We start from the raw sequence: 61,602 nt of genomic DNA on the forward strand, positions 1-61,602 counted from the left end.
AGGCTCAATATTTTCTGTTGCAGCAAGGATGTCGCTCCAGTGCTTTCTTTGATTTAAGTTCGGCCTCCAGTAGCTCTTTAGTGAGCTTTCACACTTACATCCACTTACAGACATTATTTCTCTTGAATCGAAACCAGCATCGGACAATCTCTGCACCATTGTGCTGCGAAGGCAGTGGTTTGTGTAAATCTTGGTGACTGCTGCTTTACAAATTCTCGGCAACGTAGTTACAAGGTAATTCACAACCATAGGCTTTCTGGTGTACCTGCAACAGTCAAATATATAAACAAACAAAGAAATAAATAAGATTTAACACGGTAGATGTGTAAATTATGATTAGCAAATGATTTATACGTCACACATACTTACCAAACGCATTCAGAGAGGTTTTTCCTTTTAAGGGGAAGGTAAAAAGCAGGTGGGTTTGATGGGAGAAGCAACAAATACTTTTCTAGAGAGGCAACAGGACAAAGAGGGTTCCCGGTCTGCTGGAACATGAAGCCACGTCTGCTCTCCTTATTTCCTTCATTTGAGTCCTTGTGGTTTTTTGTTTCTTCGTTAAAGGATAACTGTTGCCAAAATGAATTCATCTTCAAATGAATCATGAGGTATAAACTAGTATTCTGTAACCATACAAAAGAAATTATTGAATATTTGCTCCGTGAGCTGCAGCCGTCAGCACAGATAGCCAAAAAAGATATATCATCGTTTACCTTAGGTTCTCCTCTACAAAATGAGCCCATTTTCAGCATTTTCTGTGGTTGTGTGCATGAGTAATACCTTGCTGTGCCATGTATGTCCAAAACACAACAAAGGAGGGTCATGACATTCCAAAATTCGGGAAAATATGAAAGGATCGAACTATCCAGATGAGATCTATACCGTTAGAAAGGTGAGACTCTAGGCTTCACGCTGATATGTTGCGAGCTAAGACCGGCCAATCAGCGGCTAAGATATTGAGGGGTCCCCTGGAAGAGACGTGTGCAAAACAAAGCCAAGGTGAAGTGCGCAAAGCTCGGACGCACCATACAGCGTGCACGGACTTGTTTGGAACTCCGAAAATGGCTCCTAAAAAGGGAAACGAGCCTCAAAAGAAGGTTTTTGTCGGGGCAGAGGCTGTTTTAGAAGAACTGGACCGAATCGACACGGATTCGGAGAGCGAAACAAGCTTTTATTCGGTGCGGGAGGCAGCTTTCATTGAAGACGAGGATCCTGATCTGGATATGTAAATATTTATACACTTACATATTCCAAAGAATTTTGAAAAGTATTATTTGTATCATAATGTGTTATCATGCTCGCGCTTGCAAGACGGCTTTTTGTTCTCCATTGCGCACCGGCTATTTTAGTTCCTATCCAGATGTTTACTAGTTGTTAGTGGATGAGCGTATGGTTGCATCAAAGGCAAGGATTGGTTTGAAACAGTATATGAAGGATAAGCCCACTAAATGGGGTTACAAACTGTTTGTCCTCACTGATTCGATCTATACATGGAACTTTTATGTGTATGAGGGAAAGTCCTCCACAGATGCTGGCAAAGGGTTGAGCTACGAATTGGTCATGCAGCTTTTGGATTTTACAATTCTGGGACAGGGCTATCAGGTTTTTATGGACAATTTTTATACCAGCCCAACCCTCTTTTGCGATTTGCTTTTGAAGCACACTCAGGCATGTGGCACCATACGCCCAAATAGACGAGGCTTCCCTAAAACCAAAAGCAACGACCTCACCAAAAAGGCCAAAAGAGGGGAGATCCGATGGATACGAAATGAAAAGGTACTGTTTGTGAAATGGATGGACACCAGGGAGGTGAACATGTGTAGTACAATTCATAAGGCTTACAACGGTGAGACAGTGAACCGTTGTGTGAAGACTGCTGAGGGTGGCTGGAGAAGGGACCCGATTCCAGTTCCAACAGCAGTGATGGAATACAATAAGTACATGGGTGGTGTTGACCTGTCAGATGCACTAATAGGATATTACAACATGCTTCATAAGACTAAGAAATGGTACAAAACTTTTTTCTTCCATTTCGTGGACATTGCTGTTGTAAACAGCTACATTATACACAGTGAGCTGTCGAAACTCCACAATAAGACTCCTCTGTCCCAAAAAGTGTTCAGAGAACAGCTCATTTTGGAGCTTATCGGACAAACCTCCTCATCAGCCTCCTCATCATCAGCCTCCTCAGCAGCGGCCTCCTCAGCAGCGGCCTCCTCAGCAGCTGCACCACCCCAAATGTGCCTGCCTGAGTACTTTGGAACCGATGCCACAGCTAGCAGGAGAGTCTGTGTGCTTTGTAAAAGTGAAGAGAGGAAGACAAAGACCCCCATGGGCGGCATGAAGTGCAATGTTGCACTTTGCCTTGTGCCATCCCGGAACTGCTTCAAGCGGTGGCACACAGAGGGACACTCCAGCTAAAGAACTGGAGTTCTTTAGCTGGAGAAGCTCCAAAAAAGAACTTTTTTTTTGAAGTAATATGTTTGCACAGTTTGTTTATTTTAGGGCTGTCCCCGACTAAGAATTTTCATAGTCGAATCAGAATTTTCGAATCTTTCTATAGTCGACCGATAGTCGAATCATCTAGGCTTATGTGTGTGTGAATGGGATAGGAGGGACACGACACTATAGTCAGCAGGAGGGTAAAACAATTTTTATTTTATTTTACACACTGCACACAGCAACAACTTTTAATAAAGCGACCAAAACTGCCTGCCTGACTGCAAAACTGACAGACAAACTTATTTAGGTTTAAATAAAAAGACAGAACGCGTCTTTTAGTTCTAACGTACGGAGCCCCTTACGTCACCTGTAGAAGAAAAATAATTAATCCGTGGGGACGGTTTTGCAATTCGTTCCCTCAGTTTATAAACCGTTCTCACGAATTCTTAAACTGTTCCCTCAGTTTAACAATTCGTGCCCACGGATTAACAAACCGTGCGCTCAGATTTTGTAAACCGTACCCTCGGATTTTGAATCCGTACCCACAAATTCATAATCCGTGCGCACGCTTTCGCAATCCGTTCCCACAGTTTGTAAACTGCTCTCACGGATTTGTGGCCCCGCCCCCAAATTCAACCAGGACACCTGTTTATATGCTGGATGCATTGTTTTGCATTTATTAAACTTTATTTCTCAGTAGGCTATATGAGACCATGCAACACTGACAAAACAGAGTTTTTAGCTTTATTTTATATTAATCACCAATAGATTAGCTGCCAAAACATCATGTGTTTTAACCTATTGGTTATAATGTAAAATAAACGATAAAAAGAAGCCTGTTTTGTAAGTGCGGTCATGGTACCAAAATAAAATAATAAGTGAAGAGCGCTGTTCAAACGGCTTTGTTTTATATAATATTTTTCAAAATATAAAATTACCTGAATTAAAAAAAAAAACGAGTTTTGGAGAGGAGAAGGTAAAAAGTAATGTAGCCTAATATATTTCATATTTAATAATTACATTAACAGTGAAGCATGCATCTAACTCTGAGTAAAAAGATTATCATAAAATCACCAAAATGAGTCTGCATGTTAAGAATGAACAAACACATTTGTGCACTCATTTATTTAGCCCATAAATTAAAATAATAATTACTATTTTAAGTATTATGACGTAAACAGTTTATACTGTTTCTACTGATCGGGGCCACAAATCCGTGAGTACAGTTTAAAACCTGTGGGAACGGATTGCTAAAGCGTGCGCACGGATTATGAATTTGTCGGTACGGATTCAAAATCCGAGGGTACGGTTTACAAAATCTGAGCGCACGGATTGGAAATTCGTGGGTACGGTTTGTTAATCCGTGGGCACGATTTATTAAACCGAGGGAACAGTTTAAGAATTCGTGGGTACGGTTTATAAACTGAGGGAACGAATTGCAAAACCGTCCCCACGGATTAATTATTTTTCTTCTACAGGTGACGTAAGGGGCTCCGTACTAACGCAAGGCGCACAGCACTGCCTTTTTTGCTAAGCAACGACCAAAACAGCTGTCCTGTCAGTCAAATCAAAGGATTATAGCGCGAACGCTCTAAAATCTAGTTTTTTGCTGTTAATTAAACTGTCATATTAGCAGAAACCCTAAATAATACAGCCCCTGGTTTCCCATGATAGACACCAAAGGTTTCTCCTCTATTTCTTGCAGTCTCCTGACTTTTTAAGCGACGGTAAACTTTCGAAGACCCGAAAGATTGGACAATGGGAAAGAACGCGAATAACGTTGGGCGTTTTTCCGCTCAGAGTTGATAATTTTTTTTTCAACTTCAGGCGCTCAGAGCGCTCCTGCAAAAACGCGAAGCGCCGGGGACGCATTAACGGAGCGCAGAACGCTCACTGCCAACAGAAAACCATTCAAAAGAGGCGCCTCCAACGGCAAAAACGCGTTCGGTGTGATCGCCGCCTAATCCCTGCCGTCCTCATCTCATCATGGATCAGGGCAAGTGAAAATTAAATCTGTCACAGGGGTGGTTGGATTTGTTCACAAACACGTTAAAAATATTTATTGAACGCTTCTTTCTTTTCACTTTTGTTTTTACTGCATTATCATAATCTAAGGCTGTTTATAACTTAATATGTCCGTACAAAATCTAGTAGTTCTGTGTGCAGTTAGACATTGAGCACCCCTATATTGCCAAAATGGTGTGATGCTCGTTTCACCCGCGAAGATTCGACTGTGAGATCGGTGGTCGAATCAGGCTCCGCATATCGATGCATCGAATCTTCGACTATTCGGGGACAACCCTAGTTTATTTATTTTATTTTATAGTTCATTTTTATTTTATTTATTTATTTTTTTTTTTACAAATTTAAACTTTTTCAGAACATGGAAAAAGAAAATGCAGTATATTCTTTTCTAAAACTCTTTTTGTACATTTTGCACATTGCACTTTTTATACACTTGCACATTCTTTCTATTTGTTATATTTACGATGTGGAACGTTCAATCGTTGAAAAATAAAAGGAAAAAAGTACTAAAGTGTGTAATTTTCAAATTTTTATAGAATATTATGATGCTATGGTTATCATCATATGCTATGGTTATCATCAAGTAAAAGAATGATTTCTGTGGTAATAAGTCTTGTAATAACTTTCTTTTTTTTTTTTTTTTACTTTTGACAGGTAGGAAACTTGGTGACTTGAATTACAAAAAAGTTTTTCTTCCCACCCTTCAGTTGAACTAGAATAATTCTTGCATACTACATGATAAAGACAAAATTCTTTTTGCTAGTGTTTACTGCCATCTGCTGATATCATTTAAAACTACCTGCAGTTTGAAAGAGCACACAGGGCCTGAGTTATACACTTTCAAAAACAGGGTTTAGAACAAAAAACCGTCTCGGGTTACGTATGTAACCCTGGTTCCCTTAGGGAACGAGACGCTGCGTCATCAACGCTTTGGGGAACGCCATTGGTGAGCCGCACTCTGAGTCATAGTCTATAAACCAATCAAAAGACGGGAGTATGAAGCGACCGGGAAGTATAAAACACGTGCGTTTGAAGCCGGCGTCAGCTTCCAGGAATGAAGCGATGCGCGGCAGGGATGCGGGAATTATGGTCCGAGACGCAGCGTCTCGTTCCCTCAGGGAACCAGGGTTACATACGTAACCCGAGACGTTCCCTTCCGGGAACTTGAGCTGCTTCATCAACACTTTGGGGAACGAGATGTCAACGCCCCCATGATTCCAAATCCCTGCCTAGTGTCTGTGTTGCTAAGCCAAGGGAAGGAAAGCGTTGGGTCTGGTGAATCACGCCAGAATACAGAAAATCTCCGCCTGGTGAAATTGCCAGGAAGCGAGTGGTAATACACCTCTGTCTGGAGAACCCCCAGAAGGCAGAGGGAAGAATACACCTCGGCCTGGGGAACCGCCAGGAAACATGAGGGAAAATAAACCTCCGCCTGGGGAACCGCCAGGACCCGGAGGGAAAAGTGATTCTGCCTAGTCAGCACTAGGACAAGAATGATAATACACCTCTGTCTGGTGAACTGCCAGAACGCAGAGGGGATTCAAATACACCTCCGCCTGGGAAACTGCCAGGACCCGGAGGGGGAGTAATACACCTCTGTCTGCTGAACTGCCAGAACGCAGAGGAAGGAGTTAGGATTTATATTAAGTAGAGCATGATCTCATAAATTGAGGATACATTTTTCAATCTGTGATGAGAAGTGTTTGTGGTGAAAATGGTGGAAAGAAATCAACGTAAATGTAGGGACGCTTCATCCCAATGCTGGAACATGACTGTTTCTGGATTGAAACTTTTGCAGTCACGCAAATCTATTCTCATAATCCATATCAATTGTACTTTGTAACCATAAATGTTATTTCCACCACAGAGGGCAGTGTGGTGGAAATCACATTTCTGTAGTTTTTTGTGAAAAAATGGTAGATAGCTTCACTGATTGGCTTTAAATTATTACTTAGCATTTTGTGTATGTAAAATACTATTATTTAACTTACATTTTTTTTGCTTTTTAATAACACCCTTGACGGTACAGCATGTGGTGGAAATGACGTAGAATAAATATATTAACTGATCAAGTAATATTTTTCTTCACTTGTTGTTGATGAAAATGTAAATTCCCTCCATGTCCAACATGTGCTCTGATGTCACTCAACATTTCCATAGAAACCACCTGAAAACACTTTCACACAAACTTTTTAAAGATGCATTACAGTGTTGTGGTGGAAATGACATCAAAACTGTCCGACAGCTATATTTTGTATAAAAAGTAATATTAATAGAGGTCTCACATTAAATACTATAATGTATTTTAATTATTTTACTATTGCTTAATTCAAGTACATTAATAGTTACCAGATAAGTCATATTTTTTTCAACTGTATTTTTATTGTTGAAGTTTAAAAGTCTGGGTGAGCGACAAGGAGAAAACTGTGATTTTGACACACATCAGGAGGTTGAAAATTATGAAAAAATCTAAAATAGAAAGCTAGTAAAAAGTTTTAGGGTGGTTTTATTGATAGCTTGACAAAGAAATAGGAATTTGGTCATATAAAAAAAAAAAAATACATATAATTTTGGACAAAGTACATAAAACATAAAAGTGCCCATAGTCTAAGAATCACCCATAAATGGTTTCTCTCCAGTGTGACGATTCATGTGCCTGTTAAGGATTCCTTTTTGGATGAAACGTCTTCCACATTGCTGGCAGGTGAAAGGCTTCTCTCCAGTGTGAACTCTCATGTGTCTATTAAGGGCTCCTTTTTGGTTGAAACTTCTTCCACATTGCTGGCAGGAGAAAGGCTTCTCTCCTGTGTGAACTCTTATGTGGTCTTCAAAGTTTTGTTTATAATTAAACCTCTTTCCGCACTGAGGGCATGTGTAGGGTTGCTCTCCAGTGTGAATTCTCATATGAACTTCAAGGTTCTCATGTTGATCAAAACTCTTTCCACATTGATCACACATGTAAGGCTGATTTCCATTGTGAATTCTCATGTGTCTGTTAAGGTTTCCTTTTAGAGTGAAACTCTTTCCACACTGTTGGCAGGCATAAGGCTTCTCCCCTTTGTGAGTTGAAACATGTCCTTCAAGACTTAGTCTATGATAAAAACTCTTTCCACATTGTTGGCAGGCATACGGTTTCTCTCCTGTGTGAACTCTCATGTGTCTTTTAATAATTTCTCTTTGATTGAAACACTTTCCACACTGTTGACAGGTGAAATAACTTCTTCCTGTCTTTCGAGTCATTTTTCTTGAGAAAGTCTTTTTAGTCTGTGAACAACTAAAAGATTTTTCTCCATTTATGAAATCATGATCTTTCTTTTCAATTTCATTCAGTACTTTACTCCCCTCTTTCAGTGCCATCTGGTCTAAGGTGAAAAAAGGCAAATATGAATCCCAGTTTAAAGACACGAAACAAACAGACATCAAAACATTCAAACATGTAAAAGTATCAAAACTAACATACAACTCTCCTAGGTTATGGATGTAACCCTAGTTCCCCTAGGGAACGAGAGCTGCATCTGAAAACTCTATGGGGAACGCCTTCAGCAAGATCATGCTCTGAAACACGTGTGAAATCCAGTAGAAAGAACGCAACGTCAAGGGCAGAAGACGTAGTGACCTGAAAGCTGTAAAGCACGTGGGGCGTGTGCAGCCGGCAGCTTCTGCTCCAGAGAAGCTATTGCGGCCAAGGAAGTATTGCTCGAGACACAGCTCTCGGTCCCTAGGGGAACTAGGGTTACATAATGTAACCTAGGAGAGTTCCCCACCGGGAACTCAATCAGCATCCGAAAACGCTGCCAGACTTGCAAGCCTCTGCTTAGGGTGTCTGAGAACCACTAGAGTGAGAGGACGGTTGAGCCTGGAGTGGCCCGAATATCGAGGCCAAGAACTAGACAAATGTGAGAGGTGTGGACCAACCCGCAGCGTTGCAGATGTCAGACAGGGAAACGCCTGACAAAAAGTGGCCGTGGCGTAGAGGAGGGAACTTTAGGTACATAACCCGGTCTGGGGTAAATAAAGGCTTTGGTCATACAAGGAGCAAAGTAAAGAAAGAACGGGCCACAGAAAGGGCCTGTAATCGCCAGGATGGAGTGGGTCAACACAGCAGTGAGCCGCTCTTTGCAAAATCCCCAGCACTGAACCAACTGGGCAGTGGACTGGGTCGAGCCAGCTATTGCTGCACCATAAAGAGAAGGCATTCTACTTTAAGGCATAGTGTTTCCTCGTAGAGGGAGTTCTGGAATGCACAATGACCTCTACAACCTCAGTTGAGAGATCGGACGCTATGAGTTGTGCCCCCTCAGGGGCCACACCCACAGCTTCCACAATTCCGCGAGAGGAAGTACTTCCTGACGGGAATCTCCAAGGAGAGCCGTCGAGGAGAGTGACCAGGTCCGAGAACCATACTCGAGCCAGCCAGAACAGGGCTACTAGTAAAGGACGGACCCCGTCCCAGCACACCCTCTCCAGAACTCCCAGGAGCAGAGCGATCCGGGGAAGGAATACAGACGAAGCCTCGGCCAAGTCTGTACCATAGTATTGCGTCGACTCCTGCGTCGAAAAAAGAACCACTTGGGCTCGACCAAACTGGTCCAAATGAGCTCCACCACCTCGGGGGGAGTCTCCATTCCCCGGGCCTCAGCCCCTGTCTCAACAGGACGTCTGCTCCACATTGGAATACCCTGGGATGTAAACCACCCTCATCGAACGGAACTTCACCAGCACATGGCGATCTCTTAGATCTGGAAGAAAGTTCCTCAGAGCCTAGTCTAAAGCCAGCATCTCTAGGTGATTGACATGCCAAGTAAGATGGCGATCGCTCCACAGACCCCGGGCTGAGCAGCCACTCGTGACCACTCCCAAATCGGTGAAGCGTGCATCCGACGCTAGCATACGCGGCGACAAGGAGCTCCCAGCACCAAGCCCTGGGCAAGAACCAAGATTTCTGCATGACCTTGATAATGCGGAGTGGGTTTCCCCTCGAGGAGAACCCTTAAGTTTTGAGCCATCCCTACAAGGGTTGCATGTACAGCAGGCCAAGAGATTATCACATTGGACACAGCTGCCATCCGACCCAACAGTTTGTGGAACTATTCTACAGTGAGTAACCTGCCCTCTCTGACTCTCCCCTGTGAAGGCAGACTGGATACGAACAGGAGACATGCACGCATGCATCGTAGTCGAGTCCCACACTACGCCTAAATAAGTGGTTCTCAGAAGTGGAGATGGCACACTTTTCCTGGCGTTATCTGTAACCCCAACTCTTTCATGTGGGCTAGCACAACATCTCAATGTTGTGTTGCCATGCACTCAGATTGAGCTAAAAATCGGCCAATCGTCGATATAGTGAGAATGCAGCCTCAGAGGGGCTAGAGCGGCATCTACGCATTTGGTGAAAGTGCGGGGTGAAAGCCAGATGGAAAAGAGGAACCAGTATTGGTATGCTTTACCCCCAAAAGCAAATCTCAGGAACTTCCGGTGCTGTGGTAGGATGGAGATGTGGAAGTATGCATCCTTTAGATCTATAGTGCAGCCTGTAAATTGTTTTAATTCCTCAGAATTAAAAACTATGGGAGCACAGCCAAACATTCAACTTCATACATTTAAGTGTAAGTAGTTTGTGACATTATGAATGAACACATTTATGAATGAACACATTTATGAATGAACACAGCCCGCCCTCTCAGCGGCTGTGAGTGCTACCGAACAAACTACACATCAATCGTGTGAATCCCCGCCTTCTTTATTTTTAGAGAAGTGAAAGCAGGTAGAAACAAAAAAACAATACATAGTCTGCTCATATGTGTACAGCGTCAACCTCCTTGGAGAAAGACAGCTGCAGCAGCACAGATTCTCACTCGAGAGGAAATCCATGCTGTGATTCACACGATGGCAGCCTCCACTCTGCCTCGGCAAAAACGGGACTTGAGCCGCGGGAAACACCCGTGAGAGCTAAGCTGCAAGCTCTAAATCAAAATAAGAAAGAGAGCGTGCTAGATTATGTGTAATCCCCACAAACACAGCGCCTGCCCTGCCTCGGCAAAAACGGGACGGAGCCGCTGGTAAAACACTACGGGCAGTCAGCTCCCTCGAGAACTGACTACCATGCTTCACTCCCAAACAGACAACAAAGAGATTGTGTAGATCCCCACTAGTAATAAAATGAGAAACACACGTTCTGAATTGCCTGCTTATTTTGGATTTTTTTAGACATATTCCCTCAAAAGAAAGCCATGGAAACCGGCACGAAAAACAGGGAATACAAGACACACAGAGCGCTAGCTGAAAAACAGAAGCTGTCGGTTGCACGCGCCCCACGTGCTTTATAGCTTCCCGGTCACTACGTTATCTGCCCGTGACGAATAGACAATAGTCTTGCTGAAGGCGTTCCCTATAGCGTTTTCGGACGCAGCTTGAGTTCTCGGTGGGGAACTACATCCTATATCCCCCAAGCCAGTGGTTCTTAATTCTTGTCCTTGCACCCCACCCGCTCTTCCTCTCTTAGTTAATGCACCCGATTCTGATAGTCAGCTAGTTAGAATTGAGCTCTGTGCATGAACTGTGTTGCAATTGACATGTTCCCTACACAGTATTCATTGTTTCCTACTCACTGAGCACTGTAAATCCATTCAAATTTACTTCACTTCGGAACATTCATTCACAAATTTGCGCTACGCCACCGCCTGCAGCGTCTTCACACACAGACGAATCTTAACAGAGAAGTGTGAATGTGACATCTGTAAATAAACACAATTTAAATTCATGTCTTGCACTTAAATGACCTTTAAATGAAACATATACAGTTGCTCCGAACTGGAATCATGGCGTAATATCCTATGAAGTCCATTTTGCAGGGCACTTATGTTCAAATGGAACAAACGTTATATTTGACAAGAGATACACACAAAATATGCAGAGCCTTGGGGCACGAGGACTGCTGTATTAAGCAACTGTAAGAGGTGTTGCATGTAATTCAAGAAACCCTTTACTTATTTAGGATGTCTCAAAAACTATCAAGCTGGCATTAAAACCCTCTATAAAAAATAATAGAAATAATAATAAAAACAGTTTGACCCAGATGATCTAATTAATTAGGTGCCTAGCATCAAAGGCAGGCACCTATTGTAATCACTAGTGTTCTTCTTCTTTCGCTCAAATCTATGGCAACCCATAGAACTGCTTACATGAAAGTCGTGAAACTAAAGGACAATGTCAACATGAACCACAGCAAGTTTGGAGTCTCTAACTCAAACCCTGTAGTGCTATTAACAATTCAAATTTGCACAAAATTAAGTGAATTTTTGCTTAGAACAAGCAAAATGATCTGCCAATAGGGCAAAAATCTTAAATCAAGAAGAATTTTCAAGACAAGTAAAAATTATTTTCTTGTTTTCAGAAAAAATTTAATTAAGTGCATTTTTGTTTGAAACAAGCTAAATAATCTGAACATGGAGTAAAAAATCTTGTTTTCTGTTTGAAATAAGAATTTTTAGATATTTTGGCTGGAAATAAGACAAAAAAATCTAAGTAAGAAAAGCATTTTTTGCCGTGGGGCACTTGCATACACTGGCATGCTTGCTTTTGGCCTGACAGTGGAAATGTGGCTAATAAATTCTCTACAGTGGCAAAGGACTTTCTGTCTTTACTGGAGTGTTTTGATCAGAAGCAGCTTGTGAACTGCTCTACGCATACCTAAGGACACACTTTAGGTCTAATCTTTTCTAATGGTGCACTCTTATCAACAGTTTTCCTTTTTCAATTTAGGGCTGTCTGACTATTTGGCGATTTACTTTATTTAAAATGTAATTGTCACATCCTTATGTATACTCTTCTCGAAATGTAAAATATCATAAATAGATATCTATTGATCTCCTGATTTCTTTGCCTTTATTGAGCTTTCATTAGGTTGATGCTTTTCATCTGACTAAATCTGAAACTGTTATCATCTACACATCAACAAATTTGCTGGAATGATGCCAAACTGCATCTGAAGCTGCATCTCTGCCAAGCACCTATTTGAACTGCTCTGATACAAGATACACAAGTTTGTATGGATCTGTCAATCAGATAAAAACATAAGCATGATTAATAGGACATGTGGCTTTGCATGGTTAAACGAAATACTGCTGTTATCAATTTCCAGCTATTTTGACAATAATGGCTGTATGTTGAGTTATTTTCAGAGGACAGTAAATCGATACTGCTATACAAGCTGCACACTGACTACTCTGAAATATATCCAAGTTTAATTTTTTATAGTATTGTCCCTTGAGAAGATACACTAAAATGTTTTCTGAAATGTGAGGGGTATATATTGTGAGAAACTGTTAAAGACAAATGAATTGAGAAAATGTACAGGACAGTTCATAGCATAGTTAAGCTTTGAGAATGAAAACCAACCTGTTTGTTCCTTAGTATCTTCATGTTTGACTCTGAATGTTTCTTCAATCTTCAGGTCTTCACTCTCCTCTTTAATAAATGCCATCTTTATATTAGTGTATTGCGTGGATCTTAGTTGCTCCACCAGGATTTTTTTTTTTTCTTCTGTTTGGAAACTGCCCTGTTTAAGATGAAAATAATTACTCTAGTTCAGTAGTGCACTAGTAAGGGTGAAATGATCTGATAAGACAAACACTCAAAACTTGAACTTACTATTCAGTTTTGATTAACATTTAATGATTAGTATATTACATTTAATCCATTGCACACTTTAAAAATAGCTATTCGATTTTAAGATTGTCAACAACAACAAACACATTTGCAGTTGTTTCTAAAAGTTGTCATTTCTCATGTTTGAGTTTGTTCTAATTGTATTTCCACTGTTTTGAGCAGCAGGTCTCTCAGCGAGCGGTGATTCGAAACAGTGAATCATTTTGTGAAGCAACCGATTCAATTGATTCGGAGTTTGTAATTCGTGTATCTGATCTGAATCACTAACAGAGAGAGAAATCAGACGCTGTGAGGATGCGCTTTACTCACACAAAATAACGTTCATTATTAGATAAAATCTTACACGCACTAATTATACAGTTTAAATCGCTTGTAAAACATATAAAACAGACTGAACGCGTTGTATGAATTTAAACACTTCAAATGATTAAAACTACAGACCTTCCTTCAATTGAAACTGAAAGCAAACACTGATGCAGCAGAGCGCCGCAGCCTTATGACGTCACACCACCAGATCAAAAATAAAAGTCCTTTCACGCGCTTCTGGGTCTATAATCCAAAGAGTGCATAGATATTTACGGGGAAACACATGTGAATAATAAAACCTATGTCAATGGTATTATTTTTATTATTAGTTTTATTCTTAGTGAAAAACATTAAAGTATATAAAGAAATGAGAAAAATATTATTTTACAAATAGTAATATTTATAATTTAAATTACTTATGTATTATTATATTTTTTCATTTTTCCATCTTTCATTTATTCCTTCATGTATTTATGACAACATTTACTTATTTCGTATTTATTTATGCATCATGTCGACATTTATTTATTTCCAGATTTATTTAATATGACATTTATTTATTTAGTCCACAGTAGGCACCTTTTGTTTTGACCAACCAAAAAAACTTTTTGGGTATCAAAAGCACAAAGATGTTGGCTGTGTAGTTGCAACTTTTCAGTCTCTCACAAACTTTCATGCAACTTTTCAACATTCATCTTATTTGATCTTCCTTACTTTTATGCCTCACTGATACAAATATACATATGAATGATTCTGTAATGATTTTAAGTTTGAGTTGAGAATATTTACTCTATTTTAGAACAAAATGTGTCTCTTGGCCATCTGAGTCTGTTGACTGAAAACTAGGCTTAACATGCTGCCAAAAGAAAAGATGAGACAAAGTTAAGGAATGACTGAAAATGTAAAGCATGTGAATGATTATGATAAACTTACATTCAAAGAGGATTCAAGCATGGGTTGTTTATCACTTCCAGAACAGCTCTCTTTCAAAAGTTTGCTGGTGTCTACCCAATCATCCGTTATATTGGAAGAACTCAAGAGGGTAAGAAACCTCTTTGCAAAGATGACCTTTTACATTACTTAGAAAATGCATATTATATACTATATTTTGTCCTACAAATGAAATTAAGAATGTGTTTAAGTACAGAAAAATCTGTATTTATCAAATGTGAGGTTGCGGTTCTAATGCAAACCAGTAAGTAATCATTGTTGATAAATCCCACATGTTCTTAAGCATCATGCTTGTTCACGTTCAAGGTCATTTGCATTCAGAAATTTCTCCAATGAACAATATATGGTGACAACACCTTCCATTATAAATCACATGAATATATACATCCTCACCAAAATCATGACGAAGGAAGTGGTACCGACTGAGAAACCATTCTGTGCTCACACTAAACTGATCAGTGCCCTCTTTGAAAATCTGTTCTCTGCACAGCGCATTGCTTGCAAATCTTCCAGCAAAACGAGATCAGCCGTAACACTATAGCTACATTTCAAATGACTTCCCAGCTGGTTATTTATAGCTTTTCAGACTTATTGTGCACATATCTAGCTTGAACTATGAAATTATTGGGTATTAGCAATTAAAGGACACGGGAAACAAACAACGGCACCTTATTTTTGTTGCATCACCATTCTGCCACTAGATTCTCTGTATAAGCATGCTCAGTGTTGAGTGTTGTGCTAAAATTTACACACTTTCCCACACAAGTGTGCAAACTTGGTGGCCAGCTACAAGAAATGTCTGACCTCTGTGATTGACAAGGGCTTTGCTACCAAGTACTAAGTCATGTTTTGTGAAGGGGTCAAATAATTTCACTCATTAAAATGCAAATCAATTTCTAACTTTTTTTAAATGCATTTTTATTATTTTGTTTCATTGTTCAAATAAACCTACCATTAAAATTATAGACTGATCATTTCTTTGACAGTGGGCAAATGTACAAAATCAGCAGGGGATCAAATAAATAAATAAATATATATATGTCTATTGATGTATTGTTTGTTAGGATATGACAATATTTGGCCGAGATACATCTATTTGAAAATCATGAATCTGAGGGTGCAAAAAAATCAAAATACTGAGAAAATCACCTTTAAAGTTGTCCAAATTAAGTTCTTAACAATGCATATTACTAATCAAAAATTACATTTTGATAGGTTTACAGTAGGAATTTTACAAAAAGTCTTCATGGAACATGATCTTTACTTAATTTCCTAATGATTTTTGGCATAAAATAAACAACAATAATTTTGACCCGTACAATGTATTTTTGGCTATTGCTACAAATATATCCCAGCGACTTAAGACTGGTTTTGTGGTCCAGGGTCACATATATGAATGGTTCAGAGGAGAGGAGGGATGAGGATTATTCTTGTGACAGAAACAGTAACAATGCAGATGAATATGTGAATGATAACGAGACGGCCACTGGAAACTAGAGGAAAACAAGACCAGGTCCAAAGAAATTTGTTGTGACCATAAAAGTAAGAACCTGGAAAAAATAAAGCCACATGCTGGCTCAACTCAGTTACAAAAGCCCTGGACTGATATCTTTTATAAAGCATTTGCTGTGTGCTTTCATTCAAGTATCAGCTTGTGAAACGTAGGAAAAGTCGTAAACAAAAGGCACCTTATTTCAGGGCACTTGCTGTATGTACCTTCAATGACTGCTCAGAAAAATACACATTTACAATTTGCACAAAACCCAAACCATTCCAGAAGCATATTAATATCCATGTTGTGTGATTAGGTGATGTGACCAACAAGGATAAAGCTTTTAAATTCAGAAATGCCACATGCAGGCTATATTCATTTGATGTCCACTTGTACACAGATTGTGGTCTACAAATTCTAGCAGCACATTTGAAAAACTCATCCCAAGTCACACTGCATCTCGATGCTACTGGTAGTGTCATGTCACGTATCCCCAACCAAAACAAAAGAATCCTTTATTATGCCCTCTTTCTCCCTGGAAAAGTAAAAGATAAGCCACCCCTTCCTGTGTCCGAGTTGATATCAACTTAGCACTTCATACCAACTCTCACATTCGGGCAGATGGAAACACTGAGACAACTGAGCCAGATAACAACACGAAAGGTCCACCAGGTTGAATACAATTTTGTATCACTGTTATGGTTGTGTATATATTTTTATTTTTATTTTAGTTTTTCTTTCTCTATTTGAAGATTTTAATATGAAAAGGCTTGAGGACATTCTGTGGTATTCAGAGGGCATTGATGGGGATGATTTTGCTCAAAAGACAACACTGTCCAGTTGGTGTCAAAGACAAAAAGAGGCTCAACAATGTTGGCAACAGGCAAGGCCACAAAATCTTGCCAACTTGTTGACAGCTGAGAACATCATCCAGATGACATGTAAACACTGTCACGTGAGAGAAACTGTCATCCGTTGTAGGGAATGTTTGCCCACAGAGTGGTTTTGTGCAGCATGTTGGTACATAAACACCACACTCTACACAGTAGGCAAACCACCATGTATGGCTTTTTAAAAAACATTCCTCCAACAGAGTTTGTGAAACTCCATGATGACGAGCACATCATCTGTGAACAAGGTTGGTGTCTCTCTTTTCAGCTGATTGGAATTTATTAAATTATTATTAAACATGATTAAATTATGCATTATGCAAACATTCTCATGATCCAAACATTCTTTAATGTCATCCTAATTGTCCTTTGCTCTTGCAGATTGTTTGCTACCAACAACCTTTCCTCAAATTATTTGCGTCTGTGACTCTGGTGATGTTGTATCTCTGTGGGGAGATCCATCATATTGGTTTGCATGAATGTTAAGATTGCGTTACTTTATCATTTTCTTTGTCTATTGGGATTTATACATCACCTGAAAGCTGGTTGAATAAGCTTTTCATTGATGTATGATTTGAACTAATTGAAAAATCTGCAATCTGAGGGTGCAAAAAAATCCAAATGAATCCAAAAGGTGTGTGTGCTTTTAACAACTGAAAGTGTTTAAATCAAGACAACTCGTTTACAGAATTGTATATAGAACTGTGAAATTATTTGTTAGCCAATAAAACACTGTAATGCTTTATTTAGTGACACTGTAGTCCCTATATAGTGAATATTGTTACACAATGAAATCGGTCACTGTATGCTAAGTAGTGTTCAAAGAAACGGATCTTTTCGAAATTCCGATTCAACTGAATCAATCGATTCACCAAAATGATTCACTGATTTGAATCGCCGCACACTTACGACATCTGCTGCTCAAAACACTGGAAATGCAACGAGAACAACAGACAGCAAATGTTTTCATGAAAGTGGAATCGGATAAATGACTACTAAACTAGGGAGATAATTGAGGCACACCCAGAGTTTTAGTTTACATTTATTTTTCTTTCTACCAAACACAGAAAAACTCCTGCTGAATGAACTGAGATCCACTTGACAGACTATTATAAAGATGGTGTTTATTAAAGAGGAGAGTGAAGACATGAAGATTGAAGAAACATTCAGAGTCAAACAAGAAGATACTGAGGAACAAACAAAGATGGTGTTTATTAAAGAGGAGAGTGAAGACATGAAGATTGAAGAAACATTCAGAGTCAAACATGAAGATACTGAGGAACAAACAGGTTGGTTTTCATGTTTCAACTCATTCAATTTGAACCTTATTAAAATGTCCAGCTCTATAGCAAAAAAAAAAAAAAAAAAATATATATATATATATATATATATATATATATATTGTGTGTAACATTTAAACACAGTATCTACTTTTGATTAGAAAACAATGAAAGCGGTATCTGACAAAAAAAAAAAAGATATTTTGCTTGAAGCAAACTTTGACACTTTAGTAAGTTAACATTTGTTTTAAACTGTAAGGGATTTTTTTCTGCTATCATCAAAAGTGCAATATTAAAACGTGAATGTTCATTATAATAAGCAGTAAATAGTCATATTTCAGAAACACCAGCTTGTAGCTTGTTATTGAAGATGCAGGACAGTCACCTAGTAGTGCGTTACAATAGTCCAGTCTAGTCGTCATGAATGCATCAACTAACTTTACTGCATCTGAAACGGGTTACATTTTCCGTAATAGTTATTCATCTTGTATTTTAAATACGAAATGATGTTACATGTACTTTATAACTCTCCAACTCTGGAGCCAAACAATAAAATAAAAACCAAAATCACTCATCGTAACTTCTCTGGGTGTAATTAGAAAATATTTCTCAATTGAATGCTGCTTTTAAATTCTCTAACGTGAAGATAAACATGGCAGATTTTGTGTTTTCTTTTTTAAAGGAGCTAGTGTTTTTATTTATAATTATATGGTAGTTGTGATAAAAGCACAACAATATATATGTTACAAATTATTGGTTTTAATTATGGCTACAATTAATGGCTAAAATTAGAAAGAAATGTGTTTAATAGAGTCAGATCATCAGCAGTATTTGTCTCAATGAGTCTGGTCTTCATTTACCATTGGCTACTTGGTGAAAAAGATGCCAATAAGCCACAGATTTTAAATGTACAATCTTTATGTTGTTTTACATTCCATTTAATGTGAAATAGTTTATTGTCAAATAGTTAGTTTTTAATTAATTGGCAGCACTAGTCTAAGTGTTTTGATGTCTGTTGCTTTGTGCCATTAAACTGCTGTTAACTTACATTTTTCTCATTTCACCTCAGACCTGATGGCACTGAAAGAGGAGAGTCAAGAACTCAATGAAACAGAAGAGAAAGATCAAAATGAGAAACATGATTTCAAAACTGAAGAAAAATCAGTTAGTTGCTCACAGAATAAAAAGACTTCCTCACCAGAAAAAAATAAGAAACCACCAAGTACAAACCTTAATTCTAACATGAGAATTCAGACTGGAGAGAGACCTTACAGCTGCCAACAGTGTGGGAAGAGTTTTACAAAGAAAAATAACTTTACTGTCCACATGAGAGTTCACACTGGAGAGAAACCTTTCATCTGCAAATTTTGTGGGAACAGTTTTACACAGAAACATTACCTTACTGTCCACATGAGAGTTCACACTGGAGAAAAGCCTTTCATCTGCAAACTGTGTGAGAAGAGTTTCACATGTAATAGAAAACTTAAGACTCACATGAGAAGTCACTATGAAGAGAATCCATTCCAGTGTGATCAATGTGGAAAGAGTTTTACTCTGAAATGTAATCTATATTGCCACATGAGAATTCACACTGGAGAGAAACCTTACTCCTGCAAACACTGTGGGAAGAGTTTCTCACGAAGTGGAGTTCTTAAGACTCACATGAAAATTCACACTGGAGAAAAGCCTTTTACCTGCCCTCAGTGTGGAAAGAGTTTCAAGTATAAAGTAAGTCTTAAGATTCACTTGAGCATTCACACTGGAGAGAAACCTTACACCTGTGAACAGTGTGGAAAGAGTTTCACACATAAAGTAAACCTTAAGGTTCACATGACAGTTCACACTGGAGAGAAACCGTACAAGTGTGTTCAGTGTGAGAAGAGTTTCACACGTCAAAGCAGCCTGATAAATCATGTGCAAACTCATTCTGGAAAGAAACTGACGTTTTCTTCAATGCAAGAAGAGGTTTAGAAAATTAGCAATTTCTACAATAATCTACACATGCCTTTGAAATACATACAATTGTAGTACTAAAGTACCAAAATTAATATCAAAATTACTAAAACATTGTTCAAGAGTGTACTGAGAAAAAAGGTGTGTGAAATCTAGTCAGTGTTCACACCGGAACTGAATGTGGATTACATCTGGTCACCTTCATGCATCCTTCATATCTTTTTGTTTCACCACAAGGCTTTTTTGTTTTGTTTGTGTACTTCTGAGGCCATACCAGACCAAATCTTCAAATTGTGACTATGTAGAGTATGTCACTCAATTCCATGTGTTGATCTCTCTGAATCAAAATATTACTAATTATAATAATACAGCATTTTTTCTGTTGCTAAATTACACAATTCGGTCATTTTTAACAAAACACTGCTCACACAGTGAGTAAAACTATTCAAAAATAGCTGTACAGACAGTTCAGGGAGCCATTGTTGATCAGGAAGCTCAGAAAGCCATGGCAGATCATGGAGCTCAGGAAGCCATGGTGGATCAGACAGTTCAGGAAGCCATTGTGGATCATGGAGTTTGGAAAGCGGTGGCGGAGGGGCATACATTCCTACATATGAATTATTGCATACAACACCACCATATACAGTTGATCAAAATAATAGCTATGTGACTAAAAAAGTGAGTAAAGTTCAAAATCATTATAACTTTTATTTTAAACACTGCCAATTCTATTCTAAATCAAAACATGAAGAAAAAATGATCAAATTTGTTAGTACTTTACTGAAAATGAAGAAAAATAAACATTAAGCTGTTCAGAATAGTAGTGTCTGCATTTTATTTTACAAAGTCAAACATTTACTGTATAAACTGAAAACATGTTGTAGATTTAGCTTTCTTGTGAATCACTGAACTTATATTTAGTTGTATAACCAGAACTGCTTCACAGCTATGTTGCACAGAGTCAGAGTTGCACAGAAACTTCTGGCACCTGTGAACAGGTATTCCAGCCCAGAACGAGACAGTCGCTGCGTTCGAAACCGCATACTTCCTTACTATATAGGAGGCAAAAAGCAGGAGGCGAGCAAAAAAGTATGTTTGAATGTTCCGTATTCATAAAAGAGTAGGCGAGAATCAGTAGGCGAGTGCACTAATTCTCACAAGGTTCGGACGAACGTCTACTTAAAGTGCGTTCGAATATGCCTACTTACCTGCTATATAGTAGGAAAAAAGAGTACGTGAAGAAAGAAGTACGTTCGAAACCTCAGTATTCATAAAAGAGTAGGCGGGAAATCCCCGGATGTCCTACTGCTTCAGCTCAGATTCTGAAGTGTTCATCTGATGCACATCATCGAACGTGATTGGGAACCACAATGAGGGTGTTAACAAATGTATTACAAACCAAAACACGGTTCCCTGTCTCAAAATCGTATTTGTTGAACTGTATTGGTATCTGCTGATCAGCATAAGGTGTCAAGACGTTAGACAGTAACGTTAAAGTATATTTGTGATTTCGCTGTAAAACACGTTTTATTACATATAGTGACCATAGACATCTTAAAGATGATTACTAAATGTCTATTTAACAACTGACAGGAACATGTTGTAAGAGAATTAAATAAGCACATGACAACACCAAACAGACATCTAAATGAGTGATGGAGGTTATGTGAGTTTATGTAGAGTTCACTGCTGTCAACACTGCTTTACATGAATGTAATGTAAATAAACACATGTACATATAGTAACTAAACATGAGTTATCTATTCCATTTGTCTATTAGTACTGTTGATAAATTCAGGAGCATTTGTATTGGATAAAAATCCAATTAACACAACAGCTACCTCACAAATATTGTGTGGTGGAGCAGGACCTGAAAGGAAAGGTGACAGCAGCATTTGTGGGGAAAAAAGTAAAATCTGTAACTTAATATAAAGTTGGGTAATTTTGTTACTTCTAATACAGAGATCTAATGACATTGTGCTGTTAAAATTATAGCATTTGTATTGTATTTGTGCATCTTGGTATGATCAGAAATGTATGCAGACTGGTTTGTGCAGTGAGAAAAGAGAAATCCACAGCAGCATCCTGGAAATGGTCTAGTGCCATCGATGAGACCCTCCATCACTCCACCTGCCCTTGGTCTCATCTGGACCAGATGTTGCTGCTGTATCTTCATCCTCAGAGACCAAAGAGACAGCAAGAGCGTCTAGAGAAAAACTAAAATACCAATATGTCTGAATAATGCTTTGTTCCATGTGTCTTTGTTTATGTTCATGGTTATTTTTTATATTTTTTTTACTCATTTATCCATGTTGCTGTCAGTAAATAGAATATAACTGTTTTATAAATATATGCATTAATTAATTACTTGATTGAAAAAAAACATGCTTGTTTTACTAAAAATATAATTAATTACAGGTCAGCATTTATCATTGTTATTGATCAGTGCATTTTAAGGTAATGCAACCCAAAATGTTTCCGTTATACTACAATCAGGGACAGCTGTTTCTTCAACATGACCATAAAATGAACAAATTTCATCAACATCAAAATATTTATAGAAAGATTAATTGAACCTGTCGCTCCTATGTTTTAAATTGTTGCGCCTGTTATAACGTCATTTGTCACATGACAACGTCAACATGGTGTAAGACGTGCAGATCACATCCATTGAGTATACTTACTGAGTGTGCGGTTTCGAACGCAGCCAGCCCCTTCAACCGAAGTAATGCTGCCCATGATGACAATCACTTCCGCTTCCTCAATTTCAAACTGAATGTCTTCACTCAGTCCCAGCAGAGGAGCCACTTCTTCAAATTTGGTTCTCCGGGTTGTTGTCAAGTACAGACACCCAGCAAACTCTCTGGTACTCAAATGAGACAACTTGTATGTGGAACCAAACGCTACCTTGTCAATGAACCTTTTCACACGTGAGTTTAAAATATTCTATCTAACCCCAAAGATTGAGTCTTTTTTAGGGCGACCGTTATTTTAGAATGTTTAGCATTACTGTTTCCATGGTGACGCGTCATGTGACACACCGCAGCCACAATAGCACTGTAAGACACATGGATCGCTTTTTTTTTTCGTTTTCCCTTTTTTATCATTAATATTTACAAGCATGCTCGCTATATTATGAAATATCTGATATTCCGGTTTCGAAATATGTGCAAGTAAATGTATTTAAAAGTCCAAACACGCTGAATGTTCGTGCTGAATCTGAGCTGTGGGATTTACAACACGCAAATGCATCCTCTCCTCCCGAAAGACATTAAAGTAAGTCTCTGGTGAGCTGGGAGAAGAGGAGAGTGAACGTTATAGTTACCTACATAATCTTTATATGATATCAATAAAATATGTTGTCAGAATATATTTGTAGGATCATTATTGCCACTTCCATAGACATCAGTGTATATTTTACAAACTACAAATGCATGGTTTTCCTAGTGCTTATGTGTATTTAAATGTCGGAAACCTAAAATAAGCATTATATGGTTGAAAACACTTAATGGTTGTGATAATATGACAAGCACTCAGCGCGTCCGATCTGGCTCAGAGCCAGCCAAAGCCTCAAAACATATTTGAATTCAGCAGCTGATCACGTGATGCGGCAAACATTCGAATCACACCGGTGTGATCGTACGCTTCAGGGTCCAACCAAGACAAATCACACCGGTGTGATCGTACGTTCTAAAGGGTTAAAAGATATACAGGTGCATCTCAATAAATTAGAATGTCATGGAAATGTTGATTTGTAAGGAATAATTGACGACGAAGCGGAGTGGCCGTTACACCTCAGGTGTGCATTATTTTCGTAGAATTCTATGTCCCGAAGTCAATTATTCCGCTTATACTACAGTTACCACACCTCAAGACATCGATCAAATGATATATTTCAAGACATTCGTCCCGTTTTTACCCTTAAATAGCTATTGTGAGTAGGATTAATTTCTTACACAGCTCATTCAACAGCTTCGTTGCTAGTTCCAAAACGTCATTTTAGACCTAGTAACGACGCTTGGGCTGTTAATAGCAAAATAATGCCGTTAATAATGAAATTTAGACAGACCGACAGACAAGCAGACAGACGGAAAGAGTGAGGGAGAGAAACTAAGTGTATGACTTTACCTCTCTCACGTCTGTGTCTCTCAAGGGTGACTGGCAGCATCGTCTCTACTAACAGATAAACTTTAAGTTCATTTTCTTCAAGACCACGCCGTTGTTATGTTACCTCGCGTGTGAGAGCTGTCATGTCGTTTTTAAGTTGTCAATCGTCAGAGCAGCGCTAACAACATTAGCGCGAATGCTAACGCGAGTGCAAACTGTAACGTTATGTGTGTGCATCTGTGAGGAGAGTGAGAGAGGGCGAGAGAAATAGTTTGTGCTTTCCGTACATAATAAAACGTAATATATTGTGGAAAAAAACATGGAAATAATCTGTCGTTTTTATCCGAATGTTTAATGTATTTATTAGTTTGTCCAGTGTCATTGTGGGTTTTAGTTATTTTGCTGTTTTGGGCTTTAAGGACCTTTGAAATAACTGAAATCGTGTGGCGAAGTGATATAGACATGCACTGCGGTCTAAAGCTGCCTGGAACTACGTTCGCCGTGCGTTTCCCTGAATATAATGCACACCTCTAGAACGTTCGTCAGCCAATCAGATTCAAGCATTCAACGGCCCTGTAGTATAAGTGTAGGTAATTTCCATAGCTTTATGCTTAGAATATTATTTTTGTTGAAATTAAACAAACGAGTAAATTACTATTAAAACAATTATATGGTTGTTAGTAGGGCTGGACCAGAATATTCAAAATGAATATTCGTTCGGTGGGTTGGCATTCGATTTTAAATTTTGATTCAATATTCGTTTTTTTTTTCATACACCTTGCATCCCCCGCAAAACGATTCTCATTTGCGCTTAAATATGAATGAAGAAGATCAGACTGCTGCGCCACTAACAGAGAAACAACAAAAAAAAAAAAAAAAAAAAAAAAAAAAGGGAGAGAGAGAGAGAAATTGAGTAATATTTGAGAGACACTATAAAGTACAGTCGGGCCCACTTAAATGGTTTAAGCAAAACTAGGGCTGTGACTGTCGTAATGACAACTGCGCCTCTGCTTTAAATGCACGCATAGGCTAAAGCTGACCGCAAAGCCCCAGCAAAAATAATTACCATGAATGTGTCGGGGAAAAAAAAGTAGGGAGATATTTGAATTATTTATTAAAAAACTAGTATTTGACACAAAGATGAAGTTGACGATCCTGATGCCATTTGCTCATTGACACGGCTTTAATACCTAAATGCATATGCATTAGGCCTATAGCTGTCACGGTTCATGCATCTGCCGTGTTCTCAGGTCTTGTAATCATGTGTCTGTCAGTGTTGTTTATTATGCCATGTGCTCTGTCTCGTAACCATGTGTCTGTCTGTGTTGTTCGTCATGCTCATTCAGTGCAGCTGCTAATCAGTCCGGCACCAGGTGTTCATCATTTCAGACTGCTATATATACTCACGCCATTCTCTTCTCCCCTGTCCGATAGTTTGTCTGGATGTCTCTTTGTCTTGGTTCGTGTCTTGTTGGATTGTGTATTCGTCGTTGGATCGTCACCGCACTTCACGGGAGTTTCACGACACGGTTTCACTCTGCCATCCAGTCCTTGTGTCATCAGCCGGGAGATCTCACCACCACTAAAGCACCGGTTCACCACGTCTGGATTATCTGTTCCACCCATCATTGCATCTTCTCAATAAACTATCATAACCTGCACTTGCTTCCCTTTGTTTATTACTACTCGTCACAGAACTATCGGACCAATCATGGAAGCAGCAGGAGGCACCCCAAACACGGCGGAGGAAGCACTGGTGAGTTGTATTTCCCGGCTGAACGCTCAGGAGAAGAGCGTGGGCGCTTTGGTGGCGCAAGTGTCTGACCTGACCCAGCGGATACATCAGGTGACACTATCCCCTGCGCCACCCACACCGCCCGCTCCTATCGCTCCAGCCGCCCATTTTGAACCAGCTGGAGCGGCACACCAACCGGAGCCCCGCCTTCCCCCACCCGAGCTGTACAGCGGTGAGCCGAGCTTCTGCCGAGCTTTCCTCACTAGGTGCTCCATGCATTTCGCACTGCAACCGCGCACGTTTCCTAGTGAGGAGAGCAAGGTGGCGTTCGCGCTCACCCTGTTAACGGGGAGGGCGGCCTTGTGGGGCACGGCGGTGTGGGAGAACCAGGATCCATGTTGTGCCTCGTTCTCGACACTGTCCGCTGAAATGAGGAGGGTGTTTGACCGCGCGGCCACCGGAAGAGAGGCCGCGCGGCAATTGACGGATCTCCGACAGGGGGGGAGATCCGTTTCTGATTACTCTATTGCTTTTCGCACCCTAGCGGCTGAGTGTCAGTGGAACGAGGCGGCGCAGGCGGATATGTTCCTGCATGGGCTGGCTGACCGCGTTCAACAGGAGATCTACGCCCTGGAACTACCCGCAGATCTCAACGGCATCATTGATCTGGCACTGCGGGTAGATTCTCGACTCTCCCGAGCCGAGCGGCGGTGGATGCCCGCTCGGCTTCCCCCTGGGGAGGGACTTCCATCTCGAGCCAGCGGCAATAACGCGGTCGCCCCCTTCAACGATCCCGAGCCCATGCAGGTGGGTCGGGCCAGACTTAGCTGGGAGGAGAAGGAGAGGCGGAGATCTCATGGCCTTTGCCTTTACTGCGGGGCGGCTGGCCACTACGCCTTTAGCTGCCCGGTAAAAGGGCCAGCCCGGCAGTAAGTATGAGGCTACTGTCGGGTGGGATCTCCGCTGCAAAGTCCTCATCCACCTCCACCTCAACGCTCCTCCCAGTTAGACTAGGATGGCAGCATCACGACCTGCACTGCACCGCACTGCTGGATTCGGGAGCTGAGGGTAATTTTATGGATTCTTCTTTCGCACTTCTACATCACATACCTGTCCGATCCCTCACCGAGACCATCGCCGTCCACGCACTCAATGGCCAGACCCTCCCTCCCATCACCTCCATCACGGAACCCATCACTCTCACGGTGTCTGGCAACCACCGTGAGAGCACCCCTTTTTACATCCTGGACTCCCCTCATGCACCCATTGTTTTAGGACACCCCTGGCTCACCAAACATAACCCCCGGATTGATTGGCAGCTCAAGTCTGTGTCTGAGTGGAGCATTAAGTGTTATGAGTCTTGTCTTGTGTCTGCTTGTTCATCTGTTTCTAGATCTGTGTTTCAGGAGAAGACGGCGGATCTGTGTAACGTGCCCGCGGAGTACCTCGACCTGAAGGAAGTGTTCAGTAAGTCTAGGGCTGCTTCTCTTCCTCCTCATCGTCCCTACGACTGTGCTATAGACTTACTGCCAGGTACGTCTCCGCCTAAGGGCAAACTTTATTCACTCTCAGTTCCTGAGAGAGAGGCTATGGAGAAATATATTTCTGATTCTCTAGCAGCGGGGTTCATACGACCTTCCTCTTCTCCAGCGGGGGCGGGATTCTTTTTTGTGGGGAAGAAGGACGGATCTCTGCGACCTTGCATTGATTACCGAGGGCTGAATAATATTACGGTAAAGAATACTTATCCTTTACCGCTAATATCTTCAGCCTTCGAGAGGTTGCAGGGAGCGTCCATCTTCACGAAATTGGATTTAAGAAACGCTTATCATTTGGTCCGCATCAGGGGGGGAGATGAATGGAAGACTGCCTTCAATACCCCCAGGGGGCACTTTGAATACTTGGTCATGCCCTTCGGCTTGTCCAACTCCCCAGGGGTCTTTCAGGCACTCGTCAATGACGTGCTGAGAGACATGGTCGATCAGTTTCTATATGTCTACCTGGACGACATATTGATTTTTTCTTCGTCTCCCCAGGAACATGTTCAGCACGTCAGACGAGTGCTCCAGCGGCTGCTAGAGAATGGGCTTTTTGTCAAGGCGGAGAAATGCGATTTTCATGCACAGTCTGTTCCTTTCCTAGGGTACATCGTGTCGGCCGAGGGTATGCGCATGGATCCCGAGAAGGTGAGGGCTGTGGTGGATTGGCCAAGTCCAGATTCCCGTAAGGCCCTACAGAGGTTTCTGGGTTTCGCCAATTTTTACCGACGTTTTATTCGTAATTACAGCCAACTAGCCGCACCTCTGACAGCCTTGACCTCCCCCCGAACGGCGTTCAGGTGGTCAAACGCTGCGGAAGCAGCGTTTGCTAAACTCAAAAGCCGCTTTGTTTCGGCACCTATTCTTATTACCCCTGAACCATCACGTCAGTTCGTGGTGGAGGTCGACGCATCAGAGGTGGGGGTAGGTGCGGTGCTTTCCCAGCGCTCATCCTCGGACGACAAGATGCATCCCTGCGCGTTTTATTCTCATCGTATGTCGCAAGCTGAGTCAAATTATGATATTGGTAACAGAGAGCTGTTGGCGGTCAAACTGGCATTGGAAGAATGGCGTCACTGGTTGGAAGGGTCAGGGGTACCTTTCATAGTTTGGACCGATCATAAGAATCTGGAATATATCAGAACAGCTAAAAGACTGAACTCTAGGCAGGCTAGGTGGGCACTTTTTTTCGGACGTTTTGACTTCACCATTTCGTACCGCCCGGGTTCCAAAAACGTTAAACCCGATTCTTTGTCACGTATTTTTGACCGTTCCGATCGCCCGTCCACTCCCGAGGGTATTTTTCCCGAGACACTTATTGTCTCTGCCCTCAATTGGGAGGTCGAATCGAAGGTTAAGACAGCCTTACTTGGGGTAACGCCTCCGGCCGGTTGCCCACCTAACCGTTTGTTTGTGCCAGAAGGTCTACGGTCCGAAGTTATCCAGTGGGGACATGGTTCCAATGTGGCGTGTCATCCAGGGGTAAGTCGAACCTTACATTTGGTAAAACAAAGATTTTGGTGGCCACTTATGGCTCGTGATGTTCGCAGTTTTGTTTTGGCTTGTTCCGTTTGTGCCATTGGTAAGACTTCTAACAGACCTCCTGATGGGCTCCTACAACCGCTGCCAATCCCTTCGAGACCCTGGTCCCACATCGCTCTAGATTTTGTTACCGCCCTCCCACCCTCCCAGGGTAACACGGTAGTTTTGACCGTGGTGGACCGATTCTCGAAGGCGGTTCATTTCATTCCCTTGCCCAAATTACCTTCAGCCAAGGAGACAGCGTTGGCAGTCGTGGACCACGTCTTCCGGTTACATGGCCTCCCGACAGACGTGGTCTCCGACAGAGGACCCCAGTTTGTGTCCAAATTTTGGCGAGAGTTTTGTAAATTACTGGGGGCCACTGTTAGTCTCTCTTCGGGGTTCCATCCTCAAAGCAATGGGCAAACTGAGAGAGCCAACCAAGACTTGGAGAGAGCGTTACGATGTATGGTCACTAGAAATCCTTCCTCCTGGAGCCAACAGCTGTCGATGGTGGAGTACGCCCACAATTCGTTACCAGTATCATCCACGGGCCTATCCCCATTTGAATGTAGTATAGGTTACCAGCCACCAATTTTTCCCAGTCTGGAATCCGAAGTCGCGGTCTCCTCCGCTCACGCCTTCGTCCAGAGGTGCCGTCGCACCTGGACTAGAGCCCGTGAGACTCTAGTCCGGGTGGGAGCGCGCACCAAGGCCAAAGCCGATCGCCACCGGTCTAAGCCTCCCGTATACGTCGTCGGTTCCAAAGTGTGGCTTTCTACTAAGGACATTCCTCTCCGATCCGTTTCGAATAAACTTGCTCCCAAATTTATTGGCCCGTTTTCTGTCACCAAGATCATTAGTCCGGTGGCAGTCCGCCTCAACCTCCCTCCAGTGTACAGGAGGATTCATCCCGTGTTCCATGTTTCCAAGATTAAACCCGTTTTTTTTGCACGCATTAATCCGCCAGTCCCGGTTCCCCCACCGCCGCGACTCGTAGATGGGGAACCTACCTATTCGGTCAATCGCATTCTGGACTCTAGGCGGAGGGGACGCGGATTTCAGTACTTGGTGGACTGGGAAGGTTACGGTCCGGAGGAGAGAAGTTGGGTACCTGCCAGGGACATACTGGATCACTCCCTTATTGATGATTTCAATCAACAGGTACAGGAGTCTGGGAACGTCAGGGGACGTTCCTAGGGGAGGGGGTACTGTCACGGTTCATGCATCTGCCGTGTTCTCAGGTCTTGTAATCATGTGTCTGTCAGTGTTGTTTATTATGCCATGTGCTCTGTCTCGTAACCATGTGTCTGTCTGTGTTGTTCGTCATGCTCATTCAGTGCAGCTGCTAATCAGTCCGGCACCAGGTGTTCATCATTTCAGACTGCTATATATACTCACGCCATTCTCTTCTCCCCTGTCCGATAGTTTGTCTGGATGTCTCTTTGTCTTGGTTCGTGTCTTGTTGGATTGTGTATTCGTCGTTGGATCGTCACCGCACTTCACGGGAGTTTCACGACACGGTTTCACTCTGCCATCCAGTCCTTGTGTCATCAGCCGGGAGATCTCACCACCACTAAAGCACCGGTTCACCACGTCTGGATTATCTGTTCCACCCATCATTGCATCTTCTCAATAAACTATCATAACCTGCACTTGCTTCCCTTTGTTTATTACTACTCGTCACAATAGCTATTGGAAGAGTTTTGTTTTCGATTTGAATTATTTAAATTATTTTTTTTACAGTTTCGGATGATATATTAGTCTTACCTTTATGAGCAAAAATGAAGTTTCACATAGCGCTGGCTGGCGCTTCCATGTTCTGCAAAGCGTGCTTATATCTATGGGTTTTAATTGAAATCGTGATGACTTGGTCGTTACTTTAAAAAACAAAAACTTAAATTTAACAAATAAAAAGTGTTCCAAATATATGTCTAAATTAACTTTATAACCTAAATAAACGAAAATAAATGTAATCCCTTTGCTATTAAAAACAGCAGCTGTGCAATGGGGAAGAGAAAGAGAAAACAGACCGGTTCCAGTCGGACTCGGGCCAGTAATTCTGATGAGCTGTCGGAGAAGGTCCGGGCGAGGTTTTAGTAATGTTTGCAACGAATGTTTCTTAAATAGCCGATTTAACATTCTTATTTAGGCTAGATTCATATTTAAATGTATTATTTATTTGATTTATTTTAGCGTTTTGTAGGCTGATTGTTCACTGACTGAAGTGCTCAAATAAACACGCACGTTTGTTAATAATGTTTGGGCCTCATTTATTTTGGGTTTCAACATAATATACATAGGCTGTGTATTTTATATAGGCTTATATACACAAATGTTATATATAATGTATATATATATATTTATAAATAATTTAGATATGAATAATTTATTTATATATAAACACCGCTGCATTTTTTTCGTTCTTCTTTTATTTAAATAGCCTACCCTTCACGGTGCCAGTAATTACTGTGCTAATTTCTGATTTGGGAGTGATTTGTTTGTTAAAATTTTTTAGGCTACCTTATTAAAAGTATTGCACTTAACAGACCTGTGTGTTTTGTATCATTAGCGCAGTGTCCGTTCATGAAGCATATAAGCTCTGCCTGCGTGAGGCGCGCTGCATCCAACTAGCAATGTTCTATTATAATTTATTAATTCTGAACGTGTGGCGTGTCCATATTGCACCAAAATGCAACACTGCACTCCCTTGGGTCCACAGCAAAAATCATTTGGATGAAATGTTTTCGACATAATAAAAATGCAAACAGAAAGACATACAGAGATTCCTGCCTTTATTAGAGAGAAGAATATGTTCAGCCCCTCCCACCGAAGCTTCGAATATTCGATGTTGATTACTACCGAAGCTTCGAAGCTCAAAAAATGGTATTCGGACCAGCCCTAGTATTTTCGAAAAACATTTACAACTTATATACTTTTTAATCTCAAACCCTCATCTTGCCGAGACAAGACAATAATTTGAGGTTAAAAAGTACAGAAATTGTAAACATTTTTAGAAAATAACCCATTTTTTTTCTAGCTAAGACCTTTTTTCCTTGGCTGTGATCAGCTAGAGCCCTTTGAAGATGCGTTTTTGAAGTTCAAACTCGGGGGCACCATAGACGTCCTTTAAATGGAGAGAAATCCTGAAATGTTTTACTTAAACTGTTTCCTTATGACTGAAGAAAAGACATGAACGTCTTGGATGACAAGGGGGTGAATACATTATATGTATTTTTTTTTACTGAAAGTGAACTACTCCTTTAAGATGACATTTTTACACAATCATTATTATTTTTGATTCTGTAATTTTTTAAAAAGTGTTTCTAGCCATCCAAGCATGCTTATATGCCTATGTAAAGGTGCATAACACAAACTCAAAATGTGAATAATAATTCTACTCCATAACGGATAGCATAGTGCTATTCAACTGGGCTTAACATGTATTTGTTTTTGTTTTTTGCCTTTGTCACATTGTGACAGTAAAAGTGGAGAGTCAAGATCTGAATGAAATGGAAGAGAAAGATATAAAACATCCTTATTTCATAACTGGAGAAAAACCTTTTAGTTTTTCACAGACTGAAAAAAATTCCTCTCAAAAAAGAGTTCAGAAGACTGGAACTGCAAGTCATTTCTTCTGCCAACATTGTGGAAAGAGTTTTAGTAAAAACGGAAACCTTAAAGTCCACAAGAAAATTCACACTGGAGAGAAACCGTACACCTGCCAACATTGTGAGAAGAGCTTCCTAAGAACAGAGGATTTTAAGAGTCACCTGAGAGTTCACACTGGAGAGAATCCGTTTGAATGTGGTCAGTGTGGAAAACGTTTCTCACATAAATCAACCGTTTCCAATCATATGAGGATTCACACTGGAGAGAAGCCTTTCATCTGCAAACTGTGTGGAAAAACCTGGAATCAAAAAGAAAAACTCAAGATTCACATGAGAGTTCACACTGGAGAGAAGCCTTTCACATGTGATCAGTGTGGAAAATGTTTCCCATACAGAGAAAGCCTTAATATCCACATGAGAATTCACACCGGAGAGAAACCTTACATCTGTCCTCAGTGTGGAAAGAGTTTCACGTTAAAGGAAACCTTAAGATTCACATTAGAAGTCACACGGGAGAGAACCCGTTCACATGCAATCAGTGTGGAAAGTGTTTCAGAAATAATTTAAGCCTTAATAATCACATGAGGATTCATTCAAGAGAGAACGGTTTTAAATGTCATCAATGTGAAAAGAGTTTCACAGACATGAATCACCTTAAGGAACTTGTTGAAATTCACATTGGAGAAACGCCTTTCATGTGTCATCACTGTGGAAAGAGTTTTACACAAAAAGCAAACCTTGAGAATCACATGAGAGTTCACACTGGAGAAAAACCTTTCACCTGCCCTCAGTGTGGAAAGAGATTCACGGTTAAAGGAAACCTAAAAGTTCACATGAGAATACACACAGGAGAGAGACCTTACAAGTGTCTTCAGTGTGAGGAGAGTTTCATATATCAAAATGACCTGAAAAACCATTTGCAAAATCATGTTTAGACAACAGAGTGATTCATTGGATTACCCTCTTCTCATTTCTTCACACATCTACAGCTATGGAATTATGTTAAAGGGATAGTTCACCCAGAAATGAAAATTTGATGTTTATCTGCTTAGCCCCAGGGCATCTAAGATGTAGGTGACTTTGTTTCTTCAGCAGAACACAAACGAAGATTTTTTGACTAAAACCGGTGCAGTCTGTCAGTCATATAATCGAAGTGGATGGGCACCAAACCTTTAAAAGTAAAACAACACATGCACAGACAAATCCAAATTAGACCCTGCAGCTCATGAAGATAAAATGTATTAAATGTAAGTCCAACATGTGAACATTGGGTCATTTATTTTGGTTGAGTCCACAGATTTGAAAGTTCTGTTGTGAATGGTTTTGTTTTTATTCAAGGGCATTTGAGACTGATTTTGCCCATGACCCCATTGTTGACCTATTAGGCTGGTCTTCATATTTGGAGACCCATGGTCCCAATCAGACTTAGGCAGTTCAGTGTGTGATGACAATAGCAAAAAAGACAACATATTCTGTGTGGGATGTGAGTTTATAATGTCTAATAAGGTAATAATGCAGCTGGCCATAACTGGATAAACACTAGTAGTGAAAATGTATTTTATATAACCCTTTCCTGTGATTTTTATTTATTTATTTTTACTTTTTTATGCATTTTAAATATGTTTTCTGTTTGCATGTGTACAAGTGTGTCTCAAAAAATTAGAATTTCATGGAAAAGTTCTTTATTTTTTGTAATTTAATTATTCAAAGGAAACTTTCTTATATTCTAGATTCATTGCAAACAAACTGAAATATTTCAAGAGGTTTTTTTTTTTTTAGTTTTAATTCAGATTGATACAACCTAAAAAAAATATACAAAAAATCAGTCCCTCAAAAAATGTGAATATTTTTTCCAAAGATCAAAAAGATATACAAAACAGAAATGTTCAAGATCTCTGAAGTAGATTTAATTATTCACTTAATAATTGGTTGGGGCTCCTTTTACACAAATTACAGCTTCAATGCGGCGTGACATGGAGGCAATAATCATGTGGCACTGCTGAGGCGTTTTTGAAGCCCAGGCATCAGAATAATACATCAAAAAATATCTAGCAACATTTCAGTTTGTGTGCAATGAATCTAGAATAAAAAAAGTTTGCTTTTTTGAATTAAATTGCAACAAATATAGAACTTTTTCATGATATTCTATTTTTTTTTTAGATGCACTAGTTGTGTATGTGCAATGTGATCTAATGAGAATTTGTATGTATTTTTTGTGAAACTGTGTGCATGTGTTGATTAACAACTTCAGGCTAACTTTGAAGAGCTACATGTGCAAAGCTATCTGAATACACCTCACACCTTGAAGACTACAGTGGAGAACTATATAACTTCAAAGAACATGACCCACATTTAATATCAAGCTAGCTCAGAAACTTTATTTCAAATTAAAGAAACTGATGAAAGGATAGTTCACCAAAAATGAAAACTGTCATCATTTACTTGACATTTTAAAATGATTTCCAGTGAAGCAAATTAATATGTTGTCCAATATATAATATACCTCAACAGTATATCACAGATGGGGAGTTGAGCTTGCAGTGGCCACGTCTGATGACAGCCTTCAGACAGGTAAAGATTACCTGAATGTTGAGGTGAAGCTCTTCAAGGGCCTTGTCATGCCAGAAAAAAAACATGAAATATGGGCTGCATTTCAGTACAAATCCAAGACAGGAACTTGGTGTCTTGCATCATAGTCATCCTTGGAATCTACGACTGTAAATAACAGCCTATTATTAAATGTTTTGCTGAATCATCATACAAGGGCATAGGTTTGTTTTGATAGTTGATCTTAGTAGATCTGATAGTAGATTTTCTTGCCATAAATTTAGTCTTAATATAACACTATTAGATACGAAATATCTAAATACAATGCACTACAAATGCAACGTTTTGCTTAATAGTCAAATCTGAATAAAATCACATTCATCATTTGAGAGGGTGCAACACAGTTCACAGTTGTGCTTGTTGTCTGGTTTTCATTTATCAGGCTGTGTCAAGTTCTCTTTCTCTCCACTTTTGTTTACCACCAGAATAGCTTCCAAGTTCATTGGCCCATCCTGAACCAGCCAACCTAAACCAATGCATTTTACATTTAAAATGTGTGGCTCACCAGAATCAAATAAGATTGATAGATGATGAAGTGCATGGTAAAAACTAAAATTTAATTCATAATATGTCATATTTAAAATATAGAAAGAATACAAAAAGTAACAAAGCCATTAAGGTTTGGAATAACACAAGAGAGATAAAAGAATTTGAACTTTTTGGGGGGACCATATTTTAAGATTTTATAGCAGATTAAAAAAAAAATTATGAAGCAAAAAGAATCAATTACAGTATTGGTCAAATGTCTGTTATGCTTATCAAATCTGCCTTTATGCGATAAAAATACAAAAATAAAGTGATTTTGTGAAATGTCATTATAACAATGTTTTTAATATAATTTTAAAAATAATTCATTTCTGTGATGCAAAGCTAAATAATCAGCATCATTATTTTTCTAGGTTTCAGTGTCATGCGATCCTTCAGAAATCTAATATGCTGATTTGATACTCTGAGCAGCCCTCCCCACGCCTAACATGCGGGTTGGCGCCGTGGCTTAGTTGGTCAAAGCGCCCCTTTAATGAACAGTAGATTCTGGGTTCAAATCCCAGCGGTCCCTTGGGCTGAGCTCTAGTCCAGCAAGAGTCCCTAAATTGTGCACAGACCTGCTTGCTCAGCGCACAGCTTGCCACTCGGCCAAGCTGGTCGTGCTCTCTGGCGCAATGGATAGCGTGTTGGGCTTCTAGACTGCCAGATGAGGCCATTCAAAAGTTGTGGGTTCGAGTCCCATCAGATTTGTGCTTTTTGGAATTTTGTTAAGCCCATACTAAGGCCATAATAAGAGTGTTGCCCTCAGACAGCAGAAACCATTTTGAGGCCTCCTGTTCTCAGTGTACATTGATTTAAAAAAAAATGTCAATCATATTTAAAAGGTAGCAAAACATGCCCAAGAACCAATTCAGTGAGGTATGGCAATCACTGTCTTGCATCAAGTGGAGGCAGCAGGATATTCAAAGTGTTGATTCATGCATCCTCTGAGCCGCCCTCCCCACCCCTTTACGGGGTGGCGCCGTGGCTTAGTTGGTTAAAGCGCCTGTCTATTAAACAGGAGATCCTGGATTCGAATCCCAGCGGAGCCTTGCAAACGACAGGTTGGATCGTTTTGCTCTCCCTTGGATGTCCCTTACAGTGCCTCTGCCTTTCAAACGACACCGCAATTGTGCAGAGACCCTAGGGCCTGTCCTTCCTGCAGAGAGAGCCTGCGCTCTCTTACCGTTGGACGGCCACAGACCCGAAAGGTCAGCCTTCACGCGGCTCTGCTTGCTACCCCTTATGGGCTCTGTGGCGCAATGGATAGCGCATTGGACTTCTAGACTGCCAGATGAGGCCATTCAAAGGTTGTGGGTTCGAGTCCCACCAGAGTTGTGGCTTTTGGCTTTCTAGTAACTCTCATACTGTGCAGTGTTGCCCTCAGGCAGTAGAAATTTGTAGACATTCTCTTTTAAGCGTACCAGCACCTGGCCCGCCTCTGGATGTTTTGATCCTCTGACTCACCCTCCCGTCAGCCTTGCATGCGGTTTGGCGCCGTGGCTTAGTGGGTTAAAGCGCATGTCTCGTAAACAGGACATCCTGGGTTCAAATCCCAGCGGTGCCTTGGGTGGCTTTGCAGTCCAGCAAGCGCATGCTTTTCCCAAAGCGACCCAGAAACAGGGATAGCTAGAGCAGCGAGTGGGAAATTTTGCAAATCGCCCAGACTCAGTTGTCGGCAAACGCCTTAAAGCTGTCCAGCGCATGGTCAGCCAACCCTTGGCCTCTTCTCTGGAAGCCTGGATCGTCTGAGTCGCCTTCCCGGAGGGCGAACGTGCTGCCAGGCTACTCTAGTAAACAGGAGATCCTGCGTTCGAATCCCAGCGATGCCTTTGGCTGCGCGCCACAATACAGCCGAGCTCGTGCTTTACCAAAAAACGGACGGCGAATGGGGACACAGAGAAGCTCGAGGTTAGCGGGAGGTTTCTCTTGCAACACTACCCTCTCACCTGCTTTTGAAGGATAGCATCCCAGGCTAACGGATCCAACCGAGGTGGCGCCGTGGCTTAGCTGGTCAAAGCACCTGTCTTGTAAACAGGAGATCCTGGGTTCGAATCCCAGTGGTGCCTTTCCACCGGTGGCTGTCTCTGGCCTCACTGTTGGATGGGAGACCCCAACTACACTGTATATTTTTGAACCGTGCCTCAATTGTGCAAAGACCTGTGGACCTGTCTTTCTGCCCACACAGCGTGCCACTCGCCTGTGCTGGATAGCGCAAATCTGTAAGAAAAGCCCTCAGTGGCCCAGCCTGGCATATTGACCGGCTCTGTGGCGCAATGGATAGTGCATTGGACTTCTGGAATTCCAGATGAGGCCATTCAAAGGTTGTGGTTTTGAGTCTCACCAGAGTCACGCTTTTTGCCATTTCGTTAAGCCCATACTGCACAGTGTTGCCCTCGCACAGCAGAAACCATTTTGAGGCCTCCTGTTCTCAGCGTACATTGATTAAAAAAAAAGTCAATCATATTTAAAAGGTAACAAAACATGCCCAAGAACCAATTCATTTTTGGTATGGCAATCACTGTCTTGCATCAAGTGGAGGCAGCTAGATGTTCGAAGTGTTGATTCATGCATCGTCTGAGCCGCCCTCCCCACGCCTAACAAGAGGAGTGGCGCCGTGGCTTAGTTGGTTAAAGCGCCTGTCTAGTAAATAGGAGATCCTGGGTTCAAATCCCAGCGGAGCCTTGCAAACGACAGGTTGGATCTTTTTGCTCTCCCTTGGACCTGAGGCCCTTACAGTGCCTCTGCCTTTCAAACGACACCGCAGTTGTGCAGAGACCCTAGGGCCTGTCCTTCCTGCAGAGAGAGCCTATGCTCTCTTACCGTTGGACGGCCACAGACCCGAAAGGTCAGCCTTCACGCGGCTCTGCTTGCTATCCCCTTATGGGCTCTGTGGCGCAATGGATAGCGCATTGGACTTCTAGACTGCCAGACGAGGCCATTCAAAGGTTGTGGGTTTGAGTCCCACCAGAGTCGTGGCTTTTGGCTTTCTAGTAACTCTCATACTGTGCAGTGTTGCCCTCAGGCAGTAGAAATTTGTAGACATTCTCTTTTAAGCGTACCAGCACCTGGCCCGCCTCTGGATGTTTTGATCCTCTGAGTCACCCTCCCGACAGCCTTGCATGCGGTTTGGCGCCGTGGCTTAGTTGGGTAAAGCGCCTGTCTCGTAAACAGGAGATCCTGGGTTCAATTCCCAGCGGTGCCTTGGGCGGCTTTGCAGTCCAGCAAGCGCAAGCTTTTCCGAAAGCGACCCGGAAACAGGGATAGCTAGGGCAGCGAGTGGGTAATTTTGCAAATCGCCCAGACTCAGTTGTCGGCAAACGCCTTAAAGCTGTCCAGCGCACGGTCAGCCAACCCTTGGCCTCTTCTCTGGAAGCCTGGATCGTCTGAGTCGCCCTCCCGGAGGGCGAACGTGCTGCCAGGCTACTCTAGTAAACAGGAGATCCTGCGTTCGAATCCCAGCGATGCCTTTGGCTGCGCACCACAATACAGCCGAGCTCGTGCTTTACCAAAAAACGGACGGCGAATGGGGACACAGAGAAGCTCGAGGTTAGCGGGAGGTTTCTCTTGCAACACTACCCTCTCACCTGCTTTTGAAGGATAGCATCCCAGGCTAACGGATCCAACCGAGGTGGCGCCGTGGCTTAGCTGGTCAAAGCGCCTGTCTTGTAAACAGGAGATCCTGGGTTCGAATCCCAGCGGTGCCTTTCCACCGGTGGCTGTCTCTGGCCTCACTGTTGGATGGGAGACCCCAACTACACTGTATATTTTTGAACCGTGCCTCAATTGTGCAAAGACCTGAGGACCTGTCTTTCTGCCCACAGAGCGTGCCACTCGGCTGAGCTGGCTAGGCACAAATCTGTAAGAAAAGCCCTCAGTGGCCCAGCCTGGCATATTGACCGGCTCTGTGGCGCAATGGATAGTGCATTGGACTTCTGGAATTCCAGATGAGGCCATTCAAAGGTTGTGGTTTTGAGTCTCACCAGAGTCACGCTTTTTGCCATTTTGTTAAGCCCATATTGCACAGTGTTGCCCTCGCACAGCAGAAACCATTTTGAGGCCTCCTGTTCTCAGCGTACATTGATAAAAAAAAAAAGTCGATCATATTTAAAAGGTAACAAAACATGCCCAAGAACCAATTCATTTTTGGTGTGGCAATCACTGTCTTGCATCAAGTGGAGGCAGCAGGATGTTCGAAGTGTTGATTCATGCATCCTCTGAGCCGCCCTCCCCACGCCTAACAAGAGGAGTGGCGCCGTGGCTTAGTTGGTTAAAGCGCCTGTCTAGCAAACAGGAGATCCTGGGTTCGAATCCCAGCGGAGCCTTGCAAACGACAGGTTCGATCTTTTTGCTCTCCCTTGGACCTGAGGCCCTTACAGTGCCTCTGCCTTTCAAATGACACCGCAATTGTGCAGAGACCCTAGGGCCTGTCCTTCCTGCAGAGAGAGCCTGCGCTCTCCTACCGTTGGACGGCCACAGACCCGAAAGGTCAGCCTTCACGCGGCTCTGCTTCCTACCCCCTTATGGGCTCTGTGGCACAATGGATAGCGCATTAGACTTCTAGACTGCCAGATGAGGCCATTCTAAGGTTGTGGGTTTGAGTCCCACCAGAGTTGTGGCTTTTGGCTTTCTAGTAACTCTCATACTGTGCAGTGTTGCCCTCAGGCAGTAGAAATTTGTAGACATTCTCTTTTAAGCGTACCAGCACCTGGCCCGCCTCTGGATGTTTTGATCCTCTGAGTCACCCTCCCGACAGCCTTGCATGCGGTTTGGCGCCGTGGCTTAGTGGGTTAAAGCGCCTTTCTCGTAAACAGGAGATCCTGGGTTCAATTCCCAGTGGTGCCTTGGGCGGCTTTGCAGTCCAGCAAGCGCAAGCTTTTCGGAAAGCGACCCGGAAACAGGGATAGCTAGGGCAGCGAGTGGGTAATTTTGCAAATCGCCCAGACTCAGTTGTCGGCAAACGCCTTAAAGCTGTCCAGCGCACGGTCAGCCAACCCTTGGCCTCTTCTCTGGAAGCCTGGATCGTCTGAGTCGCCCTCCCGGAGGGCGAACGTGCTGCCAGGCTAGTCTAGTAAACAGGAGATCCTGCGCTCGAATCCCAGCGATGCCTTTGGCTGCGCGCCACAATACAGCCGAGCTCGTGCTTTACCAAAAAACGGACGGCGAATGGGGACACAGAGAAGCTCGAGGTTAGCGGGCGGTTTCTCTTGCAACACTACCCTCTCACCTGCTTTTGAAGGATAGCATCCCAGGCTAACGGATCCAACCGAGGTGGCGCCGTGGCTTAGCTGGTCAAAGCGCCTGTCTTGTAAACAGGAGATCCTGGGTTGAATCCCAGCGGTGCCTTTCCACCGGTGGCTGTCTCTGGCCTCACTGTTGGATGGGAGACCCCAACTACACTGTATATTTTTGAACCGTGCCTCAATTGTGCAAAGACCTGAGGACCTGTCTTTCTGCCCACACAGCGTGCCACTCGGCTGAGCTGGCTAGGCACAAATCTGTAAGAAAAGCCCTCAGTGGCCAAGCCTGGCATATTGACCGGCTCTGTGGCACAATGGATAGTGCATTGGACTTCTGGAATTCCAGATGAGGCCATTCAAAGGTTGTGGTTTTGAGTCTCACCAGAGTCACGCTTTTTGCCATTTCGTTAAGCCCATACTGCACAGTGTTGCCCTCGCACAGCAGAAACCATTTTGAGGCCTCCTGTTCTCAGCGTACATTGATTAAAAAAAAGTCAATCATATTTAAAAGGTAACAAAACATGCCCAAGAACCAATTCATTTTTGGTATGGCAATCACTGTCTTGCATCAAGTGGAGGCAGCAGGATGTTCGAAGTGTTGATTCATGCATCCTCTGAGCCGCCCTCCCCACGCCTAACAAGAGGAGTGGCGCCGTGACTTAGTTGGTTAAAGCGCCTGTCTAGTAAACAGGAGATCCTGGGTTCGAATCCCAGCGGAGCCTTGCAAACCACAGGTTGGATCTTTTTGCTCTCCCTTGGACCTGAGGCCCTTACAGTGCCTCTGCCTTTCAAATGACACCGCAATTGTGCAGAGACCCTAGGGCCTGTCCTTCCTGCAGAGAGAGCCTGTGCTCTCTTACCGTTGGACGGCCACAGACCCGAAAGGTCAGCCTTCACGCGGCTCTGCTTGCTAACCCCTTATGGGCTCTGTGGCGCAATGGATAGTGCATTGGACTTCTGGAATTCCAAATGAGGCCATTCAAAGGTTGTGGTTTTGAGTCTCACCAGAGTCACGCTTTTTGCCATTTCGTTAAGCCCATACTGCACAGTGTTGCCCTCGCACAGCAGAAACCATTTTGAGGCCTCCTGTTCTCAGCGTACATTGATTAAAAAAAAAGTCAATCATATTTAAAAGGTAACAAAACATGCCAAAGAACCAATTCATTTTTGGTATGGCAATCACTGTCTTGCATCAAGTGGAGGCAGCAGGATGTTCGAAGTGTTGATTCATGCATCCTCTGAGCCGCCCTCACCACGCCTAACAAGAGGAGTGGCGCCGTGGCTTAGTTGGTTAAAGCGCCTGTCTAGTAAACAGGAGATCCTGGGTTCGAATCCCAGCGGAGCCTTGCAAACGACAGGTTGTATCTTTTTGCTCTCCCTTGGACCTGAGGCCCTTACAGTGCCTCTGCCTTTCAAATGACACCGCAATTGTGCAGAGACCCTAGGGCCTGTCCTTCCTGCAGAGAGAGCCTGTGCTCTCTTACCGTTGGACGGCCACAGACCCGAAAGGTCAGCCTTCACGCGGCTCTGATTCCTAACCCCTTATGGGCTCTGTGGCGCAATGGATAGTGCATTGGACTTCTGGAATTCCAAATGAGGCCATTCAAAGGTTGTGCTTTTGAGTCTCACCAGAGTCACGCTTTTTGCCATTTCGTTAAGCCCATACTGCACAGTGTTGCCCTCGCACAGCAGAAACCATTTTGAGGCCTCCTGTTCTCAGCGTACATTGATTAAAAAAAAAGTCAATCATATTTAAAAGGTAACAAAACATGCCCAAGAACCAATTCATTTTTGGTATGGCAATCACTGTCTTGCATCAAGTGGAGGCAGCAGGATGTTCGAAGTGTTGATTCATGCATCCTCTGAGCCGCCCTCCCCACGCCAAACAAGAGGAGTGGCGCCGTGGCTTAGTTTGTTAAAGTGCCTGTCTAGTAAACAGGAGGACGGCCACAGACCCGAAAGTTCAGCCTTCACGCGGCTCTGCTTGCTAACCCCTTATGGGCTCTGTGGTGCAATGGATAGCGCATTGGACTTCTAGACTGCCAGACGAGGCCATTCAAAGGTTGTGGGTTCGAGTCCCACCAGAGTCGTGGCTTTTGGCTTTCTAGTAACTCTCATACTGTGCAGTGTTGCCCTCAGGCAGTAGAAATTTGTACACATTCTCTTTTAAGCGTACCAGCACTAGGCCCGCCTCTGGATTTTTTGATCCTCTGAGTCACCCTCCCGACAGCCTTGCATGCGGTTTGGCGCCGTGGCTTAGTTGGTTAAAGCGCCTGTCTCGTAAACAGGATATCCTGGGTTCAAATCCCAGCGGTGCCTTGGGCGGCTTTGCAGTCCAGCAATCGCCAGCTTTTCCGAAAGCGACCCGGAAACAGGGATAGCTAGGGCAGCGAGTGGGTAATTTTGCAAATCGCCCAGACTCAGTTGTCGGCAAACCCCTTAAAGCTGTCCAGCGCACGGTCAGCCAACCCTTGGCCTCTTCTCTGGAAGCCTGGATCGTCTGAGTTGCCCTCCCGGAGGGCGAACGTGCTGCCAGGCTAGTCTAGTAAACAGGAGATCCTGCGTTCGAATCCCAGCGATGCCTTTGGTTGCGCGCCACAATACAGCCGAGCTCGTGCTTTACCAAAAAACGGACAGCGAATGGGGACACAGAGAAGCTCGAGGTAAGGGGGCGGTTTCTCTTGCAACACTACCCTCTCACCTGCAAACAGGGATAGCGAGTGGTTAATTTTGCAAACTAATCTGGAGAAGCAATCTTCAAAGAGAGCCAACAATCCCACGCTGACCTAACCCCCTCTCTTCGCCCCTCACTCTCACACCTCTCTCCCTAAAAGCCTTTGCTTAAGGAAAAACACATGTTATTAGGAATGCACCGATACCGATATCGGTATCTGGTATCGGCCTCGATACTACATTTTCTAAAGTACTTGTAGTCGTTAAAAGTCCCCCAATACCGGAGACCGATACCACGGTCTGAGAAGTGTCTATGTTTGAGCAGCGTGTAAGGGGCCCGCCCCCAGGCCCCGGTTGCAGCTCAGAGCGGGGAGAAGGCGAGGCGAGACATGTCAGTCGTGTGGAACTATTTCAAAGTGAATGAAGACGACAAAACAAAGGTGGACTGCAAATTGTGCTCAGCGAAATTGACCAAAGGAGGCTCAAAAGGTAGCGCATTTAGCAAGTAATTTAATCAAGCACCTAAAATCCCAACACGACAACGAGTACAAAGAGTTTACCCATGCTTCTAAACCAATGCAACCCACGCTGCAGCAAACTCTTGCAAGACGAGAGAAAATGTCCAGAGACAATCCACGTGCTGTGAAAATAACACAGGCAATTATCGAGTACATTGCATTGAGTGACCAGCCACTCTCGGAGGTAGAAAATGTGGGATTCCTACGTCTCCTCCATGTTCTGGAGCCCAGATATGATGTCCCAAGCCGCTGCTACATGACTGACACGGAGCTGCCTAAACTACACGACTCCGTGAAAAAACATATCCACAGCCTACTGCAAGCCTCCTCTGCGTTTAGTTTCACCACGGATATTTGGACAAGCAGTGTTAGCCCCGTGTCGCTAATTAGCCTAACCTCCCAGTGGATAGACGAGAGTTTCACGCCGCAATGAGCCATATTACATGCAAAACAATTCTGCGGCTCGCACACCAGCCAGGATATAGTGCATGTGTTTGAGGAAATGCTCCAGACATGGGGTATACCTAAAACATCAGTACATGTTGTGCTTCGTGACAATGCCAAAAACATGATTAAAGCTATGAATGACGCAGGGCTCCCAAGTCTGCCTTGTGTCGCGCACACGCTCCAACTGGCTGTTCATGAGGGCTTATTAGCACAGAGGAGCATAGCTGATGCTATAGCAGTGGGGCGGAAAATAGTTGGGCATTTTAAACATTCAGCCTTAGCCTACTCCCGCCTCGAGGACATTCAGGGACAGCTCAACCAGCCAATAAAGAGACTGCAGCAGGACGTACAGACGCGCTGGAACAGCACGTATTACATGCTCCAGTCCCTCATTGAGCAAAAGCGAGTGCTGGGGGTGTTTGTGTCCGAGCATGAACTCCCTGACTATCTCACCGCTCACCAATGGGCTCTTATGGAGAAGACTGTTGCCATCCTCGCCCCCTTTGAGGAACTAACTAAAAAAGTGAGCAGCTAAGACGCACTAGCCTCTGATGTCATCTTAGCTGTGCTAGTGAGACTTCTAAACAGAGAAACAGACGAGGACCACGGCGTCAAGACAATGAAAGCAACCTTACTGGCAGCTGTCAAGAAGCGCTTCAGTGACGTCAAGACCAACCCACTGTACTTCATCTCCACCATACTTGACCCAAGGTAAAGTCTGTGTGCTATAGGTATTAAATGATAAACTACAGTACTAAATGTAAGATTAATTTCCATCTGAAGTATTATATTATATTTTTGTAACTAAAATACACACATACAAATGTATACAATATATAATATGAAATATATTTCCCTTATTACTACCAGAAAGCCAAATGGCTGGCATTTGTGACAGTGGTTTAGGGGAAACTAAAATCAGTCCTATTTTTCCACATATTAATACATTCATGAATTTTGTTTAGGTATAAAGATACCTTCTTCTCCAACAACACTGCTCCGGAGGCCAAGCTGCACCTGAAGCAGGAGCTTTAGATGTCCAGAGCTGAGGCAGAGGGGAGTCGGGCAGAAGCTGCAGAACCTCCTGCTAAACTGTTTCTCAAGGCCCAGGCCAGCACTAGCAGCAGTCTGGACACTGTATTTGAAGAAATCGCTAAGGAGCAGCCCCAGGCAGCACAGCCGCTGGCAGCAGGGTCTGCCATTGAGCTCGAAACATACCTCGGAGAGGCCCCAAGCCCTCGTGAAGACAGTCCTCTGAAGTACTGTAGTGTCAACAAAATCAGGTTCCCCACTTTGGCTAAAATGGCCCATAAATACCTCTCAGCCCCATGTAGCAGTGTGGAAAGTGAAAGGCTTTTTAGCTCAGTGTCACACATTATAGATGAAAACAGAAACAAGCTGACTGCTGATAATGCAGAAAAGCTACTTTTCGTGAAAAAAAAAAAAAAAACTGCCACTCACTTTTTCTAAATAGTCTCCATTTAAGTGAGTCGTCTTAGACTTGATGTTAATACCTACCTCAGTTGCACTGACTGCCACAGTTCTATGTTGGTGGATGTTGTTAGTTTATTCAAATATTGTGCACTAAATAGCAAAGATGTTTATTAATGCCCCTTGTGTTGTCCAAAGCGGCAGAGTTTACAACAAACTGAAAAAAATACTTGAGTTGCACTGTCACTGTTTAAATTTTTTTTATAATTATTTATTCTGTAATATGTTGCATACAACATGCTTTTCATTTTAAATAAATGTTCTTAATTCTAAACTAGTCCCTTGTTTTTTTTTTTTTTTTTGTTTTTTTTTGTTAAATTATATGACTAAAGCTGTTACCTGTAAATTTAAATCATGTTTTTATTAAGTACTCGGTATCGGTATCGGCGAGTACTGAAATGCAAGTACTCGTACTCGTTTTCCAAAAAAGTGGTATCGGTGCATCCCTAATATATATACAATGCCTCTTCCAATATATAATTTCATATAATGTGGGATATATTTCAATATACATAACAATATATTAAATAGTATAATAATATGTATTTATTCAATATATGAAAACGGCAATAATTGCAGTATTGTTCCATATATTGCAATATATTACTTAAATATATATAATATATTATTATATAATATATCATATGATATATTACTATGTAAATTTCACAATATATGGAGACATACAGGCATACTCTCAGATCCCTTGTACAACAATTTTATCCATGAAATAAACTAATCCCCAAAGCCAAAGCATTTTAATACATGAAACAAATATTGATGATCGACACGATCAAATGCTTTTTCTTGATCCAAAGATACAATTCCAACATTAACATTGTACAATCTTAAATATTCTAAAAGATCTCTCATTAAAAACAAATTGTCATAAATACATCTTTCTGGAATACAATAAGTCTGGTCATCGTGAATCAAGAGATCCAGTACTTTTTTGAGTCGATTTGCAATACATTTAGACAATATTTTATTATCTGAATTGAGAACAGCAACAGGTCTCCAATTTTTAAGCAAACACAAACCTCCTTTCTTTGGAAGAAGAGTAAGGACTGCTCTTTGACAACTTTTTGGCAGAACCTTTAACTTAAAACTTTCTTCCAAAACTTTAAAAAAAAGTCTTGTCCAATTACTCCCCAAAGAGACTTATAAATCTCAGCTGTAAGTCCATCATAGCCTGGTGTACGTCCTATTGAAAGTTGCTTTACCGCATCAGTTATCTCTTCAAAAGTGATGTTAAGGTCAAGAGACAGTCTATCTTCTTCTTTTAAAGTTGGTAAGTCATTAAAAAGTTCACATGTTGCTTCAAGATCAATGTCCTCTTTGGCATATAATTCTGAATAAAATTCAATAGCAAGTCTTCTCATCATTAGGGGGTCAGATGTAAAACTTCCATCAGGACTTCGTAAACAATACATTGGATTATCATAAGCCAGTTTTTTTTTCCAAATTGAAAAAATATTTTGTAGGTGCATCCATATCATTGATGGTAGTAAACCTTGTTCTAACAGGTGCTGATTTCACTCTTTCATGTAAAATATTCCTTAACTCCTCTTTTTTACACAACAGTTTCTCTTGCACTGCAATATCATTCTTATTTAACAGTGAATCATATAAAACAAAGATATCTTCTTCTAACTGAGACATTTTCTTTCTAATACTAATCCAAATTTGTGACGAAAACTGCTGACAGAAAAGCTTTATTTGGGCTTTTCCCACTTCCTACCATTGAAGAAGATTTTCATAATTGCTTTTTTGTTCAGACTACTGCTTCCAAAAAAATTTCTAACTTTTCATGAAAGTCAAGGTTATCCAACAGCTTATTACTAAATCTCCAATAAAAACAATGAGGGATCGTTTGAGTTAAAAATAACTTTAGTGAAATTAAATGATGATCTGAGATTGAGCTTGGGCTTCTACATGCTTCTTCCATTCTACTACGCATTGTATTCTTAACATAAAATCTATCTAACCCTGCTGTACATATCCTATTTTCTGTCCCTTTTATCTATGTATATTGTTTAATTTCCTTGTTTTTCTCCCTCCACACATCAATAAGGCCACACTCTGTGACAATCTCTTTTAAACAAGAGGCTGACATAAAATAGGGTTCCTCCCCATTCTTGTCATAAATAAAATCCAAAGTGCAATTCCAATCTCCTCCAATTATCAGAAAATCATCAATAGAAAAGGAAGAAACCACATCTTTAAATTTAAGAAAAAAATCAATCCTCTCTCTACCCGTTGTAGGGGCATAAACATTAATTAGATTAAAAACCCTATACTTGATTCCCACCTTGATTCCCACCTTTACTATCTCAGATTTAGACAAAATATTAACTCTACATCTAGGTGTTGCAGCTCCTGCACAAAGGTTAGTACCATGACTTAACACATAATCACCCCCCCCCCCCCCACATTCCCAAATCATTTTCATTGTCTTCAGTACTGTAGGGATTAAGTACATTTAATTTAGCTCAAAGGGAATCGAATATGATTCAATAGGGAATTTGAACAGAATCGCTGTTTTACGGCTGTTCAGAGTCGACCCGCGATTCATTAAACGAGCCGTGTAACAGAAACTCTGCAATGGATATTACTATCCAGAATATAGTGAAAACACTATATATTAGCACAGTAGCAAAATCGGCAGTTTAAGACATTAACTTCTAAGCACAAAACACAAGATACTTATCTTTTCTAATAAAAATATGATTTTATTGGATAAACCTAACACATACAAACTAATCTAACATAAACACACGCATTCACACAGGTTGCAGAAAGAGAAAGTGAGGAAAGAATTTGTTTAAAGGAATGAACATATGAAGTCCCAAGTTTATAGCAATATGTGTAATTGCTTAGACCTGAACAACCATCAATCACTTAATTAACCCTCGTATTGAGTCTCTCAAAGAGGTTATTAAACTATATCAAATGCACCAGTTCAGTTAGAACCTGGAGGTTACTTGCGTTGCCTTGTGTAGAGGGAATTCCTTTGTCGCTCGTTCCAGAAAGGGGGCCTTCCCGAGGTTGCTGATTGGTTAGTTCTGTGGTCCTTTGTGAAGTCTTGGCTGAGGATGCGAGTTGTGCGCTGTTAAAGTTCAGGTCAGCGAAGACGTTTGGGTCGGTCGCGGCTTGAACAAAACTTAACAAGAACACGAAACTCTCAACGGAAAGAAATAAAGAATTAAAGTAAAAGACAGGAGTGTAATGATCTCCTCATGTTTCCTTTAGAGGAGCAGCTGGCATGCAGGCCAGGCAGCGTCGAGACGTGGCGGCACGAAGTCGTAAGAGATTGAGAGCATAAGAGTAAGGAGTAAGAGAGAGATTTGATGGTGTCCTGAGTATTTAAACTCAGCTTTTGGACACATCCCAAATGATGTCTTGACCAATTAGAACATTGTCCTAAGTCGGGGTAACGTTAGTTTCTCCTCCCCAACCATAAATCACAATGCTATCTTATCAGTCCCGTGGTCCCAACTTTCCCGCTCTTGGCAAAGTTAAATTTGGACATGATTTCGATAACAAGACTAAAATACATTTTACAAAGAATTGAATTATAGAAACATTTCAAGATTGCAATTTCGAGTTCACGCATACCAAACATCAATATAAACCATTAAACTATTCAATAGTTATCAAAAGGGACATACACAATAAGTGATTAAAACATAATAGGCAAATGTATGGGTTACAAAGAGTATAGGAAGTTATGCATAGAAATGATGAGTTGCTCATGAGTCCTTTTTATCATCATTTTATGTGAAAAGGCAGTTTCCTGTGCCATACTGTGGATGTAAGGATGTGTTCTGTGAGGGAGGAAAAGGTCAAAAGGGTGTAGAAAGAATTTAGTCTGTGTCCTGTGCGTGGGGGAGCCCACCACGCACAGTCTCTACTAGTGATTTCCCTCATGTGATGTCCAAGATGTGCATCTCGTTGACCATTAATCTTGGTTACTTGCCCCAAATTTGGGATTATCAACAAGGGTCCTTTTGTGTTAATGTTGCAAGTTCCTAGTTAGTTAGGTTTGCTTCAGGCTGGCTGGAGCCAGGTTGTCAAATGACAAATTTTACGACAGGGGTCTGGTCATGCTGGAGTTGCTGGAATTTGTGGAGTTTGAGGCTGTAGAAGTGTTTTTACTTCTAATCGAATCTCCTGAATTGTCTGATTCGCGCTGAAATCCTACAGTACTGTGTGTTTCTTGTAAAAACATAACTCGAAAACCCTTTAAATCTATACATTCTTTTAATAATAACCATTTACTTCTATTTCTTGCCCCATTTACATTTAAGGACCCTACTTTGAGAACATCCATAGTAAACAGGGAAAAGGGAAAAAAGAAAAAAAAGAAGACAATAGAGTAAATGCCAAGTCCCCATGTGCACTTATTTAGAATTTGTCCTAGTAGAACGACGTCTAACCTTTTCATTTTTAATTTTTTGCCTGACTGCTGTCAAATACTAGCCTGGGTTTCCCCATACTGCCTTGCGCGCAGTGCGATTTTATTCACGCCTTCTATGCGACTCACCGAAGCAGTTTGTTTATAACTATGGATCCAGCATGGCAGCAGATGCGAAGTTATATTTCGATGCAGCCTTAGATAGTGTTCTAAGTAGTTTAGAATGCAAGTTTATTTTGAAAAAAGAGCAACTTTTGGCGTTCGCTCTACATACGTCATCCGGTACAATTGAAACGATTGGCTATGAGCTACGCACAGGCGCATTTGATAGACATTTGTATCGCCCAACAAACGGCTCTGGGCATTTGTAAACCACGCCTCAAATACGAGAAAATGAACATGTGGTTCCCAGACCACGATCCATGACGAACTTGTCATGACGTGGTTTGGCGTTAGCCAGGGTAGTCAAATACTTCTTTAGCCTGAACCTTTTTTGCTGTGACAAAACTTCAACGCTACATTCCCTCCGAGCTTTCATTACAGATGTAACAAATTTATCTAAATCAGGAAAAACCTCTTCAATATCAACAGACTTCCCATAAGTTTCATCTAGAAAGTTATTTATCTGATCCACAGAATAAAAATCCCCAGGTTTACTATAATCTACATCAGTGCATGAATCATCATCCCGAATACTCTCATCTTCTGAATCTTTCTCCACCTCATCATTTAATCCCATCATTTTTGTGATCCAACGCAACAGTAACATTACAGAGGTTAAACGCATCCTCTTCATTCCTATTAAGTATACTACCAGAAGCACTGTCATTCACCTCCACTATGTTAATGTTGGTATCACCACCATCAACTTCCCTCGTTTGTCCTTCCCCACTTTGAGCCCCTACATTGCCCAGTGGCCTTTCCTCTGCACTGCTCACACCCGACACTCCTGACATCCCTGCAACTTCCTCTGCTTGTTGTTTATGAGGGCAGGAAAATCTCTTATGACCGGTTTCACCACACTCATAACAACGCAGACTGTCAGTACTAGCATAAACCATGTAAGAGCTTTCCCCACACATTACTTGAAACAAAGTATCTAGTGTTTTAGTAGGGGATGATAAAAACATAAACACTTGCCATCTGAAAGACAAGACATGTTTAAGTAAGGCAGATTTACACCCCAACTGTATCGTTTTAACGGCACTTGCCATCTTTCCAAACCGAGTTAATTCTTGTACTATCGCATCATCTTTGACAAACGGTGGCACGTTAGAAATTATCACCTTCGTAGCTGGAGCATGCAGGGGTATAATGGGCACAAAACTTTCTTTCACCCACATGCCGCTTTCAATTAAACGACTTACTAGTTGTTCATTCTTCCTGTTGTCCTGCTGCTAACAGCACGTCCTCGATCGTAGTACCTGCCTCGGGAACGCACCTGAAACCATTCCTAAGCGAGAGAGATGGCTCTTCCCCTACAGGGGTAGACGCCATCCCGCCTCACTAAAATGCTGTGTATAAATTAACCTAACTAATATATCAGTGCCCCAAAGAAGGAAAAAATAAAAATAAATCCCCCTCAAAAAGGAAAAAAAAGGAATATACAGCAAAGTTTTAGAACTTCACGCTCCCATATGTGCCTCTCACACACCACCTTCACTCCCAGCATGCAACACACACACAGAGAGAGAGAGAGAGAGAGAGAGAGAGAGAAATAGATAGACATACAGATAGATATATACCGAATGTGGGATTTCTTTTCAGAAGTCGTACTGTGTACTCTCCTCTTCTGTAGTGTGGATACTGTATGAGCCATCGGGGGTCCCCTGCAGCTGTCATTGCGTGTGGTCTTAGACTGTTCTTATTGAAGTGCATGGCTGCAAGTTGAGTCCTGAAAAGTAGGAGATGTAAAAGTAGTTCAGTTTTTGCTTGAACAGATAAAATTCAGATGCATGTAGACAAAACAGACAGACAAAGACAGAGATAGATAGATACATTGACAAACAGACAGACAGCCAGAGACAGACAGACAGATAGATAGATAGATAGATAGATAGATAGATAGATAGATAGATAGATAGATAGATAGATAGATAGACCTTTGATACACCTTTATTTTTACAATATATAAACATACTTCAATTTGATATTTAAATAAACAAATTTAAAAACATTAACAACAACCAATATTTGACATTTTACAAAAATTTTCAATTTTCATTTTCAATTAAAAAAAACACAAAAGAAAACAACAGATAAATAAATAAAAGACTCATCCATTAATGTAAAAACAACTTGTTTTCATTCAACGCTGTACACAAAACATCATTTAAAGCCCAAATTTCAGTAAAACTATCCAAGTTATTGGTCATTTTAAAATATGCAAATTCTGCCTTCAGTCTATTTGCTATTAAGGCCTTAAAAACCACTTCAGGAAAAACTCCCTCTCCTTTCAGTTTTCTTTTGCGTGTCAGCCATATGGCCATTTTTGCTCCTCCTATCACAAAGTTGATTAATGAGACTTTTTTTCCTGTTTGATGCGATATATTTTGGTCCAAAAATAAATAATTTATCATTAAAATCTACCCCCAAATCTCTAACCCACCCATTTAAAATCTGAAACAATCCTCTCAGCCTTGAGCAATTTAAAAATAAGTGATCCACTGACTCCTCAGTACCACAAAAATACATTCTTTTCCTAATGATGGATCAATGTGTGCCACATATCTGTTTGTAGCTATCGCCCAATGTACAATCCTCCACTGAAGATCCGCAACGCGTTTCTCTATGGGAGGCTTATACAAGGACCTCCAACAGCCCCTGGGGGTGGAGTCTGGTCTGAACAAATCTGACCACTTTGTCTCTTTACAGTCCTTCAGCACATTGTAGTGAGACACTTTCACACAAATGTGATATAGTGCCTTTTTCAAAATAGTCTCAAACCCTTCCAGCACAGGAGTTCTGAAAGTTAAAATCGAGCCCTCTTCTGGTTCCATGTCTACTGCTGCTGAAATGTCCACTCTAGGAAAACAATGTCCTTGGTTCTGTTCCGCAGCTCTGTTTTTTCTTTTTGTAATCCTTATGGACTTAATGTTTGTGCTATTACACATTTCCTCTGGACTTTTCCAATGTTCTCCATTATTTAAGTCTGTAATTCTTGTGCATCCCGCTCTTGCCACACAGTAAAATTAGCAGTGTCAACAACACAACACTTAAAGATTTACTTTTAACACTTCTTTGGAGCACATATGGTCCCATTCTATCGAGAGTAAAAATAACACTGACTGTAGTGTAGAACTTATAGTGTGTAACAATGGGAGTCTGAGGTGATGGATCCAAATGCAAGCTTTATTTGAAAAGACGTAGTCACAACAGGCAGGGTCAGAGAAGGCAAACAGTAACAAATGAAGATAATCCAAAGAGTAATCCGTAAAACACAGGCAGAAGGTCAAAATCCAGATGAGCAGTCCAAAGTGAGAAATAACAACAAACTATGAAGCTGGGATAAACTATGGCTAGACTAGGAAACAAACAGAACTGAGACAAGGCTATGAAACAAGGAAACTATGAACAAGATAAACGCTACGATAAATGCTAACAACGATCAGTACACACAGAGGGGGAAGGGAAGGCTTTATACCAAACACTAGGGGTCACATGACAGAAACAACCAATGGGAGACAGACACATGGAGCAGGAGAACCAATGAGAACATGACACATAAGGGCAAAGCATGGTGGGTTGAGTGAACACATAACAAAGAGTCCATATTGGAGTGCCCTCTAGTGGGGCTGCTGGGCACTCCAGCTGGTGATTGTGACAGTGATAAATGATAAAGACTACAAACCTTTCTTCAGCTGAAACACTGATGCAGGAGCGCGGCACAGCCTTATGACGTCACACCACCAGATCAAAATAAAAGTCCTGTTCACGCGCTTCTGTGTCTACAATCCAAAGAGTATATTGATATTTACAGGGAAACACATATGAACAATAAAACTTATGTCAATGGTAATCAGAGTTCTTTTCTTGGTGAAATAAATTTTTAAATAATATATAAAGAAAGAAATTATAAAAATATTATTTTACAAATATTTACAAATGTGGTATTTATAATTTTAATTACTTATTTATGTGTTATTTTATTTTTTCCAAAATGCATTCATTCATTCTTTCATTTATTCATTCATGTATTTCTGACAATCTTTATGTCCACAATTGTTTCTTTCCATGTTCATTTAATATTTACTTAATTTCGTATTTATTTCTGCATTATGTCTACATTTATTTAATTATTTACGAAGACATTTATTTATTTAGACCTTTCTTTGTCAGCAAGGGAGAAGCCCTGAGGCCACAGTGTGACCCACCAAAAATGTTTTGTTTTTGTTTTGTTTGTACCAAAAAGGCTAAGATAAAGATAAATGACTTAAAATGTAAAGCATGTGAATGTTATGCTAAACACACATCCGAAGAGGATTCCAGGATTTTTTTTTTTTTTTTTTTTACCACTTCCAAAACAACCCCCTTTCAAAAATTTGGGGGCATCTGAGTCCTCAAACATGCATTTAACATGATATGAAACATTTATAAAAACATTTATATTAAAAAAAAAAAAAAAAAAAAAAAAAAAAAAACATTTTCATTTCAAAGGTGAAGAAACAAATGACTTCATGAAGTACCCAGTACAGCTGACTACTGAAGCCCAAGCTGAGCTGCAGTGGAGATTCAACTACTACAGCAAAGCAGGTCTGGCTTCTTAAAAATATGCAGTTCCTTAAAAAACACAATGCCACACCACACAGAGACTAGTGTAAGTATTCCACTTTATCCTCCAAACCTAAAGTTTGTTGTACTGAAGACAGTGAGTTGTGTGATTGTAATACACAACTGTGAACAGGCATATCATAAAAAAAACAGTTATCGCACACTTTCTTGTACAATTAAAAACGATAAACATGGACTGACAAATTCAGATCCTCTTCTGAAATAGAGAAATATCATGACAACGATGTTGAAAAACTGATTTAAAATCGTTTAAAATGAAGTGTAAAAGAAAATTTAATAAATGTATGTTCCAATTTTATTACACTTTTGTCTATTAAAATTGCTCTTATTGCTTTTTACTTTAAGTACTTTTTTTTTTAATTCATCAATTTGTTAAATAAACTAGATTTTAAAAGATTTGACCTTTATTGTGGATATTTCTGTCTATTAATTATTCACCAAGACTTTTATAAAGGAACTGTTAATAGAAGATGAGAAGTATCCAAATGAACTGAAGGATCAAGAAGGAAGCAAGACCAGTTAAAAAAAAACTGGTCTAGGACAGCTCAAACTGATAAAATCCCAACCAAAAACAACAGAAACTGTGACAATCTGAAGACAGAGAAATGTAAAAACTTAGAAATATCAGCATTCATTCAAATGCCAGTTTAAAACTGGTAAACCTGCTGCTGATAATTCGGAAATGAGCAACTAATAATAAATGGAAACAGTAGAAAATGACTGAGATTTCTTTGTTACCTCCTTACTGGTCCACACCAGTTACCTCCTGTATGAAGCATGCAGTGATATAATACATAAACAATAATACTGCAGAAATACAGAGTAATGAACTGCAAAAACAATACAGTATAAAACACAGTAATATACTGCATTAACAATAATACTGTATAAACAGTATAAAAGTGTCTAAAATGCAACAAGATCCAACTGGTCCTGCAGTAACCAATGTCAAGACAAAATGAATTAAACATTCATTGTTTTAAAACACAATACCATAAATTCAAAAGGCAAATCATGCAAAACAAAAAGATGCACATCATATACTTTTACTGTTTTGCGAATGAGTCTATTTTTCAGTCTATGCACCTTTACAGAACACTGGTCACCTCCAATGCAAATATTTTGAATGACCTCAATGTGCAATGTAGTTTGTTGGGGAAATCAATATTAAGCACAAAAATCTGCCCGACTAGTAGAGCTACAGCATGTTGGAGGTCTTTGGCATCTCTCAGGACAATCTTCCTCCAGCACCACAGTAGTCAAAGGCATCATCTCCATCAGTCACTATGAGAATGCCCAGATCCATTCCTGCAGTCACACGGTCTCCAGTACAGTAATTGTATTATCAAAATATTTACTCAAAATGTCAGTTATTTTATTGAAATTGTGTATAACCAAATTTTTTGCAGAAAATTATGTAGGGAGAACAAGTACCTTAAGACCTTGCTTGCAATATGCTAAAGTATTCTACATTAAAACATTCAACATACAGTAAAGAAGATTCTATGACAATATAACCTTGATATATTTAATATTGACAATTTGAATAGTGAAATTAAACTTAAAATAAATGTGGCATTTGTTATCTCATAATTAGATTATGCAATTTCTAAATTTCACAGACAGGGTCATGGTTAAACATATATATACAGACCATTATTTTAAGCAAAGGTATAATATTAACCTGTAAGCCCACCTCTGCTGACTTGAGTAAATCTGATGGATCCTCACTGAGGTAATGTGGAAGGCCCTGAAGAACAAAGGTCCATTCATTGACATGGAATTCTTAACCCCTTAAGCTCTGCAGCATATTTTGGATTTTTTTCAGAGTTAGGCACACCAGAATTTAAGAGAGCGCCCTAACCACATACTTTGGAATAAATTGATAAAAATGGTCTCATTTGACAGGAAACTTTCTGAATTTTAAAACATGAGTAAATTTTTGCATATTTTGTATTGTATATGTTTGTAATATTGTCATAAACACAGTCAAAAATTCAGATTTTTATATATTTTTTTAATTATTTTTTTTTATGTATATATCTGTAAATTAGGAAAAGTTTGGTCTATGTTCCTTCAAGAGGTCTCATTTTATTCCACTAGGTGGCAGTAAACACGGGAAAAAAGAATTTTGTTGATAACATCTTCCAAGCAAAAGTTATTTAGCTTTGACTGAAATGAGGCATTGGAGTCTCCTTTAATTCTCTTTTTTTTTTCTGAATGCAGTAGACACACCTGAACTTAAGCGCCCTAACCACATACTTTGGAATAAATTGATAAAAATGGTCTCATTTGACAGGAAATATTCAGTGTTTTAAAACATGGGTAAAATATTGCATATTTTGGATTTCATATTTTTACAATATTGTCATAAACACAAAGAAAAAGTAAGACAAATTATTATTGTTTTAATTTAGTTGTTATTTAGAAGTCTGTAAATAAGGACCAGTTAGGTCTATGTTCCTTTAGGAGGATTCTTTTGATTCCACTAGGTGGCAGTAAACACAGGAAAAAAGAATTTTATTGATAACATCTTCCAAGCAAAAGTTATTTAGCTTTGACTGAAAGGAGGCATAGGAATCTCCAATTGTGCTTTTACATTATTCATTTTTGATTTCTGAAAGCAGCAGACACACCAAAGGGCGCCCTACCCATATACTTCGGAATAAACTGACAGAAATGGTCTCATTTTAAAGAAAACAACCTAAGCTAAAAGCTGATATAGGATTTTAGGCTATAATGTGAACATAGATGTAGTTATCAGTGCAGAAATATGATGCAAAAGTTTGCTTGTGCACAGGAGTCATTTCAGTTTTCGTGTTTCTTTTGAAATTATTCTTCGATATTTTACTGTAATGTGAAAAATCTGTGAAGTGAAGCACATATTTATATTCCTGAGAGTAAGAGCTTTCATTTGATATATGACTTGTCTATTTTTAGTGAGTTTGTGTGCCATAAATATGAAACATCATTATTTGTCTGATTTTCTCGAGGGGGGGGGGGGGGGGGGAGGTTGCGCAATAACAAATTTAGACTGTATTTTTTTTTTTATGTAAAATTAATGGAAATCTCATGGGATTCGCAAGAAAGCAGAGGTTCTAAGCTTTCAAAAAATACCATATATGTCTAGTTTTGTGCTTCACAGTTCATAGATTTAAAAAAATAATACGATGACCCCCCCTGTGGACCCGTCGGTGGGTCCAAGGGAGTGGCCAGAGCTGAAGAGATTTTAGTTGATATTTACAAGTCTGTAATTTAGGACCTGTTTGGTCTATTTCCCAGCAGAAGGTTAGAAGTCAACCTTCTGCTGGGAACCTTCTGCACTTGACTTGGCAGAGACAGCAGCTTGAGCGAGACTTGACTTGGCAGAGACAGCCGCCTGAGCGTGACTTGACTTGGCAGAGACAGCGGCTTGAGCGAGACTTGACTTGGCAGAGACAGCGGCCTGAGCGTGACTTGACTTGGCAGAGACAGCGGCCTGAGCATGACTTGACTTGGCAGAGACAGCGGCTTGAGCGAGACTTGACTTGGCAGAGACAGCCACCTGAGCGTGACTTAACTTGGCAGAAACAGCGGCTTGAGCGAGACTTGACTTCTAACCTTCTAACCTGTAGAGGGAGCATTGAGGGAAAAGTTACTTAGTGGGGCTTTAACTATTAATCTGAGTCCCTTACCAGTGGGACTCGGCAGAGACAGCGGCTTGAGCCTGACTTGACTTGGCAGAGACAGCGGCTTGAGCCTGACTTGACTTGGCAGAGACAGCGGCTTGAGCCTGACTTGACTTGGCAGAGACAGCGGCTTGAGCGAGACTTGACTTGGCAGAGACAGCCGCCTGAGCGTGACTTGACTTGGCAGAGACAGCATGACTTGACTTGGCAGAGACAGCGGCTTAAGCGAGACTTGACTTGGCAGAGACAGCGGCTTGAACGTGACTTGACTTGGCAGAGACAGCGGCTTAAGCGAGACTTGACTTGGCAGAGACAGCGGCTTGAACGTGACTTGACTTGGCAGAGACAGCGGCTTGAGCGTGACTTGACTTGGCAGAGACAGCGGCCTGAGCATGACTTGACTTGGCAGAGACAGCGGCCTGAGCCTGACTTGACTTGGCAGAGACAGCGGCTTGAGCGAGACTTGACTTGGCAGAGACAGCCACCTGAGCATGACTTGACTTGGCAGAGACAGCGGCCTGAGCATGACTTGACTTGGCAGAGACAGCGGCCTGAGCCTGACTTGACTTGGCAGAGACAGCGGCTTGAGCGAGACTTGACTTGGCAGAGACAGCCACCTGAGCGTGACTTAACTTGGCAGAAACAGCGGCTTGAGCGAGACTTGACTTGGTAGAGACAGCTGCCTGAGCGTGACTTGACATCTTGGCCGGGGACTCAGGAACGGCGGCCATCTTTAATATCAAACATGCCTTTAGGTCGGGGGTGCCCAGACTTGGTTCTAGAGGGCCGATGTCCTGCAGAGTTTAGCTCCAACCCCAACTGAACACAGTTCCTAGACCTTACCAGGTTTCAGACAGAGTCTCACATATTATATGTGGTACAGACTTTTAGCACTCAACTAGACAGCAACTCTGAATACCTCTGACATGTTTTTTTTTTTGGTTGATTTATTTATTTTTTATTATGCACCTAAAGAACAACAAATACAAATGCAAAGGCAGAATAAGAACAAAATACAATGAGAGGTACATACATTAATCCAAAGCATACTATATTAGCTTATTAGAATCACACCATTAAAAGAATTTACATAGCTACACATCACAATCTTTCCTAAAAACAAAAAAGGAAGTTTTCTTTAAACATTTACATTTATGAATGTGTAAGAAATAGCAATAAATTATTAATAAATTTAGAGGGAGAAGGGTTTGAATTCAAAGAGTAACCAAAAAATACATTTTACAGAAGTTTGCATATATATATATATATATATATATATATATATATATATATATATATATATATATTTGTTTATTGGAAAAGTCAACCCAGAACACAGTGTAATTTTTTGGATTGTAGATGTGGCAGTGTGTGAAGAAGAGAAGATTTTGAGTCAAAAGATTTTTTTTTTAAGTTTAATCTATTTTATGTAATCTACTAATCGTTATTGTACGCTAAATCATGTATGTGCATTTCTTGTTCTTTTATTATTTTTTTCTTGTTGTTATAATGATTATTTTTTATTTATGGTTAAAAAATTATTCAAGGCCTCTAACATCACTCTGACTGACCCCCTTAGTGCACTGAGATGCACCCAGAGATTTAGTGTCTTTCTGTTAATTATTCTCATCTTAAACAGGACAGTGGCAAAACACAGAAAAATGTATCACGATCCAAGTATCACAGTTATAAAGATATAATTTATTAAAGAGTAGAATGAAGTAATGAAGATTGATGAAACTTGAAAACATGAAGATGCTGAGGAACAAACAGCTTGGTTTTCATTCTCAAAGCTATTTTTTTTTTGTCCTGTACATTTTCTCAATGTTTTTTTTCCTTCTTTTCTTTTTTCTGCTTTTCAGTTTCAGTTTCAGTTTTTATTGTCATATGCATATTCGTACAGAGTACCACAGCAATGAAATACAATGTGCCTTAGCACTCTCTCAACACCAGTCAATAATAAGATAGAATAGAATAGAATAAAATAAAATAAATTAAAAAAAACATACACTCAAACCTCAGCCCTCCTTCCTCTTACACTATCATTCAATAGCCTTACAGCCTGTGGATAAAAACTATCTCTAAAATGTGACGTACGTGTTGGGATGCTCTGCCAACGTCTCCCTGATGGAAGTTGGGAGAAGAGACTATGTGCCGGATGACTAACATCCTGTATAATGCTCAGTGCCTTCCCAGTGCTGCGTTTACAATAAATATCCTGTAGTGATTCCAGTGGAACCCCAATAATTTTTGATGCAGTTTTAACCACCTTTGTCAAAAGCTTCAATTCACTTGAAGTAGCCCTTCCAAACCACACTGTAATATTACCTGTCAGTATACTCTCAATTGTACAACAATAAATTTTTTTTAAAATATTTTGTGACATACCATATTTCTTTAGACACCTCAAGAAGTAAAGCCTCTGATGTGCCTTCTTAATGGCACAAGTGATGTGGAAAGACCATGGAAGGGAGTCTGAAATATGAATGCCTAAAAACTTAAAAGTATTAACAATTTCAACTGCCGAGTTATTAATGTAGACAGGTGTATGTGTGGGTTTATTTCTTCTAAAATCTATGATGACCTCCTTAGTTTTCCCCACATTCAGGGACAGATTATTTCTTTGGCACCACATGATCAAATTACTCACCTCATCCCTATAGGCAGTTTCATTATTGCTGTCAATAAGTCCTACCACTGTAGTATC

The 61,602-nt window shown here is 40.9% G+C and overlaps 15 non-coding genes across 15 annotated transcripts; all 15 read left to right on the forward strand.

Annotated features, from left to right (window-relative positions):
• Positions 1-36,628: 36,628 nt before the first annotated feature.
• On the forward strand, positions 36,629-36,702 carry trnan-auu (transfer RNA asparagine (anticodon AUU)). Its single transcript has one exon. It is a non-coding gene; the product is annotated as a tRNA-Asn (tRNA).
• A 196-nt stretch (positions 36,703-36,898) lies between these two features.
• On the forward strand, positions 36,899-36,988 carry trnar-ucu (transfer RNA arginine (anticodon UCU)). The gene is given in 2 exon segments: positions 36,899-36,935; positions 36,953-36,988. It is a non-coding gene; the product is annotated as a tRNA-Arg (tRNA).
• Positions 36,989-37,143: 155 nt separating this feature from the next.
• Positions 37,144-37,217, forward strand: trnat-cgu (transfer RNA threonine (anticodon CGU)). Its single transcript has one exon. It is a non-coding gene; the product is annotated as a tRNA-Thr (tRNA).
• A 428-nt stretch (positions 37,218-37,645) lies between these two features.
• trnat-ugu (transfer RNA threonine (anticodon UGU)) lies at positions 37,646-37,719 on the forward strand. The gene has a single exon. It is a non-coding gene; the product is annotated as a tRNA-Thr (tRNA).
• Positions 37,720-38,261: 542 nt separating this feature from the next.
• On the forward strand, positions 38,262-38,335 carry trnat-agu (transfer RNA threonine (anticodon AGU)). Its single transcript has one exon. It is a non-coding gene; the product is annotated as a tRNA-Thr (tRNA).
• Positions 38,336-38,536: 201 nt separating this feature from the next.
• On the forward strand, positions 38,537-38,626 carry trnar-ucu (transfer RNA arginine (anticodon UCU)). The gene is given in 2 exon segments: positions 38,537-38,573; positions 38,591-38,626. It is a non-coding gene; the product is annotated as a tRNA-Arg (tRNA).
• A 155-nt stretch (positions 38,627-38,781) lies between these two features.
• trnat-cgu (transfer RNA threonine (anticodon CGU)) lies at positions 38,782-38,855 on the forward strand. Its single transcript has one exon. It is a non-coding gene; the product is annotated as a tRNA-Thr (tRNA).
• A 428-nt stretch (positions 38,856-39,283) lies between these two features.
• On the forward strand, positions 39,284-39,357 carry trnat-ugu (transfer RNA threonine (anticodon UGU)). Its single transcript has one exon. It is a non-coding gene; the product is annotated as a tRNA-Thr (tRNA).
• A 544-nt stretch (positions 39,358-39,901) lies between these two features.
• Positions 39,902-39,975, forward strand: trnaa-agc (transfer RNA alanine (anticodon AGC)). Its single transcript has one exon. It is a non-coding gene; the product is annotated as a tRNA-Ala (tRNA).
• Positions 39,976-40,421: 446 nt separating this feature from the next.
• trnat-cgu (transfer RNA threonine (anticodon CGU)) lies at positions 40,422-40,495 on the forward strand. The gene has a single exon. It is a non-coding gene; the product is annotated as a tRNA-Thr (tRNA).
• Positions 40,496-40,923: 428 nt separating this feature from the next.
• trnat-ugu (transfer RNA threonine (anticodon UGU)) lies at positions 40,924-40,996 on the forward strand. The gene has a single exon. It is a non-coding gene; the product is annotated as a tRNA-Thr (tRNA).
• Positions 40,997-41,538: 542 nt separating this feature from the next.
• On the forward strand, positions 41,539-41,612 carry trnat-agu (transfer RNA threonine (anticodon AGU)). Its single transcript has one exon. It is a non-coding gene; the product is annotated as a tRNA-Thr (tRNA).
• A 550-nt stretch (positions 41,613-42,162) lies between these two features.
• Positions 42,163-42,236, forward strand: trnat-agu (transfer RNA threonine (anticodon AGU)). Its single transcript has one exon. It is a non-coding gene; the product is annotated as a tRNA-Thr (tRNA).
• A 654-nt stretch (positions 42,237-42,890) lies between these two features.
• trnar-ucu (transfer RNA arginine (anticodon UCU)) lies at positions 42,891-42,980 on the forward strand. The gene is given in 2 exon segments: positions 42,891-42,927; positions 42,945-42,980. It is a non-coding gene; the product is annotated as a tRNA-Arg (tRNA).
• A 155-nt stretch (positions 42,981-43,135) lies between these two features.
• Positions 43,136-43,209, forward strand: trnat-cgu (transfer RNA threonine (anticodon CGU)). The gene has a single exon. It is a non-coding gene; the product is annotated as a tRNA-Thr (tRNA).
• The last annotated feature ends 18,393 nt before the right edge of the window (positions 43,210-61,602 follow it).

This window comes from Garra rufa, chromosome 1 (assembly GCF_049309525.1).
Source record: "Garra rufa chromosome 1, GarRuf1.0, whole genome shotgun sequence".
NCBI classification, from domain to species: Eukaryota; Metazoa; Chordata; class Actinopteri; order Cypriniformes; family Cyprinidae; genus Garra; species Garra rufa.